This window comes from Myotis myotis, unplaced genomic scaffold (assembly GCF_014108235.1).
Source record: "Myotis myotis isolate mMyoMyo1 unplaced genomic scaffold, mMyoMyo1.p scaffold_m19_p_11, whole genome shotgun sequence".
In the NCBI taxonomy this organism is placed as follows: domain Eukaryota; kingdom Metazoa; phylum Chordata; class Mammalia; order Chiroptera; family Vespertilionidae; genus Myotis; species Myotis myotis.
In genome coordinates this window covers 35,229,979-35,302,067 of record NW_023416315.1, presented here as the reverse complement: position 1 = coordinate 35,302,067, position 72,089 = coordinate 35,229,979, and the positions used below count along the sequence as shown (strand labels likewise).

Sequence of the window (72,089 nt, the reverse complement as noted above, 5' to 3'; positions counted from 1 at the left end):
TATACAACTGTGCCACAAATCATGCCCAGAGCCCTAACGCTCAAACCTGTACATTGGTGGTCCTGACCCTTAGAACCCGATTGGACAGGGCGCAGTCTTAGGAGAACTCACATTCTTGTAAGTGTCCTCAAGGTTGTTTTTTTTTTTCTTTTTCCTTTTTAACATTTCAGCATATCTTTGCTTTCCTTTGATTCTTCTGAGGTTTAAGGGTGGTCACTGGCAGAATTATACAAATAGAGTGTTCACAGCTCAGCAGTCCTTGGATCCACATTTGGAGTTCTACGTGGGTGGCACAGGAATAAATGCCAATAAGGAGCCAGGACAGATCTGTTAACAGGAATTAAATGACTTAGGATGCAGCTCTGAAAGCTTCCATTAAAAGGCCTGAAAAACTTAAAAGTTAAAATAGTAAAAAAAAAAAAAAAAAAAAAAATCTATTTCAAAATTGCTAATAGTTCAACTCTATTAATCTTTTCAAAAAATATTTCTTTTTATATGTCCAACAATTAGTGTTTTTGATACTTCTAAAATTAGAGGCAAGGTAGCCTTTAGACAGTGATGGCGAACCTTTTGAGCTCGGCGTGTCAGCATTTTGAAAAACCCTAACTTAACTCTGGTGCCATGTCACATATAGAATTTTTTTGATATTTGCAACCATAGTAAAACAAAGACTTATATTTTTGATATTTATTTTATATATTTAAATGCCATTTAACAAAGAAAAATCAACCAAAAAATGAGTTCGCGTGTCACCTCTGACACGCATGTCATAGGTTTGCCATCACTGCTTTAGAATCAAGTTTTGTTTCACAGTAGATTTTTAAAAATTGAAGCCAGAAACAAAATTTCTCTGTGTTCTAACTCTGGCTTGGGGTTGTGGAAACAGATTTGAAGATGAGGAAAATATCGCCCAAAACAGCCTATGAAATATAACCTATTCTTCTAAATGTATATCTTTCTATGGGGTGTTATCTTGATGCAATGAAATTAAGTTTTACTGAATTCAACATAAATTTCCAGAATTCTAATTAGTGCAATCTTTCTTTTTTCCAAAAACATTGAGCTTGGCTGGCCTTACTGTTAATGAATAGCTTGCTCTAGATGTTCACTCACAACTTACAATGATTGAACAATTCATATCCCATATATGTAAAGGTATAGACATATTTTTTTCAGATAATGGTCTCAATTTAGCTTCTAGGGAAGCAGCTATATCAAGTTCTGCTCCTGTCTAATTAAAGGCCAGATAAATACCTGAATATACAGTAAATAATTAATTTTCAACATTTTCCTTTAACCATTGAACATTAGAAGTAACCTAGGTTAAGAACTGTCCCACCTGGTTGTCAGGCCACCCATGCTGAGCAGCCACACACCTGATTCTATATCAAAGCAATATTTCCCTCCATACCCTGCGAGGACTGGTGTTAAAAGATGGCCTCAGACAAGGCTTTCCTGGGACACAATTCTGTGTTCTTCCCTGCCTCGTTGCTAGGGCGATTATTCTCAGGGAAAGCTATTTCCAGAGGGATTGTGCTGGCTGCCAAAGGAGGAGTTTTGAAAAGAGGTGTGGTGCTGGAAGAAATGACCCTGACCACATATGTTCCCTGAGATCTCACAGAGAGCAAAGCTCATAAAAGAGGCCCTTCGGAGAGAAGACGCTTTCTCCTATTGAAGAGCAATGGGGCCTGTCCCTGTGGGGTCCAGACTAGATTTAGGATGGGAAGCAGCAGTCCCCTCTGCAAATCATGGAAGGGGCAGGGCCTTTCATCTGTTGTTACACAAGTCAGAAGGTAACTGACATTTAATTGGAGTTCATTTTTTAAAAAATTCTTTATTGAAAGTTTTACATATGTCTCCTTTCCCCCACATTGACCTCTTCCCAACTGCTCCCACCCCCCAGCACATGCCCTCAGCCTCCTGTTGTCTTTGTCCATTGGTCATGCTCCTATGCATGGATACAAGTCCTTTGGTTGATCTCTTTCACCCCCCTCCCCCTCCTCTGCCTTCCCTCTGAGGTTTGATGGCCTGTTCAATGCTTCTATGTCTCTGGATCTATTTTTGCTCAGCAGTTTATGTTGTTCATTATATTCCACAAATGAGTGAGAGCATGTGATATTTATCTTTCTCCAACTGGCTTATTTCACTTAGCATAATGCTCTCCAGGTCCATCCATGCTGTTGCAAATGGTAAGAGCTCTTTCTTTTTTACAGCAGCGGAGTATTCCATCGTGTAGATGTACCACAGTTTTTTAATCCACTCATCTGCTGATGGGCACTTAGGCTGTTTCCAAATCTTAGCTATGGTGAATTGTGCTGCTATGAACATAGGGGTACATATATTTTTCTCTGACTGGTGTTTCTGGTTTCTTGGCATATATTCCTAGAAGTGGGATCCCTGGGTCAAGTGGGAGTTCCATTTTTAATTTGGAGTCCATTGACTTTATTGAGTCTGTTGGAGTTTAATAACTAGAGGAAAGTCTACTCTTAGAATTATTTTCCCTTTCAAGCAGCTTGGACTCTTTAAAAGACCTTTGTGAAGATGAGCAGGCAGGAGGAAATCAAGCCACAGGTGACACTGACTGAACACTTTCTGTGGGAGAATGGTTCGTACTATGTCCGAAGACCACATAGGCTCTTTGTAGATGTGGAGTCTGAAAAACTCCAGTGAATTGCTTAAAGTCACCCCTTATAAGCAGGTTGGAGCAAGGGGTAAAGTCTAAGACCCTGGACTCCAAATCCTGTGCTCTGTAAGCTAAAATTCTCCGGCAGCAAGGCCACTGGTCAGAAATGCCTCTTTTTTCCTCAGGGCCCTTTTGGTGATTGTTCTAGGTGTCTTTTCTGTGTAATAAACTACCCCAAGCCTAGCAACTAAGATGAGAACATATTCTACATTTCATGGTTTCTATGGGGTAACAATTCAAGAAGAGCTCAGCTGGGTAGTTTTGGCTCAGAATTTCTCATCTGATTCTAGTGAGACAGTGAGTGGAGCTGGAACAGTAGGAGCAAGAACATCTGGAAGGGGACAAGTCACCTCTCTCTTTATATAGTCTCAGAGGCCCTTCCCTGTGGCCTCTGTGTGTAAGTTTAGTCTGGGCTTCTTCACAGCACGGCAGGCCTCAGGGAGTGACTTCCTAACATGGCATCTCAGGGCTCCAGAATAAATGTTTCAGCAAACTGGGTGGAAGTCTGAGATCGAGAGGTAAGAGACATGCAGCTTCTGGCTTCTCTGATTGGAATGATCTTTTCTGGACCCCAGTTTTTAGACATGATGTGTTCTTGGAGAACATGTCATGTGGTAGCCCTCTCATACCGAATCAGTGCCTTGGACTACTAGGACATTGGCTTAAAAACATGAAATGTATGCATTCAAAGTGACATTTAAGTCTTTGATAGCAAAAGAAAGACAAAATGAAAAAAATCTCCAAATTTGGTGGTACTTATCCTAGAGATACCATACTCTGTAGCTCAAATAAGGCTCCAGTGGGTGAAAGTGATGTACCAGGTCTATACTGTTATTAAATCCATAAGCAGTATCATATATTGAAATAAATCTAGACAGAAGGCAGATCCTGCACAAAAGCTTCTGAAAAGTAAAGTATGTGGTATAATCAAGGGAGAGAGGTTGCTCTTAGCATGTCCTATTTATCTGGAAAATATCTATATTAATTAGGGTACAGGCGAAGTTACTCTCATAAAAAGATTTGAAAGCACAGTGGTTCAAATGAGGTTTAATTTTGTATTTCCCTTATATATCAGTCCGGAATTAATTGGCAATTTAGGGTGTGTAGGTTGTTCATCCTCATGAGGTAATTCAAGGGCTCAGGGTACCTTCTATATTGTTGTTAGGCCATTCTCTGGGGTGTTGTCATTTTCTAAATAGGCTCAACAAATTTTGAGCCTGGACAAGGAAAGGATGATAGACTAGAGAGAAAGGAATTCAAGTGAGTTTCTCCTTTAAAGGATTTGACTCACAACTTGCACATATCACTTTTGTTCACATCCCACCAGCTGGAACTTAGCCATATGCCTCTGCCTAGATACAAGAAAGGCTAGACAATATGTTGTCAGCCTGGTGGCTACGTGTTCAGTTAAAACATGAGATTTCTCTTTCTAAAAGGGCAAGTGAGGATAGGATCAGGGGACAATAAACAGTCTGTCACAAAATTATCATGGACTTACAGAATCTACATTATCATGGGAGGGATAATTATGCCAGACATTGTGCTCTCTTCACTCATTTTCTATCTGAGCCACTGAAACCAACCTAGCTTGTGTATCACTGGAGAATACCCAGACTATAAAAGGGGTCCAGCTGAGCGTCCAGAAGGAATGGAGCCAGATAGCTGATCAGTTCCAGATTTGCAAGGCAAATTTTTTACTCCGTGGAATTCCTTTGGGACAACTTTGTCATTGATAGTGTTGAATAAGAAATCAAGAAACACATATCTATTGATCACTTAACATATGCAAAGCATTGCCTTGGAATCTCTAAGAGATAAAAGGGATATTGAGATGATCCTTGCTTCCTAAGAGCACAAAGTTTACTTGGGTGGACTCCATCTTGAAAAGTTAAAGAGCAATGAGACCATAAAATAACAAGCTAACATTTCTTGGATTACTCCTGTGCTCTATAACACGAGAACCCTATGACCCACTGAAGGTTCACCTAAGCCCTCTATTAAGTGGGCTGTCTCATGCAGGCAAAAGACAAGGAAAGCCAAAATAGTACTGAATGGTAAAGAGCTGGAGAGAGAAGATGCTCTATGAGTGTGTGGACAGGGACTGACAGGCCCACCCAGTCCAAACCATCTTCCCCCTACACCCACTCATGGCCTAATGAGGTCTTTAGAAAGAAGTATGTGGAGTCCAATGCAAGGCATTCGGGGTGGGGGGTTGGTGGGGAGGTTGAAGTCCTCTTTAAGTTATGTCACCTATCATTGGAAGGTGGATAAAATGGAGAAAAGAAAGGAGGGCTTTGGGATAAAGAGACAAAAATGTGAAAGTGAGAGGTATATTCTAGGACTAGCTAGTAAGGCCAATTGACTGGACTGAAAGGTTTTGCACAAACAAGAATGGGAGGAACAAGGGCTAGGTCCCTGTTGGAAGGACCTTGAATGCGCAGTCAAGAAATCTCTTTAATGTGCTGTCTACTGTGGGAAGCAACAGGGTGGGCTTGGCAGCAGATGGTTTTAAATGACATGCTACACCTAGACAGTGCAGGAGCACCACTCAGCTACATTAGAATTTAAATGATAGCTGGAAGTTGATAATCACAGTGGTTTCTTCTGGAACCTGGGCCTTACACAAAATTCCATTTTGAAGATCTATATTTAACTAGCTAAGCGTCTTTTACAGACTTTGGTCTTTGACTGTTTGATCAGTCTTTGTTTATTCCGTTTGATGAGCCTGGTCTTACACAGTCTTCTTTGGGGCTTCCTAAATATGAGTGTTTTCAAAAGGGAGAGGAGTTAGGGGTTCACTGACGCCTCGTCAGGCCTGCCCCTACCATTACTGGGTTTTGACACAAAACCACAAAAAGATGGACATGAGACCTTTGTGTTTTCATGGCTAAAAGAAGTTATGCCATAACATCAGGTGACATGACTTTTACCAAAAATCAAAACAAAGTGATAAAACACTTGCTTAGAATAATTCTACTCCCAGTGACATTAAGGTGGAGAATAAGGAGAAATGTAGTAAAGGAGCAAGGGTAGCAAGGAACCTGCATTTCTAGAATCTTCCATAGGCCAGTGAAGAGCATTTGGCCAGATATTTGTTTTATGAAAACAGGTATGTTTATTACTACATTCCCAGTGCCAAGCACAGGGCCTGGTACACAGGAGATTCTTAATGAAGTGTGCTAAATGATTGAATTAAATAATTTATGTAAAATAGGTGTAGAACAAATATGACAAGAAAAATAATTAATTATGCTTCTGCTTGTAGCATAATCTTTTTTCATTTGATTTTGTTTTAAAAGGCTCAGAAGTTCTGAGATGAGGAGAAAAGAAAAAATAAACGTCACCTCTAATTTCACTTTTCAGAGACAACCCCTTCTAACATTTAGGTGTATTCCTCACAGCCGTTTTTCTATGTATATCTTTGTCCATACGTAAATTTTAATTTATTTAAACCAAGTACATAATCTGGAGAACAGAAACATAAATTAAAGAATAATATATGGAGTTATGGACGTATGAGCTTTTATTTTTTTGGTATAGTCCTAAGACATAAAAAAGGTATGCAAATACAGGGTGTCCCCCCAAAAATGTATACGCACTTTAACAGCTGAAAGCTCAATTTTGAAAATGAAATGTATTTTAATAAACACTGCCTTTATAATTATTCCAAATGTGTGTATACATTTTTGGGGACACTCTATATGTACCTGCATCTGATGTGAATCACCATTAGCTTAATCACACATATTTGGAGTCTGCTGTATTATGCTTGCGCTCCTTTTTGCTCCTGAGTTTTAGCTCCATTCAACTTGGGTCTAATTACTATTAAACTAAAACAAGACAAAAGGGCAGACGAAAACTCACAAGGTTTTGAGGCCGTTTAGCTTTCTAATTTAAACAGCCCTTCAGCAGCAGGCGCCCACCAGTCAAACCTCCCCTCCTTTGCTGAGGCTTTAGCAAGAAAGAGAGAAGTCAGAGGCCTGGGTATTGATGGCCCCGTATTGGTTATTTTGCTAAGACATGATTGCTGACAGCCTCTGAAATTGGCTTGCAGAGGAGCCTCCAGTCCAGAGATCTATGATGAAGATAGTACTCAGGCCAGCAAAATATTTTAATTTATTGGCATCATATAATTGAACACTATCCTTGTTTTCCATGGGCCCTGGAAGGCTGTCCACATACTTCAAGAGTCTTGAGTATCCCCCAGTCTGTCAATATGCTAGGAAAATAATGGGCTTTTCTCAAGCCTGCTCTAAGGGGGGTTCTATGAAGGACACTTATTGTGCATTTGGGATGTTTCCTCCTGTTTCTTTTGCTTTCCTATCTCCTGCATAGGAGGTACGATTCGGCGCCCGGGAGGGGTAAGGGCGGCTGGTATGTGCACTCCCAAACCTTCACCACAAGCCCGCCTGCCTAAGCTGAAGCAGCCACACAGAGAGCTAAGGAAACTTTAAAAACTTAATTAAGGGAAAAAAAGCAAACAAAATAATATTATAGTGGATTTACTGAGTAATGCAGCCTTGCCAGGGAAACCGCAAAGTCTGCATTTATATGTTTCTTATAGAAGACATATCTAATTAAAACAGGAGACGGGACAACAAGCTTTCTTCTAAGTTCATTTAAATACATGTTTATGTTGTGTTTAAATTCCCTGTGGGGTAATGTAACGCTGATCCAAAAGCATAGGAGCAATTTGATTAGGCAACTGTAGGCCTTAGTGAATACTTTTAGCCTTAAGTACTTAAGACTTAATCTCCGCCGGCCCCCCCACCCCCTCCCCCCCACCCCCAACCCCATACAACAGGCGAGCCTTAGACCCGAAGGCAGCACTTCCCCTGCTGGACTGACTCGCCTTCACCTGGGCTCTTTAGCTCAAAGATCATTATATTTTTGTACTTCTCTGCTCTTGATAATTTGTTATCTTTTCAGGTGGTACTTTTATTTAAAGAATAGTAATTCTCTTTTTACTTCTCATTACACTTCTTTTTGACAGTAATGAAAATATTTTAAACTGGACTTGAATTTGGAGAAATTTAAAATGTTTACAACTCACCCAAAATATCCACATTATACATTTCTGGATATGAAGAAGTTTGGGGAAGGAACTGTTATTCTCTGTTAGCTTACCATATGGATTATGTTTTAGGACCGTGCCTCTTAAAGTGTGCTGTGTGGTCCAGCAGCTTCAGCATCGCCTGGGAGCTTGTAAGAGATGCAGAAGCTCAGGGCCCTCCCCAGACTATGGAATAAGAACCTGCATCTTAACAAGGTACCCAGATGATCAGCGAGCACATTACAGTGTGAGAAGCACCCATTTAGGATAAATTTGCCTCTGGACAGCTCGTTCTTGAATTTGAGGCCCATCTTCTTGAAGCATCATATAGGTTCTCAATAGGAAGAATCCTTCCTTAGGCATCTTCAGCAGCCTTTTATGGATTCATTAGGAGCCTGCTAAGTAGAAGACAAATAAAGAATCACTGCATAAACTGTTAAGCTTCTCCTTTAATTTAGTCTAAATTTAATTTAGAATGATTTTGGACTATAACTAGATATCTTAAAATGGATTTATGTTGCCAAAACCGGTTTGGCTCAGTGGATAGAGCATCAGCCTGCGGACTGAAAGGTCCCAGGTTCGATTCCGGTCAAGGGCATGTACCTGGGTTGTGGGCACATCCCCAGTGGAAGATGTGCAGGAGGCAGCTGATCGATGTTTCTCTCTCATCGATGTTTCTAACTCTCTATCTCTCTCCCTTCCTCTCTGTGAAAAATCAATAAAATATATTTAAAAAATGGATTTATGTTACATTTATGAACATATTTCAATTATGTACTTGTGAACAAAAATTTTTCTTTAATATCATACACCAATATATAGCAAAGTAGATTCTCTATAGAATATTTAAATGTATATATCCATAAAGGAAGACTAGACTTATGTTCTTTTTTTAAAAAATATATTTTATTGATTTTTTTACAGAGAGGAAGAGAGAGGGATAGAGAGTTAGAAACATCAATCAGCTGCCTCCTGCACACCCCCCACTGGGAATGTGCCCACAACCAAGGTACATGCCCTTGACCGGAATCGAACCTGGGACCCTTCAGTCCTCAGGCCAATGCTCTACCCACTGAGCCAAACTGGTTAGGGCTAGACTTATGTTCTTTTTTAAAAAATATATATTTTATTGATTGTTTACAGACAGGAAGGGAGAGGGATAGAGAGTTAGAAACATCGATGAGAGAGAAACATCGACCAGCTGCCTCCTGCACACCCCCTACTGGGGATGTGCCCACAACCAAGGTACATGCCCTTGACTGGAATCGAACCTGGGACCCTTCAGTCCGCAGGCCGATACTCTATCCACCGAGCCAAACTGGTTAGGGCAGACTTATGTTCTTTATAAACACTTTATTAATATAGATCCTATTTGACCTAACTTTGAAATGCATATTTTGTTACTGGCTGCATATGCTGTGACATTCTTGAGAAAGACTGTAATTCCATCATATATCCATTTTTAAAGTAATCTCATCTGCTTAAGAACATAATTGGACTATCCAAAAGGCCACTTGGGGTTCAACTAAATAAAGTAATTAAAGTAAATTTATGATTTGTTTTAAAACTTGAGCCTGATTCTAAGACCGCTGTGATAGTTGCTGTTATATTTTTAAAGAAATACTGTAACCATTCATTGCCAAAGTCTTATTTTATGAAGGAAGAACAAATGGTTCTTTGTTTAAACACTCTTAAGGCAACCTTGAAAATAATTTTAAAGAAGTTACTGGTTTAGAATAATGTACTTCCCAGAATTATCCAGGCCCCCTCTTCATTCCGGAGATAAATGGTCCTCCTTCCTCATCGCCGTAGCTATAGAATGGTAGACAGAGACTAAACACTAATTTTCACTTCATTTGTCAAAGTCATTCTCAGCCAGCATGAGGAATAGCAATCCAAGTGACTTCACAACACGAGTCCAAGACTGAAAGTTCTGTTTCTGTCATCCATGCCGAGAGGCTAACAGACGCTGTCGGGTTTATCTTGAATCAGTAAACTCAGTCCAGATTTACAAGAGATTATCACTTCAAGAACGTCTGTTCTGGTTGCTCAGAGGAAAGCCATCCTGCTTGTGTACAGTAGAGGCTCAGGTATAAAATCTGGTTAAATTTAGGCAATCACAGTGTAATTGCACTTCATCATTTCAGTTAATTTAAGTTTCATGCATCTAAGATTAATGGTATATTCTGAAGTGGGAAAACATTTTTAACAACTTCTTAAAATAAGAAATGTGGCTTCTATCGGCTATCAATTTACATCATTACATCATTGCTAACATTAATCAACACTTTCTATGTGCTACAGACTAACTAGTCTGAATCCTTTTTACATATTATATCATTAAAATGAACAAGAAGCTTTTGAGGTATACAATATTATTCTCATTTTAAGAGGAATAAACTTAAACCAGAAGCATAAACAACTCTAGTCCAAGATCACATAGTTGAAAAATGGCAGAGTTGGAATCTACCTGAATATTAATATGATTTGGTCACCTTAGATTTGTGAGCATGAAACTCATTCTAATTTGGCGGGGGAGGAAAGAATGGCTTTCCTTATCAATTATTTTTTTGCATTTGTTTACATGCTTACTTCTTTTGCTTTATGTAGGTTAAAAGTATAATGGCATTATGAAGCTAAAATCATTGTCTGAATTCGTCATTTAGATTTTCCCCTTCAATTAAAAAAAGTGTATAATATACAATTGTATGTTATAATGAAAATAGACTTTCATACACATATCCTATATAATAAGAGAGGAATATGCTAATTATCTGTTACACCATAACATCACGACCAATCTATAAGTGGCGGAGATCTACAGGAGGGCAGGGCAGTGGGCGGAGAGCTACAGGAGTGCGGGGCAGTGGGCGGAGAGCTACAGGAGGGCGGGGCAGTGGGCGGAGAGCTACAGGAGGGCGGGGCAGTGGGCGGAGAGCTACAGGGGGCGGGGCAGTGGGCGGAGAGCTACAAGGGGGCAGGGCAGCGAGCTACCAGCAGTGGAGAGCTACCAGCGGTGGTGGGTGGGTGGCCAGCTGAGGCACGCAGCAGTGAGTTACTTGCAAATGGATTCATGTGCAGGGCTACTAGTAATGTAATAAAAAAGTAAATTAATACTAGCTCAACTGAAAATCTTGTCTTTAGTTGTAATATAATTTTTCATCCAATTTTATATACTGGGGAAACAGATTATACCAGGGGTGGGCAAACTTTTTGACTTGAGGGCCACAATGGGTTCTTAAACTGGACCGGAGGGCCGGAACAAAAGCATGGATGGAGTGTTTGTGTGAACTAATATAAATTCAAAGTAAACATCATTACATAAAAGGGTACGGTCTTTTTTTTTTTTTAGTTTTATTCATTTCAAACGGGCCGGATCCAGCCCACGGGCCGTAGTTTGCCCACGGCTGGACTATACCCAGGAGACGATGGGAAAGCTGTGGAAGGTTTTGAAGAAAGGGATTCCAATGAGAAGGCTGTTATAATCATTTAAACAAGGGATGCGAGTCTTGGCAGGTGGGTCAATGACATGGGGAAAAGTGACTAATTTATAAAAGAAGTATCAACAAGGATTACTCAATAACAAGATATATGAAGAGAATGGAAGATATTATAAATGCCTCCTGAATCCTGAGTACAGGTAAATTGAAGAATGGTGGAGAGAGAAAGGTCTCGGGAGGAAAATGACAAGTTTAAGGTGGGACATAGACTCTAAAGCAGTGGTTCTCAACTTTGGCTGCACATTAGAATCACCTGGGAATCTTTTTAAAATCCTGATTTCTGGGCCTCATCCTCCAGAAATTCTGGGGCCACAACGGCAGCAGCAGGCAAGCAAGCTACCAAGGACAGGGGTGTAAGAGTGAGCACCTCCTGCCAACCCAGAACCTCTTGGGTGGGGCCACAACATTAGTAACAAAGAAGCAGAATTTCCGGAGGATGAGGCCCAGGAATCAGGATTTTAAAAAGATTCCCAGGTGATTCTAATGTGCAGCCAAGGTTGAGAACCACTGCTCTAAAGGGATTCAGGACATCCACTTTGAACGTATCCAGTGGTTAGGTAGAGAGGAAGGCTGAAACGTTAGAGAGGTCAAGAGTGTGTGTGAGATTTGGTAAGATGTCTTGGCACTTTTCCAGGGAAGGGCCTCTAAGGTGATTAGAATGGGCTTGGCCAGGTGGGGGCAGCAGAGCATCACCAATGGCTGTGGACAGCGAGCCAAGACAGGGACACTGACAGGGAGTTACTGTTTGGACTGAGCCTTTGGATATGTTCACATTTTGGGGGCGGGAAGAATTAAAGTCAGCTAAGGACCCAGAGGTAAGGGGACCCTAGCGGGGGGATCACCTGGACGGCAATGTATGGAAGCGAAAACACGGGAAGATTTCTAGTAGGTCTGGAGAAGGTAGGTGTGAGAACAGAAGCAAGTGACTAGTGACTTTGAAGACAGTGATTTTAGAGGAGTACTGAGGACAATGATAGATGAAAAGAGATCAAGTGGGGAATGAGAATGGAGATGGAGAAATGCATTATTTTTTTTCAGGTCTGTTATTGAAGGAAGCATCGTGATAGGAAGGGAGTTTGAGGGGAGGCAGAATAGATGGAGGTATTTTTTCCCCATTGTGAATTATTCGTGTAGATGTTTATGAGCGGAATGGAATAATCTCCTGGAGAGAATCATTGGGGGTGCCAATGAGAGAGAAAAGCGAGGGGCTCATTATGAAGCAACCTCTCAGAAGAGCTGGGATATAATCAAGAGTTCTAGGGGAAGGCTTGGGTTGCAGGAGGCTAGGAAGGAAGAAGATAAAGATAATAGAGATTTTATGGATCTTTATTAAGAACGCCAACTTCATATAAGCAAGCTGTGTTCCAAATGTTTGTTATTTGGAAAGTTTAAACCATTTCCTCGGAGAAACACTGTGCTGTAGTGGATGTGATGCGGGAAGTGGGATGATTCTGGAGAGAGCCCTTCAGACAGCCCCTCAGTTATGAATCACCTTCCGCTTTATAAATGTGAATATCACCCAGAGTTACATCATTCCTCTTTTCACTTTTACATTCTCTTCCTCAGAGATCATTTTTACTTTTATGGTTTAAAATAGTGTTAGCTATAGAAAAATCTTTATCTCATTGTTACAGGAACTCTTTAGTGTTGAAGTATTGGCTGTTTAGCAGCCAGTTTTTAACATAGTGCCTTAATATCTTGGGTACTTTTCCCAGAATCCCAGTGTCTTTTTTTAAAAGTATATATTTTTATTGACTTCAGAGAGGAAGGAAGAGGGAGAGATAGAAACATAAATGATGAGAGAAAATCACTGATTGACTGCCTCCTGCACACCCCACTGGGGATCAAGTCCACAACCAGGGCATGTGCTAATCGAAATAGCGACCTCCTGGTTCCTGGGTTGACGCTCAACTGCTGAGCTTTTCCAGTCGGGCCATTTTGTTTTTGTTTTTCTTATTCACTGATTTCTATCTCTTTTGACCTCAAAGTCCTCTCTCGGGTTGTTAAAAAAACTTCTCTAGCAGTCTCTCCTGTCTGTATTTGTGCAGTTGCTGTGCTGGTCTTCCCTCTGGGTATGGGTATATTGTGGTGGTTACATTTTGTGTACCCTGAAAGGCTTAGGTCAGTGATGGCGAACCTATGACACGCCTGTCAGAGGTGACACCGAACTCATTTTTTTGGTTGATTTTTCTCTGTTAAATGGCATTTAAATATATAAAATAAATATCAAAAATATAAATCTTTGTTTTACTATGGTTGCAAATATCAAAAGATTTCTATATGTGACGCGGCACCAGAGTTAATTAGGGTTTTTCAAAATGCTGACACGCCGAGCTCAAAAGGTTCGCCATCACTGGCTTAGGTGATGTGCTCCCTATCAAGTTTTGAAAGGTTTCCCCTTTCTTCTTAAATAAAATCTTTTCAAAGCATTCATTTCAAAGTGGTTACCCACCCGTTTCCACTTGTACAGAAAATACTGAAGGGAATCCTGGAGAAATCATGATTAGACTAGTAAAATTGGAAGGCAGTGAGAATGACCTAATCCAGCTCTTTGACACGTGAGAAAACCCAGGCACAGAGTGGCTGAGTGACTTGTTGAGTAACACCAAGGAAAAGGAAACATGTGGAGGGAGGATAAAGGAAAGGCCTGCACGCAGTGTACTGATCTGGATGAGTGGCACGGAAGATCACTTAGAATTTATTTTCAGTTCATGGCTATTTTGACCACAAGAGAAAAAGTGGTCAGCCTAAACTGGAAGGTCAATGGGAAGTTTTAACAAAGAGAAAGTCTTGTCCGCAAGACATAGTCACTGCCCAGCCAATTGGAAAAAAAAAAGTCACCTACAATTATTCCCGCCATCATTGCTTGATTTCTCACCTCAAGGCATAACCACACCACTATGTCTTGGCTTCTCTCTCACCCATCATTTGCCATTTCTGATCATCCACTGCCCAATGCTCTGTGGACCTTTTCTGCTCTCTTTGGGCTGAATTACTTCTTTTATTGTTACTTTTTTATTAATTCATTGGCAGAATGTTTTTTCCACATTTTTATAAGAACCTTAACTCTAAAAGAAGTATTTATTATACATGTACTTTAACCCCAAAGGAAACCAGAAAAAAGTAAACTGGAACAAGAAATTAATTTTTAATTTACAGGGATATTAAGAGATGAAGTATGGTTAGAAAAAAATTTCCTGAAGTAAATAACCACACTGCTGGTCAATCCTTGCCCTTCATGTGGTTTGTCATAATACCAATTTAAATTTTTTTTTTTTGAAAATGTTCTGTGTTCTTTTAAATAAATATTTTTCCTAAATTTAAGCAAAATGAAAAAGTCCATTCAAGGTAATAAATATTAAGAGTGCTTACTATTTGTAAGGCACTGTGGTAGGCCCTGAATCGGATAATAAAATGAGTAAGTCGCTGCCTTTGGTAGCGGGATACATGTCTTTGTCTTGCAAAAAGTTTGCACGGGCAAGAGTTTGGGGTCCGGGAGGGAATCTTGATTATTACTACACTCTTGCCCCTTCATCACCAGCAGGTCATAAGTCGAAGATGAACTAGGAACTGGAAGGCCAGTGTGGCTAGAACTGGCCAACTAGGGACAACACAGTAGGAGGAAATGTAGAGAGCTAAAAAGTGGAGAGGCTTTGGGTTTTACTCTGATGAGAAGCCACTGGAAGATTTTGTTGAGCAGAGGAGTGACATCGGATTTACAGTTTAGGTGGAAAATGACTGAAGTTGGTCATGGCCAGAAGCAGGAATCCAAGGAGCCACCACGCTGTCCAGTTAGAGAGACAATTGTGGAGGAGGAAGTGGTGAGAATGGCCGAATTCTGCCTCTTTTGCTGGTGGAACCATCAGGATTTGCCCAAGGACCAAAGGTGTGACCCGACAAAACAGGGCCAGGTGGCTGTCAGCTCTGGAAACCAGCCACACCCTCAGCATTACCTTGGCACAAGGTGTAGATCTGTAAACGTCCTGATTCTACTTTTGCATCTCAGACTAATCGGAATCTCCAGCATCCTGGCCCTGCAAACAATACTTTTAAAATGCCTCCCAATGATGTCTCTGCAGCCAATTTGACTCGAGGTAATGAAACTGGCTCCGGGCTCACTTGAATGACATGAAAGAGGTCACACCTTCAGGAGACAAATCAGGAGCCCAGCACCGTGCAAAGTAAGAGGGTTGGTAGGCTCCTGGGTGGAAAGACCAATCCCACTCGAATCCCTCTGGCATCGAGGTAAGCATGGCGGGCTTCCTGGAAGGGGCGGATTTCGCTGAAGGATTTCTCAGGCCTTTATCAGGAGGGCAGCGAGGAAGATGAATGCAAAAGATGATGGTGTGTGGCTGTGGGGTGACAACTGGCTCAGGCCTATCGTGTCGTTGGCGTCCTCTCTGACCCGGATGCTGCCCTTCAGCAGCTCACACCCGACTCCACGCCCCGCCCCGACAGCGACCGGCCGGTGCCCCGCCCGCCGCCGTAGCTCCGTTTCCGGAAGGTCCTGATTTTAGGGCGGACCTAACCGGTTAGAGGTCGCACGCCTACTTCCGCCGGGCCGCGGGCTCCCCGATCCCCAGCGCGGAGCCGCCGCGCGCCGCCCTGTGCGCAGGCGCGGTCTGCGGCCCCAGGCCCCCGCGCGGCGCTATGCCGGCCGCGCACGTCTCGCGGGTGCGGGCCTTGTACCGGCGCATCTTGCTGCTGCACCGCGCGCTGCCCCCCGACCTCAAAGCCCTGGGCGACCAGTACGTGAAGGACGAGTTTAGGCGACATAAGGCGGTTGGTGCTGACGAGGCCCGGCGGTTCTTGCAGGAATGGGAGGCAAGTGCTGCCGCCTTTTCTCCGCCCTCCACCCTTGAGCGTCCCCCCCGGCCAGGCCCCCCCAGGTGTCCCGGTTTGTTCCCGTGAAAGACCGCCTGTCCCACCCGATTTTCCCGGGTCCCACGCAGCGGCAGCCTGTTCCGTTTGAGTTCAACAGGGCAAAGCTGTTCAAAAGTTATCCCCAAAGTTGCACCCCCAGCCCGGCCGTTTCGCCCACCGCTCCTCGCGGGACCGGGTGCCGGTCCACCGGCGTCTGCGGTTCGTGTCGGCTGTGCGAGCCCCTTGCTGTGCAGCCGCCGCCGGGGTGAGAAGGGAGGTCACAAAAGTGAATAAATCACCGTCAGGTGCTCCAGGAGCTCAGGTCCCCTGCAGTGCCCCGCCCCGAGCAAGCGCCTGTGAATAAACGAATGGTTTGGTCAGGACTCTGAGTTTCCAAACCTAGAGGCTTGTTTCCGTCATGACTGTGTTTTAAACCCCAGTGCACCTGGGTGGCCTCAGCAGCGCTCTCCGTTGACTGATAGAGAAATCAGTTAAGCCCGGGGGACTACATGCGTCGAGGGGGGAAAATGCTGGTCAATTAAGTCAGGTGCAAGTTGGTTTCTCCTGAGTCTCAGGTCGCGTTGCCCTGCAACATCGCACTAAATTTAAAGCAGACACATGCATTAGGGGTTAACCTGTTGACTCCACCCCCCCCCCCCCCGCCCCCAACAAACACACACTTTAAAAAAAATTTTTATTTTTTATTTTTAGTGAGGGGAAAGGGTATTCAGAGTATTTGGTGGGGTTCGGGACCCTCTAGGATTGCCCCTAGTTCTGATTTGTAAATATCAAGAAATGAATGGAATTGGAGGTTAGAGCGACATCTCAGGTGTTTGATAGCATGAAGCAGTGTTTGTAGAAGAACAGAGGTAAGCAGTTCTTCAGCCTGACATGTTGATGGCTGAAGAGATGACTGAAGTCTGTTTTAAAAAATCATAGGGGTTGGGATGAACACACCATCTTGTCACTGAATCCCAGAATTCGTGATTGTAGAATCTTCGAGGCTTGCAAGAGGGACAGTTAGGACAAAGGTGAAATGTAGATCTTTCCTAAGTATCATGGTTATTAGGTGTCCTTAGCCTGCCTGGAGCCAGGGAAGGTGAATGTTCTTATATGCAGACTGGCATCTTTTAATATGGTAACTTGGTCTTGGAGTCAGAACTGGATTCATATGGAGGTTCTGGCATTTATGAATAAATATGTCAGATCACTTCATTTTTCTTATCTTATTTCCTTATCTGTGAAATTGCAGGAGTTGCAATATACAGCTCTAAATGTTTGCATGTGTTTTAAAAAGCACTTTGTAAATTGTTAGTGGCAATGTAAGATATTAAGCTGTTTAAGTCACATCTTTCAAGCCAGGCCAGTTTGTGGCAGGACCGGAGGAGAGACTAGCTCTGTTGGGAAGAAGTAAAGACACGTGGAGAGGTCCTAAAGTATAAGGACTTGGAAGCTCTCTAGGGAAGGAATAGGAACTCAGTGTAAATTGGTAGCAGGCTGGAGGAGAGACTGAGGCATTAGTAAAACTGGGTAAGTAAAACGTGCTGCTCAACCTCGGTGGCTTGGTATCAGGAATTCAGCTTTTTGGGTGTCCCCCCCCCAACTCTCTTTAAATTATTTTAGACATACAGAAGTTACAAAGACAGTGCAGAGTTCCCACACGTCTTACACTCAGCTTCCCCTTGAGTTAACATTGTATACAACCAATAATCAAAACTAAGAAATTAACATTGCTACCGTACTGTTAACTACAGCCTCTAGTCACATTTTGCCCGTTATTTCCACTAATGTTCTTAATGTGTTCCAGCATCCAACCCAGGATCCTATATGGTATTTAGTTATCCTGTCTCCTTAATTTCTTCTAGTCTGTGACAGTTCCTCAATCTCTTCTTATCTTTCATAACTTTTTTGAAAAGGTTTGGTCAGTTATTTTGTAGAATGTCTTTCAGTTTGGGTTTGTCCGATGTGTTCTCTTGATTAGATTGGTTATATGCATTATTGGGAAGGGTTCCCCCAGGGCGACCTGCCCTTCTCAGTACATCATGTCAGAGGGCACATTGTATCAGTTACTTATTATTACTGGTGAGGTTAACCGTGGTCACTTGGTTAAGGTGATATATGCAAGTTTCTCCACTATAAAGTTACGATTTTCCTTTTTGAAATTAATACGTATCTCGGGGGAGATACTCTGAGGCTGTACAGCTATCCTGGTTCTTCTCCTTAAAGTTGGCCAACTAATTTTAGCATTCACTGATGGATCTTGCCGTTGTGTTCCAATGTGACTTTGTTTCTCTCATTTATTCTGAATTTGTTAACTGGAAATGTTTCTGTAGGGAAGCATTGTTCCTTCTTCCCTGTTATTGATCTAGCATTTTTAGTTTTTGTTTGTTTGTTTTTTAATGAACAAAAGTGTGTTCCATGGGGCGAGGATCCTATAGTTGGCAATTGGGTAAAGGTTAAGTTTAAACCTAATTATCTATTTGGATAAAATAATAATTCTAATCAGTTACAAGATACCTCAGTCTAAGTCTGGGAGTTAGAATAAGTAGAGTGGAGTCTACCAAAAGAGCCAGTTTCTTCCAAGGATGAGGCTAGAGAAGATTCTAATGAATTGAAGGGGAGAAAACCCTGGCTAGGGCAGCAGTACGGGGAGTGATATTCCTCGTTCGGTCTTCTGAGTCGTTTTCCCCTTGTGTTCTTCAGGACATCTAATTTATGATGCTTATACTTGGTGATACTAGTTATGGAATGACTTCTGTTGCTTTTGGTAAATGATGATTACAAATTTGGTACATGTTACCTGAGTATTATTACAAGCTTGATGCTTATGCTTATATCAGGCTAATGAGAGTGACATAATTAATGATGATTATAAACTTGGTACACGTTATCTGAGTATTACAAGCTTGATGCCTATGTTTATGTCATGCTAGTTGAGAGTGGCACAGTTGTGCACTTACTGTGCTACATGGAGTTGGTCTCTGGGATTCTCTCACACACTTCTGAAACTACTTATAAATTTAATGGATTCTGAATGTGTTTTACTTAACGGGCAAAGTTGGGTACCCCTGGAAAAAAGAAAGGGGAAGGATTGGGAATATTAGAGACCTCAGTATTAGGAGGAGAGTTTCTATTCCGTTCATTTTTCATCACGGACAACTGTGGCCAATATTAGAGGGAATTCAGCTGGAAAGTTTCTGTTCAAGAACCATTTGGGGTAGGTAGGAGAAAACTATTTCCTTTTATCTTTAGGATAAAACCGTAAATGCATATTTACAGAGTAAATAGTGATTTTATATAATTCCTTACCATAAGAGAAAGATTGTAAATGCAGGATGAGATGTTGGGAATCTGTTAGGGAGAACGTTTGGTAGCTGGTTGGTAAAATATCTATTGTAATCTTACTCTCATGTCTTGTAGGAGGCGACTATTAGAAGTGGAGTTGGGGCTGGGTAGCTCAGGGGTCTTATTTATTATGGCATTTTAAAGGTTTAACTATGCTCAGTGTTGAAGTATAGCTGATTTAGACAGTGCATTCCTTTTTTCTCTCGGTGCTTACCCAATTGTGGAGAGAAGAACTTCTTACCACTTACTTTCTGGGAAATCAGAATAAGCATTGAAAATTAAGTCGCAAGTAAAACATTTGTGATACGGTGAGACAGAGTAGGAAACAGTGAGCTCCCAGGAGCTGCTCTGAAGAGACTCCTTGTGTTTAATTTTCTCTTTTTGGCCCATTTGTGTCTGTTGCTTTCTTAACTGGTTTTTGTGCTTTTTCTTAAATGGCTGCTTTGCTCTTCATCTATTGGGGGATGTTTATAGTGGAAGTTCTGTTTCTGGGAAAATCTAAAAAGGCTTAAACATTCTATAAATCATTATTGGTTACTTACTATTGCCAGGTAAAGTGCTAGTCATGTGGGACACAAAAATGAATAATAACTTTTATTTTCATGGTGTCCAAAATTTAGTAGAATATAATCTACAATTCTACATAATAATAGGGTAATGTGCAAATTGACCCCAACGGTGGAATGACCAGAACGACCGTTCGACCACTATGAGGCACACTGACTACCTCTTGGTTCTTTTCCCCGGCCAGCAGGCTCCGATTGCCTGATGTCAAATGGAGAACCAGGGGCGGGTGGTGCCAGGCAAGGCCCCCGCCCCACCAGTAGCCCCACACACAGAGAGCAACCTGCAGCGGGGGTGGGGCTGTGAGCAGGCAGGAACAACCGACCTCTCGGTCCCTTCCCCCAGCGGTCAGGTTCCAGTCACCTGATGGTGAATGGGGAACCGGCGATGGGTGGCAGGGCCAGTTACGGTCAGCCAGGGAAGATGGTCCTGATCACAGGCCAGGCCTAGGGTCTGTACCCGCGCGCGAATTTCCTGCACTGGGCCTCTAGTTATAATCCTATATAATAAAAGGCTAATATGCAAATCGACCGAATGGTGGAGCGACCAGTCACTGTGACACGCACTGACCACCAGGGGGCAGATGCTCAACACAGGAGCTGCCCCCTGGTGGTCAGTGTGCTCCCACAGGAAGAGCGCTGCTCAGCCAGAAGCTGGGCTCACAGCTGGCAAGTGCAGTGGTGGTGGTGGGAGCTTCTCCTGCCACCACGGCAGCGCTAAGGATGTCTGATGGACGGCTTAGGCCTGCTCCCCAAGGGCTCTTGGACTGCAAGAGGGCACAGGCCAGGCTGAGGGACCCCCTCCCCAAGTGCACAAATTTCATGCACCGGGCCTCTAGTATAGTATGAAAGGCTGTCTGTTAACTGCTATGGAAGCAAGGAGGGGATGGAGGAAGTTGAAGACCACATGTGATGTGAAAGCTGAGTCTTGAGCAAGTCAAAGTTACTTGAAAGTGTCAAGAAAAAGACTTTCTAGAAAGAGGGAATAACATGCAGAGGTAAATAGTAGTATGCGGGAACTGTTGTTCTGTTCTCTTCTGTATTTGTTTGTCCTAACTACTTCTGCAAAGGAGCATACTTCTTTTCTTCTTGATTATGTTTAATTTTTTAGATTTGTATGAGAGTTTAGATCTCATAACAGATGCTTTTTTGTTTTATTACTTTTTTTGTATTTGTTTTAGAGAGGAGGAAGTGCTTCAAATTTAATGTAACCATCCATTTGAAGCTCACATGGGACATCTTTTTCTTATTTATGACTTTGAAGTGGATCATCAGATAAAAGTATGATTAAGTTGCATGTCACCTATATTTAGAGTTTTTTAAACTTAGTATAATTAGGGTTGAGTGGGTATTTTGCAGTTTTTATAATTGTACGCCTCTCTTACCTAATTTGGGGACCTCATTATGTTGCTTTTGAATATCCTGATTTGTAGTTTGTGTTTTAGCTTGCGGGGGGAAAAGGAATGAATTACCTCTATGTTCAGTAGTTGGGTCATGTGTGTGTGGGCTATATCTACCAAGTATGAGCCAGTCATTTGGGGACCTCTCAGTTGTACTGTTTATTCTGCGTGTTACTCAGTGTAGTGTTTTTGTGATGGTTTATTGAATGGTGATGTCACACATGTATATTTTCTACATTAAGCTTTACCATTTAAAAAATTTTGGCCATATTGTGGTCCTTAACCAATGATTGGAAAGGGATGATAAAGAGGAAGAATATGAAACAGTGTATCCTTGGAAAATAAAATTTTTCTCTTTTCCACTTCAGAAGTATTTGGATTTTTAGTGAAGCTTTTAAGATGTTTCTATTTTGGAACATTTAACTTTTATTGGTGTCATGAGATGTTATAACAGTGCTTATGTATAAACTAACTAAAGGTGTTTTTTAAAAAAATCAATATTTGATCAATTTTGCATATATTATTGACTTTATTCTATATTATTGGAACATAGAGGTGTATGTACCTTTTATTTAGATGATTTAAAATTTATTGGAATTTACAGATTTAAAATAATGGTAATAGCATGACAGCATCAATATGCTAGGCCTGTATGTGTATGTAGGGGTGTCTGTATTGTATATGTATACATAACATGTAGTCTTAAAAATTTGAAGTAAACTTTTGCACAGAATTAAAGATAAAGGATTACATATGCTTAATGTTAATTTTACTGGTTTTACTTACTATCTTATGAAATAAATATATATATATATTTTTAAATAATTTTATTGATTTTTTACAGAGAGGAAGGGAGAGGGATAGAGAATTAGAAACATCGTTGAGAGAGAAGCATCGATCAGCTGCCTTCTGCACACCCCCTACTGGAGATGTGCCTGCAACCAAGGGGCATGCCCTTGACCAGAATCGAACCTGGGACCCTTCAGTCCCCAGGCCGACGCTCTATCCAGTGAGCCAAACCAGCTAGGGCAAAATAAATATATTTTATGGTTGCATAATAAGAATAAATGTATGAAATTTTACATAGGGAGTATTAGAATTGAATGAAAGGAAGCTTCTGCCCTAGCCAGTTTTTCCCAGTGGTTAGAGCTTGGCCTGCAAGACTGATGGGTCATAGGTTCGATTCTGGTCAAAGGCACAGTACCTCAGTACCGGGCTTGATCTCCGGTTGGGGCATGTGTGGGAGGTAACCAATCGATGTGTCTCTCTCCCTCCCTTCCATTCTCTCTAAAACTCAAGGGAAAAGAAAATACCCTCGGGTGAGGATTAACAAAAAAATAAATAAAAAACAAAGGGAGCTTCACATTGCTTTAGTAAACTCTTGTTTCTAGTTAATTCACTTAAACTTAAAAAAAAAGTCAAAGTAATGTATACATGTAATTAAAAAATAATTAGTATAGGAGGGCTTATAATAAAGAGCAACATTCTTTATTTCTTAATTTATCTCTCCTGGGGACATTTAAAATTTTATTTGGACTCTTTCATGTTTCATATATCTTGTGAATTTGGTTAACTGTCCATATTTGCAAGTAAAGCAAAAGGAACTGACTGAGAACTCTACATATAGGTAGGCTTGTTGATTGGAAAATTAATTTTAGAGTTACAGAGTTTCAATTAATCTCCCTTGAATTTGCTTTTCACTTCTGATTTCCGTACCTGTCTAGAGTTTGTGTTCATTTGGTTATGGCAGTTTGGCTTTATCTTCAGCTGTATTTTCTGTTTTGTATTCTAAACTGTGGTTTCCTCTATCTGAGCTGTTTTGTTACATTCCTCTTTCTATCTTGAAAAATTTGTTGCAGTCTCTTGGCTGCTGATGGCTCCATTTTGTTCTCTTAGTCATAATGGATTGCTCCTTTAACAAATTTCTCTAGTATCAATTCAGTGAGGTTGTGGAAGGGAGAAGGAATAAGATCCTGTGATTTCTCCAGTCTGCCATCTTGGGCTAGAAATTTGCAATTCTTTCATTTTAAAAATGAAGAAACTAAGACCTATAAAGATAAAATGATTTGTATCCCACAGCTAGATAGACAAAAATCTTGTGCTCTTACCTCATGAAAGTCTAGTTAAGGTTTTGGAAATTAAGTTTCAAAAGCTATTAAATGTTTGCAGTGTAAAATGATTATAGATTTTTTTTCTTTGAATTATGCTTGCTTCAGTTTATTTGTATATCTGAGCTGTTGATTTTTTCTTCACTTTTTGTATTTTTCCAAAGGGAAAGGAAAGCTTGTTAAACAAGTTTTTATCTTTTACACCTCTAGCATGATAAATGTTTAAGTCATGATTTATTTTGCTTATTAGCCCAAGATGCTAAATGACACACCTCTCTCAAAATATATATATATATATTTTCAATAATGAAATAAGAATGGAAGTTGCTGCGATATAACTGTTAAACTCTCGTACTAGTCAGGCACATACGTTTTCTGTGTCATTTCTGGAAGGTTTCTTTGGACTTTAGTTGTCTCAGTAAGGGAAATAGTATTTTACCCTTAAAATTAGGGATAGACAAAAACATTCTTTTACCTCCAAGATATAATTTTATTAGGAGCTGAGTTAAAAATACTATATCAAATGGCATAAACCACTTTAGTATAGCTTAAATCACTAAAATGTAAGATTTTTCTCTTTAATCAGGATAGTTAGTTTCAAGGTTATGTGTTACTATAATAATAGAATGGGTAATAAAAGTACAGCACGTTTTGTCTTTATAATAGTTATAATTAACATAGAATGTATGCCTTCTGAATTAAAAACTAGTTAAAAGACATAGAGTATATTTGGATAATGTGATATGTGATTGATAGCCTTAGTATAAAAAAAGCTTATTTTGCTTTGATAGGGAAAACACTAACAGCTATAATAAAAGAATGAGCAAAATGACCTCTTGCAAGAGGTCACCTGAGATTTATATACAAAATTGTTAATTGCTGTACTTCATGTATATGGTAATACTGAAAAATTTAAAGCAGTGTAGATGTCTAGTGATGGAAGAAGAATGAAATTATAACATAGCCATGTGATGGGTGGGTTAGTGTGTAGCTATTAGAAGAATTTTGTTATGGAAAACTGCTGATGATACAGTGAAATGATTAAGGATACCATTTTCTTCCTTGTACCTCAGATTTTTCCAGATTTTCTGCAAAGATCATGTATTCCTTTAGTAATTATAAGAAAGCCAATAGATGTTATTTAAAAAATGCAGTTGGATATACTCACTATTTTTACCACCAGTCTTATGTCACAAAGCAGTGAGGCAGACACATTCACTGAGTCAAATACTGTAACCTTGTATATTTTTAAATTTTGCCCTATAAATTTTGTAGGTTAAACTTAGACTTCTTCATGTTCAATAAATGATGTCAGCTATATATTTTATATGATTTCTTGCTGAGTTTTAGAAATGAAATTTTAAAAAAGTCTAAATGTGTAGACTTCTATTCAACATTGTAAATGGCCACTGAAATAAAAACAAGAAAAGCAATGAAAGGCACCCAGATTAGAGAGAAATAAAACTGTCTTTATTCACATACAATATGGTTATCTATGTAAAAGATCTGATGGAATCTACAAAAAAATCTATAATTAATAAGGTCAGTGATTATAAGTCCTGGTCATTGATCTTGTAGGTCTGGAATTAGACTTTACCTATACTCAGAGACAATCAGATATTGGCATCAGATTCACACTATGGAATCTGATGGAATCTATGTATAGGGTGTGAGAGCCCTGCAACAGGGGTCAGGCTTAAGCAGCAAGGGAAAGGGCCAAGAGAGGAAACTCCCCTTGTCTAGGAGTTTAAATATTCTGGTTTCCTGCCCTTACAGTGGCCATGCCTTTTCTGGCCGCTGACTTGCTTCCATGTGTGACCGATAGGTAAGCATCTGCCCACGTCACCCAGACCTTCCTGGACCTGCATCTGTTGTCCAGTCCCTTCCCCTAGTGATGCGTGGGGAACAGACTTGGAGAGTGTTAAATGATAGCTTTCTAGCAAAGCTGTATAAATGGCACCTCTCTACTATCTGGTCTTCCCTTTACTCCTTTCCTGTCCATAATAACCAGATTAACAACAGTATCAATATCACTTACCATAAAAATAGGAAGAACTTATAAGCATATATGCATAACCTGTGGACACAGACAATAGATAGGTGAAGGCCTGGTGGGGGGGTGAGGGGGAGGTAGGTGGGGAGGGGGGCAAAGGGAAGAAAGTGGGGGACATCTGTATCACTCTCAGCAATAAAATACAACTTTTAAAAAATGAAAAACTTAGGGATAATTCAGACAAATGGTGTACAAAACTATATTAAAAACTATAAAGTCTTGCTGAAAAGAAATGTGTAGACTCAAAATTAAACTTTAGTTACTCTTTTTTACCTAACCACTAGAAGACATATTTAGAATCGTTAGGGCTCTAAACTGAGATCAGAAAAGAATCATCTGGGCCATCCATCTGATATAGTATTAAGTCTTTGTAAGTAACATGAAGGATTTTCTCATGTTTAATTTCTTAGAGGTCATACTTAAATACTATTCATTGATTCTCCAATAATTTATTTTGATCAAAATTAAGTTGCTACTTAATAACTGTTAAAATCTATTGTATTTTAATTTTTCATCTTTTTCTAAGTATTGTAGAAGGTTGCATGAAGGCTGACAGAGAGGTAGGATTGGGAGGGCAGATTAGTTAACAGCTAGTTTGTCTTTTGGCAGGTTAGTCAGAGAGGATGGAAGACTGGTAAACAGACTCACTTGGTGGCTTGGAAACCAGTAGGCTTAGGAAAGAAATTCTAGGTGGGTATGTGCCATTCAGGGCAGTGATTGTAAGTCCTGGTCATTGATCTTGTAGGTCTGGAATTAGACTTTACCAATACTCAGAGACAGATACTAGCATCAGATTCACAATATGGAATCTGATGGAATCTACACTAATAAAAGAGAAAAATGGTAATTGGCGTACGGCGCTACCCTTTTCATTGGCTAATCAGAGCTATATGCAAATTAACTGCCAACTAAGATTGGCAGTTAACTGCCAACAAGATGGCGGTTAATTTGCATATGTAGGCACAATGCAGGGAGGCGAAAGGGAAAGCAGGAAGAAGCCCCCTGCCACTGACAGTGATCGGAAACCCAGGGGGGAGCTAAGAGCTGGGGGGCAGGGCAAAGGCGGCCCTGGGGCCGCCTTTGCCCTGCCCCCCAGCCATGATCGGAGAATCAGGTGCCTTTTCCACCCTGGCCAGTGATAGCAGGAAGTAGGGGTGGAGCCAGCGATGGGAGCTGGGCACGGTCGAAGCTGGCAGTCCCGGGAGCTAGGGGTCCCTTGCCTGGGCCTAAAGCGGAGCCCACGATCGCGGTGCCCCCCGCTGCCACTGCGGGTCCCCACTGCCCGGGCCGGACGCCTCAGCCAGAGGCGTCAGGCCTGGGCAGGGGCGGAGCCTGCAACCGCGGGGAGCTGGGGGTCCCCTGCCCAGGCCTGACACCTCTGCCGGAGGCCTCGGGCCTGGTCAAGGGGCCGATCCGGTGATTGGTGATTGGAGGGTGATGAGGGTCAACTCCTCTGGCCGAGGCATCAGGCCTGGGTGGGGGGCGGAGTCGGGGATTGGGGGGATATGATGGTCCCCTTGCCCAGGCCTGAAGCCTGGGTCAGAGGTGTCAGGCTTGGGCAGGGGGTGGAGCAAGCGATCAGAGGGAGATGGGGGTCCCCTGTCCAAGCCTGACACCTCTGGCAGAGGCGTCAGGCCTGGGCAAGGGGCCGATCAGGCGATCGGAGGGTGATGGGGGTCTACGCCTCTGGCCGAGGCATCAGGCCTGGGCAAGGGGCAGAGCCAGCAATCGGAGGGGTCTGGGGGTCCCCTGCCCAGGTCTGATGCCTGGGCCAGAGGCATCAGGCCTGGGCTGGGGGCAGAACCAGTGATGGGGGGAAATGAGGGTCCCCTGCCCAGGCCTGACGCCTCTGTCAGAGGAGTCAGGCCTGGGCAAGGGGCCGGTCCTGCGATTGGAGGGTGATGGGGGTCAACGCCTGAGGGCTCCCAGTATGTGAAAGGGGGCAGGCTGGGCTGAGGGACACTCCCCCCCCCCACACACCCAGTGCACGAATTTCGTGCACCGGGCCCCTAGTCCTATATAATAAAAGCCCAGTGACCTAACGGTGTACTGACCAGAACAACTGGTTGACCAGTCGCTATGACATGCACAGACCACCAGGGGGCAGATGCTCAATGCAGGAGCTGCTCCCTGGTGGTCAGTGTGCTCCCACAGTGGGAGCACCCCTCAGCTGACCTGGGGAAGCGGCTGCTCCCACAGCGGGCTGATCCCGCAGGCCACATCCCCCACCAGTGCATGAATCCTGTGCACCAGACCTCTAGTCTACTAGTTTGTATATGTATGTAGTGTTAAAGTTTAAATTGGAATGCTGATTTACTCATTCCTGTGGGTAGGGGACAGGAGGCTGAGAAGAGGGCTCTCCTTTTTCAGGAGTCAGAATATTTACCTATAGATCCAGGGAATGAATTCTCTTTCATAGTATGTCTCAAAATTCAGAATTTTATAGATTTTAGAATGGCAATAAGGCATATTACTGCATTTTAAGGAACACCCAATGGAATCTGGGGTGGTATACCCTGTAATAAAATACATTAATATTTCTGCAGTAAAGCATGTGACTCTTTATATTAAGTACAGTAAATAAAGGCTTCATGTTTATTTTAGGTCAGGATTTGCTGCCAGATAAGTTTTGAAAGAGCTTTTGTTTTTTTAAACTTCTTTGACTTCAGAATTGCAAGTAAGGAATGGTGGACTATTAAGCTTTCTGGGAAACTGAATTAGTGTTTAGAAGGTTGCCTGGTAAACATGAATTAAAATAACAGGAAATGGGTAGGCATGAGAGATTTTTCATCAGGCCTCACTGTGTCTGCAGTGGAAGGCGTCTTGCGTCCTGCCTCACTGCTCTTTTCCTGGACAAGTGCTGAACACATACTAGCAAGTTTGCCCGCTTGTGCTAGTCTATTTTTATTTTAAGCACCTTCTTTCTGTCATAGTATTGTTATTATTATTATTGTATTAGTTGATTAAGCTACCTAATTTGTCTTCTGGGCCTGAAGGAACTCAGATACTATTTCCCATTGTGTGTTGATTTAACTAACTTAATTCCCATGGGAGGATTATATTTATCTTGCATGTTTTTGCTCTTTACTCCTAAATCATTAGAACTTGAAGTATGTCTAAAACTTGCATTTTGACTTTTAAGTTCTCAAACAGTAAAATATTTATGCTTTATTTGAATATATTTTAAATATATGTAAATAAAAGGTATTTTTTTCTTCCAAAAAGCATTTCATCATTAGAAACATGAAACATGCAATATACATTCTGGTATTTTTTTGTATGTTTAAGTAGCAAAGGTTTCTGGACTTCGATGTGGTGGCTCTACTTTTCTGAAGGTAAAGAAGTCTGTAGTTAGTTTTAAAACTATCCTTTTGAATAAAAAAATCTATACACATCTGAGGAACAACCCCCCCCCCCCCGCCCCCCCCTCCCGCTACATGAAGAATGGCAGTAAATGGAGTAGCAAATACATATATGCATATACACACAGGCACTACAACAACATCAGCATGCAGCATCAGTGGGTCTGGCTTCACAGCACTTAGTCTGAACTACAACCCTCCACAGTCACCTTGTTCACTGCCTCACACTTCCAGGTTTATTTGGCAGTTTATCTGTTATTTATTCACTTTATAAGTTGTAGATAAGTGCAATTGATAATTGAGGATTTCTAACTGATAATCATACTTAACACCACTTTAAAAAAATGCCATGAACATCTTTAAATGCCTTTACAAGGCTAAGAACAAGATGCGCAAAGTGAGAAATTTATTTTAAATGTTCGGAAATATGTACGAGTTTGATATAGTTCCAGGCTGCTTATAACACCTTGACTAATTCATGTAAGTCACTTCCAATTTCTCAGGTGACTTTGGAAACTGCAATGTGACTATATTCTAATTTTATAATTAAATCTAATGAAGTCAGAGACATCTCAAAGAGATATATTATGGTATTTTCCCTTCTCTGGAATTCATGCTGAGGTATATATTTTGTTTTATTTCTGTCCTCGTCTCTTGCTTAAATGGCTCCATTTCCTCTTCCTCCTGTCATCCTCTTCTTCTTCCTCTTCCTTTTATCCAGACAACAGGCTGTCTCTTTTGCACCATCAGATTTTCCTGAGTCAGCTAAGTCCTTTACATATGTCTCCTTTGGCCTCACTATCCTACATGGTAAGGCTGCATGTTTGCTATCAGATGACCCCCACATCTATTCGGACTTCAGTGGAGACCCCAGGGATTGGGAATTTGATCTTAGGTGGAACTCTAAACGGAACAGGAAGGTATCTGTAGGTAATGGCCAACTGGGGCCATTGGGGTCCTTCCTGCTTCCCTTAGTCCAAAATGCTTTGGTTCTGGATCATCAACTTTGGATTTCCTCTTCCCAGACATTGTGTTCTACATCTCAGAGCACTTCTTAGAGAGCTGCAAAAGAAAAAAACAAACAAAACTGCAACACTGATGGGAGTCTCTGGATTTTTCTTTCTTTGTGCTGCTTGTCTCCACAAATGAGGCAAAGCAGATTCTTTGCTCTTTGGTTCTTGGGTCTCATGATTATTATTAGGACAATTATAATAGTATATAGATATGTGCCCTGACTGGGAATTGAACCCGCCACTTTTTGGTGTCAGGGTTATAATGTACATTTCTATGCCATTTCCAACTATTGTATTTAATCTATTAATTTCACCTGTTCAATTTATAAAGCTGTTGGGACAAAGATTTTAATAGTAGAAGCTTTTGAAGTAGTTTTGTAACTACTTTCATACTGAGTATATTTCTGAAAGGTGTTTATAAATTGATTTTTTTAATGGAACAGTATTTTATGTATATTAGCAAGCTTACTATTTAAATACATTCTTTAGTGAATCCTTTTGTGAAGGGAATATTCAGCCCATAATTTGTCTCTTTGTGTAAACCTGCATTTGCATACATCAAATTTGTTTTAAATAGGATTTATCTACAAATGTCGATCCATGTGTCTGAAAAGAAGAAAATTTAATTTCTGTTTGATGTGAAGAACAAATTCAGATTTGGCACTTTTGATAGATGAGACAAGCCAAATTATTTTAGTTCTATTCTTTTCAACTAAATGCTATCAAAATATGCTTTACACCCTAAATTAAGGGTGGCAAGAGTTCATATGTTAAGGTTGAACTACAGTATATTTTTAAACTACATTTTCTTAAATAGTAACAGGGCTAGTGTGAAGTTATATGAAGTTTAAAACATTATTTAGTAGTTTTATCTTTACTTTTCTGAAAGCATAACTGGAATCCCAAATCTTGATGATTTTTTTGTTTTAAAAATACTTTTACTTTGTCTTAGTCTGTAGTCATAGAAGTAGATGCATATGTTGCTTTTAATTATGTTTGTTAGCTTTTTACTTACCGTACTTTGATGATACCCACCAGTTTATTAAGCCCTGTTTAATACTGGGAAGTATTAATGACAATTCACCCTCCTTTTAGTTTGGATACTGAAACATTGTTAACTAGAATTAACCATAAGCAGATATTTAGTTCATAATATAGCATAAATATGGTAGATTTCTAATGCAAAAATAAGATGTAATTGTGGTTGTATACTATTTAACTGCACTGTGGTTAAATAGACTTCTTCCTGCAGGGCTGTCTGGGAGCTAATTACTATTTGGTATACTGGTTCTCTGGGAAAGTATATACAAATTAAAGCTGACAGCATTGGGAACTTGACCCCATCTCTCAGACCCCCTGCACAACCTACTGGATAGCCAAAGGAGAGCCCTCTCATGATTTAACGTGCATACTGTTAGATTCCATGGAAACTAAAGCTCTTCCTTCATAACTGAGGAAGAAGTCAGTGGGTTAGGGAACCCTAGGAAATGTCATAGGATCCAGGAGAAACACCTCTTTAATATATATAGGGCCGCCATTTGTCCATGGACTTAACAAGTAGCGTGTCAGGAATAACCCAGAGGATATTATTAAAGGCAAAAATTGGAAAGAAAGCAAAGAATCAGGAGCAGAGGTTTGAGTGACAAGTTCAAGGTGTGGCCTAGAGATATTTTTCCAAATGTAGGCCTTGACCGGTGTGAGGATTTGGGGCACACTGTGCCAGGGAGGATTAGGCAGAGTGGCCTGACTGAGTTTATTTGCTCACTCATTCACTGCCTACTCTTTTTCAGGAGATGCAGAGATTAATACACAGTCAGTGTTAAGGAGTTTGTAAGTGGGCTACAAGTCTGTATAAGAGAGAATGAGACTTGTACCCTGCAGAGTCGTAGTTGAGAATGCTGATCTTTTCGTACTGGGGCAAATGAGTCGTATGAGTATGGAGGATTACTTCTTTTTCCCTTAAACATTGAATTTATGATTAGACAGTTCTCTAATATATCTACCCTGTAACTTGCCATTCCTTTTGAGAATCTTGTTGAGTTTCCTTTAAAAATATAGCTATTCCTATGAGAGATTCCATTCTAAACTATTATCAGCTAACACTTCAATAATTATCTGACATTGGTTAATATTCAGCCACTTACTATGTGACCTTGAGTAATTTGGTTAACCACTCCAAGCCTCATCTTCCTCATCAGGAAAATGGGAATGAATAGCAACAGTACTTACCTCTAGCTCTAGTGTGGGAGAGGAAGGGGGTTGATAGGAAGAAGGCAAGATTTCTAGGAAAGGACTGAAGAAGATGGCGGCATAGGTTAACGCTGGAGATTGCTGCCTCGAACAACCACTTCAAAAAACAACTAAAAAATGGAACGGACATCATCCAGAACCACAGGAAGGCTGGCTGAGTGGAAATTCTACAACTAGGAGGAAAGAGAATATCATACCCAGACTCAGAGGAGGCGCAGTGCTGAAGTGAAATACTCAGGTTCGGAGTGCACGTGGAGCGGGCTGGAGGCAGAGGGCGTGGTTGTTGTTTTCAATCGGGAGGGAGTTTCAGACTCTGAGCTCCAGATCCGGGCGAGTCTCTAGGGACCCAGACTCAAACGGGAGAAGCGGGACTGTCTGGCTTTGGTCAGAACTCGAAGGCAGCTTTCTCTCCGAGGTTTGCAGCGGTTGCTGGGACTCCGTGAGGCAGAGCCCCTAGGGACGGGACTGAGAGCAGCCATAACTGCTCGCTCCGGCCCGCCCTGTAGATCCCCGGGGACCCGCCCTGCCCAAGACCTGCGCAGAGCCATTTGCCGGATAGCCTCAGGCAAATGCTAGATTAGCACCGCCCTAGAGATCCAGCACAGAAGCTCTCCCACTGCAGACACAGCGGACTCTCATAGCCAGTTAGCCTGGAGGTCAAATCACCCCCGGTATTGCCGACAACAATCAAGGCTTAACTACAACAAGACTGCGCACAAAGACCACTAGGGGGTGCACCAAGAAAGCATAAAAAATGCAGAGACAAAGAAACAGGACAAAACTGTCAATGGAGGATATTGAGTTCAGAACCACACTTTTAAGGTCTCTTAAGAACTATCTAGAAGCCGCCGATAAATGTAGTGAGATCCTCAAGAAATCTAATGAGACCCTCGATGTTATGATAAAGAATCAACTAGAAATTAAGCATACATGGACTGAAATAACGAATACTATACAGACTCCCAACAGCAGACCAGAGGAGCGCAAGAATCAAGGCAAAGATTTGAAATGCGAAGAAGCAAAAAACACCCAACCAGAAAAGCAAAATGAAAAAAGAATCCGAAAATACGAAGATAGTGTAAGGAGCCTCTGGGACAGCTTCAAGCGTACCAACATCAGAATTATAGGGGTGCCAGAAGATGAGAGAGAGCAAGATATTGAAAACCTATTTGAAGAAATAATGACAGAAAACTTCCCCTACCTGGTGAAAGAAATAGACTTACAGATCCAGGAAGCGCAGAGAACCCCAAACAAAAGGAATCCAAAGAGGACCACACCAAGACACATCATAATTAAAATGCCAAGAGCAAAAGACAAAGAGAGAATCTTAAAAGCAGCAAGAGAAAGAAACTCAGTTACCTACAAGGGAATACCCATACGACTGTCAGCTGATTTCTCAACAGAAACTTTGCAGGCCAGAAGGGAATGGCAAGAAATATTCAAAGTGATGAATACCAAGAACCTACAACCAAGATTACTTTATCCAGCAAAGCTATCATTCAGAACTGAAGGTCAGATAAAGAGCTTCACAGATAAGGAAAAGCTAAAGGAGTTCATCACCACCAAACCAGTATTATATGAAATGCTGAAAGGTATCCTTTAAGAAGAGGAAGAAGAAGAAAAAGGTAAAGATACAAATTATGAACAACAAACATGCATCTATCAACAAGTGAATCTAAGAATCAAGTGAATAAATAATCTGGTGATCATAATAGAATCAGGGACATAGAAAAGGAATGGACTGACTATTCTTGGGGGGGAAAGGGGTGTGGGAGATCTGGGAAGAGACTGAACAAAAATCGTGCACCTATGGATGAGGACAGTGGGTGGGGAGTGAGGGTGGAGGGTGGGGCAGGAACTGGGAGGAGGGGAGTTATGGGGGGAAAAGAGAGGAACAAATGTAATAATCTGAACAATAAAGATTTAATAAAAAAAAAGATTTCTAGGAAAGAGCTATGAGGGTACTGAAAACAAATTTTGTAATTTCATTTTAATTCTTTCTTCACTTCCATATCCAAATATTTGCTAAATCCTGTTGATTGTTTCCTTTTACCGTATCAGAGTTGTGACCTATTATCTCCATTTTCATTACCTTTGGATATTTGTACTAATTTCATAAGTAATCTTGCCTTTAGTCTCTTAACTATCAGCTTATAAAACACAATTTTGGTCATATTATTGACCTGTCTCAGTGAATAGAGCATCGACCTGTGGACTGAAGGGTCGTGGGTTCGATTCCAGTCAAGGGCACATGCCTGGGTTGCAGGCTCAATCCCTAGTTGGGGGCATGCAGGAGGCAGCTGATCAATGATTCTCTCTCTTCAGTGATGTTTCTATTTCTCTCCCTTCCTCTCTGAAATCAATAAAAATATATTAAAAAAATACACCCACCATTGTTCTCCCATTAACTTTTCTTTAACCTGGAATTCAAAATTGTGCAAAATATGATTTGAATATATTTCTCCTACCCTACATCTTAGCATTCTCTGTCATGTATTCTGTGTCCAAATTATATTCCACTGAGCATTATTCTCTGAATGTGGCCTTAAATTGTTTTGACTCTCACTGTCTATTTGGCCTAAATGTTTTCCTGTCTTTTCCTGTCCAAATCTTAAAATGTCTTTCAAAACGGTTCTAATCTTTTACTATCAATTCTATTCTTGATTTACTCTTTTAAAAAAAAACACATATTTTTATTGATTCAGAGAGGAAGGGAGTGGGAGAGAGAGATACAAACATCAATGGTGAGAATCATTGATTGGCCGCCTCCTGCACTCCCCCTACTGGGGATCGAGCCCACAACCAGGCATATGCCCTTGACCGGAATTGAACCCGGGACCCTTCAGTCCGCAGGCTGACACTTTATCCACTGAGCCAAACCAGCCAGGGCTTCTTGATTAATTCTTATTGTAAAAAGCAAAACTCTATGTTTTCTAATTTCCTAAAATATTAGTTTTTGTACTCAATGCTTTCTACATTATCTTATGGTTATTTGTTGACATTTTTGGCACTAATAGATGGTAACTTCTCTGAGCACAAAAACTATGTTTTACTTATCTTTATCTACTTTGAAGCTCCTAGGACAGTATTTTGCTTATAATGGATGCTCAGTAAATCTTGCTTTTTTTTTTTCTTAAAAGAAAAATGTGTGATTATTTTTTGGATGAAGACCAAACATGCTAATGCCCATAGTTGGATAAAAAAAAGTTAACCAATCAAATGTGTGAACTATAATCTTTATAAAGATTAATAGTTTAAGCAAAAGCCTTTACCCTGATTATGGGAATTATTAAATTGTATTTCATAGATATTTGAGAATTCAGTGTATTTCATAGGGTACTAGGCTTATTCCAAGCACTTTAATTCATGTTTTTATCTAAATAGACTATCAAATCACTAGGAATATGAATGTATGAATAGCTGTTTCAGTTTATGATTGTTATGATTATTGTGCTATGTAGCTATTAATAAGCTTCTGGTCTTTATAAAACTTATATTGGGCATCTGTGGTTCCTAATTATTCAGGACAAGTTAAAGTAGCTTAATATCATTGCTTCTTTGTACATTTAATAAAGTTATGCCTAACATGGGGGAGAGATAAAGAAAGATTATTTAAGGAACTTACGACCATGAACTGGTAGAGACCCAGAATAGTCATAACTGCTAAGAGTCTCTTAAAAACAAAAAAAGTAAATGAGTGTCATGTGGTTCCTTGAGCTATAATGAACACCATTTTTCTCTTAGGAAGAAGAGAGAAGCTAGGAGCAACTATGCATGATCATTTTCACTAAATTCTTCTAAGAATGTTTACCTGTTTACAGCTGGATTCATCCTTTCTAATAATATTGGGAAATAAATACTAGTCAGATACAGGAATTTATTGTGTAAGTGTAATTTCAAAAGTTGCCACACGATGGCAGAAGATCCTTGTATCTGGAAAGACAAATGGAAAAAACTTTCAGTTTTATTTGAAATAGTATTTGTCATATTTCAACTAGTAATCTTCATGTTTGTGTTATCTGATATAGATTTATTATCATTTTAAATGTTTTAACTAATTTTAAAATGGAATACGTGTTTTGTGGTGTTTTTTTTTCCATTTCTCGTATACAAATTTAACCCATTTTTAAGGTTTTATATATTTCCCCTTAATAGTATTTTAAATAATTGTTTTGGTAAATGTATTTTTTCTTAAAAATTCAATTTAGGGGAAATTGAGTACAGTTATTTATTATTTATAGATAAATGTATGAAACCCAAAATGTGGAATTTTGACTTTATTTTAGAAATGAATTGATTCATTCTTTGTATTAATTTACCTAGAGTTTGGAATGGCCATCTCATGTTCTCCTGACTGTTTTGTTAGTTGCCTGCTTTATCACTGTCAGGTCTTCTCTGAAATTTTCCGTCTTAATTTAAGAAATTATTCATTCTGTAAATATTTATTAAATGCTTACCATGTTTCATATACTACCCTAGACACTGAAATTTATAGTGATAAAAAAAAATCCATAAGATATAATCAGATATAACTTTTTCAGAGCTCACAGTCTTGCAAGGCAGATAGCTACCAAATACATTATTGTGTTTTGAGTTCATGTTTGTGGGTCTTATTAAAACAAATATACTTTTCATACAGATTTAAAGAATATACAACTTTTACATAGGCACAGTAGATTAATTATAAAAATATTGAATTATATGAGTGATGACTGGGAAAAGATCAAAATAAAGATTTGGGAATTTTGGGAAAACTTAAATAGTCCAAGGTTTTTTTGTGTGTTTTGAAGGATGTTAGATTCGCTAGTGAAAAAGAGAGGGGGGATAACATGACATTTTTTAAGTTTTAATTAGTGACATTTTGGCCTTTTTCAGTGTCCACATGATTTTTATTATATATTGTTTGTATAATTTGTAATAAAAACTGGGACATGATTATAAAGAAGCACTAAAATAAAATCATATAACACATGTATAGATAAGTACTTGAAATGTAGATTTATTGACTGTTAAATTTGGTTTATTGCTAGAACTATAAAATAGTTCTTTATGAAAACAGCCTTCAAAAATAAGACTAAAAAATAAAAATTACATATATCTGTTACTTTAAGACAAAGAAACCCCCCACCTTTATAGTAATTATATGAACATTACAAAAAGAAAATAAACAGAATAATTGCTCTTGGGATATATTAATGTGTGCCTTCTTTTTAGCTGTTTCTATCTGTAATATCTGTTACTTTTTTCTGAAAAAATGTAGTTTTTACAATATGGTATTAAATTTTTCCTTAAAATTGCATGTAAGATTTTGCATATATATTTTACGATTAATTGCTGACTTCTTTAACTGAGAAAACCTTCTTTTCGAGTTAGTGTTTTTGATCTCTCTGGATAGATGTGGAATTGCTGGGTCATAGGGTAGTAGTACATGTAAGTTTTTGAGGATCCTCCATACTGTTTTCCATAGGGGCTGCACCAATGTACAATCCCACCAAGAATACATGAGGGTTCCTTCTTTTTCACATCCTTAGCAACACTTATGATTGTTGATTTATTATTGATGGTAGCCATTCTGAGATATGTGAGGTGATATGTCATTTGTGTGTGTGTGTTTAAAATACGTGTTTATTGATTTTAGAGAGAGGGTAAGGAAGAGGGAAAGAATGATAGAAACATCAGTGAGAGAGAAACATCAATCTACTGCCTCCTGCAGGCCCCTTACTGGGGATGGATTCTGCAACCCAGGCTTGTGCCCTGACCAGGAAACAAACCAGTGATCTTTTGGTTCATGGGTTGACCACTGATCAACCCCAGCCTCGAGTCATTGTGGTTTTAATTTGCATTTCCCTGATGAGTAGTGATGTTGAGCATCTTTTCATGTTATTGGCTATTTGTATGTCCTCTTTGGAGAAGTGTCTATTCAGATCCTCTGCCCATATTTTAATTGTATTGTTTGTTTTTTTGGTGTTAAATTATATATTTTACATATTAATCCCTTATCAGATGTATTATTGGCAAATATTTTCTACCATACAGTGAATTGTCTTTTCATTTTGTTGTTAGTTTCTTTTCAAGATGCAGAAACTTTTTAGTTTGACATAATCTCATTTGTTTGTTTTTCTTTTGTTTCCCTTTGAGGAGATGTGGCTTTTTAAAATATATTATTTGGGGCCCCAAGAAACTTTAAGATGCAGAAGAGTAAGAAAACTACAGATATGACACAAGGCACTTGTATTTGTCAAGTATTAGGAGTATCACCAGTGTGGACCAGTAGTTTTATTGCTAGCTTTACCCAGTGGCCAAATAAGTTTCTATTAAACGAGTACAAAAAACGTTTTATATAAATGTTAAAGGCACACTTTAAAATTAAATATCCTTTGCATTTTGAAGTTATTTATTACATGTTCTTACAAGCTATTATCTTTTTAAAGTATGCTACTTTGTAAAACACTATGTAATATGAAGTGAGAATTCTCATGATCCGTCTGCAATGTGTTAAGGAAAAATAAATTATGACAATGGAAGTTCAGAGTGATAGCTTGAAAAAGAAGTTATTATTAGAAAGGGATTATATTTTATTGGCAGCTGTTAGGTGACTTAATTGAAGATATTTCACTTTTTGTAAAAAATACCTTGTCTATTTTTCCCTCATATTTTTATTAAAAAGTTTCCAAAATTGAAATAAATATTTTTTAACATCTCTCCATCTGAAAATGTGTTTTTGGATTTTTGTGTACAAGAATCCAAGCTATTTTATTTACTTATTTAAATACATTTTTATTGATTTCAGAGAGAATGGGAAAGGGAGAGAGAGAGAGAAAGAAATAACAATGATGAGAGTCACTGATTGGCTGCCTCTTGCACACCCCACACTGGGGACTGAGCCCACAACCTGGGCATGTGTCCTGACCAGGAATCGAACAATTACCTTTTGGTTCATAAGTCCATTCTCAACCAGTGAGCTACGCTGGCCGGGCTGGTAAACATCTTTTTATGTGCTAATTTGCCATCTGTACGCGATTTTGGTGAAATGTCTGTTCATGCCTTTTGCATATTTTCTAATTGGGTTATTTTTTTAGTTTTGAGAATTCTTTATATATTCTAGATACTGGTTTGTTTTTGTTTTCTTGTTAGATGTGGTTTGCATATATTTCTCCTATCTGTAGTTTGTTTTTCATTCTTTTAACAGGATCTTTTTCAGAGTAAAAGTTTTAATGAGTTCCACTTTATTACTTTTTCTTTTTATGATCATGGTGTTGGTGTCAACTATGAATTCTTTACCTCGTCCTAGGTCCTGAAGATTTTCTCTTCTTCTTTCTTTCACACTTTACATTTAGGCCCATGGTCTATTTTTTAATTAACTTTTGCATATGATGTGAGGTTTAGCTTGTTTCTTTTTTTTTTCCTTCTTCCTTTTTTTGGTACCTAGTCCACTTGCTTCAGCACCATTTGTTGAAAAGGCTGTTTCTCTTCCATTTTATTGCTTTTGCACCTTCCTAAAAAAATCAATTAGGCATGTTTGTGTGACTCTGTTTCTGGGTTCTCTATTTTGTCCCATTGGTCTATGTGGTGGTCACTCCACCACACTGTTTCGTTTGGTGTAACTATAAAAGTCCTAACATCAGGAAGAATGATTTTTCTGAAACTTGGGGAGATCAGCTCTGGGAGAAATGACATCTTAACTATGCTGAACTACTTCAGTTTTTACATTTAAATTTAAGTAAAACAAAATTAAGAACTCAGGTTCTACAGTATTATATTTTAAGGGCTCAAGCCACATTGGCTTGTGACTACTCTGTTGGATAAGGTAGCTCTAGAATACCATACATACTGGTTCCTGTGTCTGGAACACCCCTCCTTTTAGGTTGATCAACTTCTTATCCTTTAGATGGCACCTTGTCCTAGATACCCTCTCTGTCCCATGCCTCATTTCTAAACCCAAAAGCTGCTATGGAACTCGCGTGTGTTCATTTCTAATTATGGCAATTATTATGCACTCCCTCCTCTTCATTATTACATTGTGTGCTAGTTACTCTGTTACTTCTCTGCTTCACCACTAAATTATAAGCTCCTTTGAATCAGAAATTGTGTGATTATGCTTATAGCTCTAGCACCCGACATTTAGTGTGTGCTCAGTAAGTAGTTGGTGATGTATGAACAGTATATCACATCTAGTTAATTTACTTATTTTTTGTAGACTGTCTTCCAGTTGGGATTTGTCTGGTGTTTTCCTCATGAATAAACTGGGGTTATGGGTTTGGGGAAGAAAGTCCACAGAAGTAAATGCCATTGTCATCACATCATATTAAGGATACATTATTGCCATTGTTTTGATCTCATTAATGTGTCTGATAATGATGAGCTTGTGCCTTTACTTTCTATGTTACCTTTACTTATTTCAGCATTTATGGACTATACATTAATCAGAAAATTGGATTTTATTAAGTAACTAGAGGCCCGGTGCACACAAATTTGTGCACTCGGGTGTAGGGAGTCCCTCAGCCTGGCCTGTGCCCTCTCGCAGTCTGGGATCCCTTGGGGGATGACCACCTGCTGGCTTAGGCCTGCTCCCCAGGGTGATTGGGCCTAAGATGGCAATCAGACATCCCTCTGGCAGCCCGGCAGCCCTCGGGGGATGTCCATTTGCCAGCGGGGAGCAGACCTAAGCTGCAGTCAGACATCCTTAGCGCTGCTGAGGCAGGAGAGGCTCCCACCACCACCGCTGTACTGGCAGCCATCAGCCTGGCTTGTGGCTGAGCAGAGCTCCCCCCTGTGAGAGTGCACTGACCACCAGGGGACAGCTCCTGCATTGAGGTCTGCCCCCTGGTGGTCAGTGTGTGTCATAGTGATCAGTCATTCCCAGTCTTTCTGCTGTTAGGGTCAGTTTTACTATATAGGATAGAGGCCTGGTGCACTGGTGGGGGCCGGCTGGTTTGCCCTGAAGGGTGTCCCGGATCAGGGTGGGGGTCCTGCTTGGGTGCCTGGCCAGCCTGGATGAGGGGCTGATGGCTGTTTGCAGCTGGTCACACCCTCTTCAGGGTGGGGGTCCTGCTTGGGTGCCTGGCCAGTCTGGGTGAGGGGCTGAGGGCCGTTTTCAGGCTGGCAGGTGACTGAAGCTCCCAGTCTCTTTTTTTTTCTTTTCTTTTTTTTTATTCTGGGATTTATTTACCTTCTATAGCTGTCACTGGAGCTGAGAGCTGGCTCCAGCTCTGAGGCCATGGCTAGCTGAAAGCAGGTATCTGAGTTTGTTTAGCTTCTATAATTGAAACTCTGTTGCCATCACTGGCTCTCTAAGCTCTGAGGCCCCGGCTGGCTGAAAGCGGGTATCTGGGGTTTGTTTAGTTTCTATAATTGCAACATTGTTGCTTAGACTGGAGCTCAGAGCTGGGCTGCGGCAGGCGGGGAACCTTGGGTTTCTCCATCACTGGAGCAAGCAAGCCTCATGTTCTCTTCAGCTGCTTGGCTGCCGGCTGCCATCTTTTTTGGCAGTTAATTTGCATATCCTGCTGATTAGCCAGTGGGAAGTGTAGTGGAGGTATGGTTAATTACCATGTTTGTCTATTATTAGATAGGATGGTAAATGCTAAATCTTTAAATAAGAGTTATCTATTCAGTAGTTGGAAAGTTACCTGTTCACTAGTATCTTTTTTGCTTGTGCTTGCATTATTAATATTATTTTCAACCACAGGATTCTTTATAAGCATCTTTTAAAGTCTCCTATCCATTAGACCAAATAACATAAATTGTAAATCCACTTAACTGGCCTGACCAACTATAGCTTGTCCCAATACCGGGCTCTGGGGGCAGATTGTGGTTGTAGGGAGAGGTTTCTCTCAGTTTGGTGGCATGGGGAACTGGGGAACTAACCTTATATTACTTATTGCCTGAATCATACATGACTTTCACAGTGTTAAACAGTTATGTGACACCCTGCAATTTAAATACCAGTAAAACAAATTTTTTTTTAAAAAAAACCCTAAATAGAAATTCTGATGTTTTCTTCCCTTGCTCCAATGGATTGTCTTGCTGTAATTTGTGTATCCCCGAGGTACTCACATCTGACACTGGAGACTAAGTCTAGAAAACTAAAAGAATTTCAAAGATTTTTTTCCTGCCTCCCTAAATTGATTCTTTTCTATAGTCTCCAGACTTCTTCAAGTGGTTATTTCTTTGTGCATGGTATCCTTGTTATGGCAATTCCCTTTGATTTCCTGATAACCAGACTGGATGTATACTGGTTCCTACATCCATATAGAAATCCAAGCCATTGCTAGGTTACTTGTTTTAAAACTTTTCTTTTAAGGGCTGGTTAATTAGGAGAGTACTTCTAGGAGGCTGACATTTATATTCTTTTGGAATATAGAATTTGAATGCTTTCACTGTTTTGTCTTTAAAAAAACAATCTCTGTTCTTTTCATCTTATAAACACCTTTCCAGTTTCCCTATATTTATGAGTAATTCTTTGAAATGGGAAGATACATGTGCTGTAATGCTAGAAAGAAATAATTAAAAAATAATATAGACCAGGATTATTTAAGGAAACCCAGTGTATAGATTATGAACCTAGACTGAGATTAATTAAAACTGATTATTTCCAAAGGGAATTTTAAACATTAGCAACGTTTTTAGGATTAAACCCTTTCATTCTGTTTATTTTCTATAATTCAGTGTATAAAAATTTGATTCACGCAGCTTTTTAAATATTGTTTATTATAAAGTGAGGTGTATATACATCTTTGGACATTTTTGGCATGTTCTTATTGTTAAGAGATTCTAGTTAATAGATTCTGTATAAAGCAGTACTTGGACAATTGATGCTACCATATATTATTCCAATGTAATAGAAAATTATGCATTTTTTGTTGGGGTTGGTTGGGTAGCTATAATCCTTTTAAAGAAAACATGTACCTTATGCATTTAGGCCAGGGGTGGGCAAACTTTTTGACTCGAGGGCCACAATGGGTTCTTAAACTGGACCGGAGGGCCGGAACAAAAGCATGGATGGAGTGTTTGTGTGAACTAATATAAATTCAAAGTAAACATCATTACATAAAAGGGTACGGTCTTTTTTTTTTTTTAGTTTTATTCATTTCAAATGGGCCGGATCCGGCCCGCGGGCCGTAGTTTGCCCACGGCTGATTTAGGCTATAATATATTCTATTTTGCTTTATACATTAATATATATTATATAAGTATGTGTTACATGTATGCATATTATATAATATTTCTGTTACCTTATTTCAGCATTTATGAACTATACATTTATCAGAAAATTGTATCTTATTAAATAACTAAAGACCCAGTGCACAACATTTGTGCACTGGGGGGCAGAGGGGATCCCTCAGCCGGGCCTGTGCCCTTTCGCAGTCTGGGTGCCCTCAGGTGATGTCCAACTGACAGCTTAGGCTCACTCCCTGTGGATATCCTTACCGCTGCCGCAGAGGTGGGCTGCTGCACTCACCAGCCGTCAGCCCGGCTTGTGCCTAAACGGCGCTCTTTAAGAATGATAAATAGCAAATCTAATCACAGGCATTTTGATGTTACTCAGAGAAGAAATTCATAATACATTTAAGTATGGCATATGGCAACATGCTTGAGGAAGTTAATATTTTATGACTCGTACATTTGCCTTACATGTCTTTGAAAATTGACTCCACGTGCCCCCCAGCACTGGAGAGTTCATAGTCGATGAGATAAAGGCAAGTGCCCTTTGAGCTACTCCTCCAGGAAGTCGCCAAACAGGTCACAAAAAACAATCGTAATTCTTTGAGTGTAAGATCTGTTTTATTCCCTCTGATACTGGGTACCTGGACTGGGAATGTGAGCTGCTGTCTTTAACACCACTGCCCATCTGGAGGACATGGGACAGGACAAGAGAGTTAGAATACCACAGAGCTCTCTGACAGACGCAGCTCTGTTGGTGTCCAGAGTTCTGAAAAAGTTGGTTTTGCCAGTTTTTGCCAGTGCATTTGTTGCTTTTGGGAGAATTGAACCATTGGAGTTCCCTACTTAACTGTTTTTGCTGACATCTGGTTCTAAGATTTTTAATGTTTGAGAATGATTTTATCCTGAGGACACTGGTAAAGGAGCGATGATAACGACAAGGATATGTTCCCCATTGGATACTAAGGGAAGAGTGTCCAAATGGAGCTGCACTGTAGGCAGTTGAAAACATGGGACTATAGTGAAAGGCAGAGGTGTCAGGGTTTGAGGTCAGGCTTTGGATTTGGTAATGTTGAATCTCTGGAATTTAGAATAGCAAAAGGCTGCTGAGGCTTAGGTTTGAAGAATACAGTAATTGTTAAGAAACCTGTGAAGTTAGGGCAATATAACATTTTTTTTTTCCTTTTTCTAATGGGAGAATTATTTTTGGAATTTGGTGTTAAGTAACACATTCTGGTGCCAATTTCTTTGTCAGCTCTTAAAAAATACTGTATAGCCTGTGGGACTCTTACTTCACAATTAGCTGCTATTGGTTGGAATTGGAAGAAGGAATGATTACAATAGCAGTGTTTCTCTGCTTAGTTTTTATCAGAAAATCACTAATTTGTACTGAAAGAAATAAAGACCTGGATACTCAGTGTCTTCTTTATTTTCTGTTACCTTTTTTTTTTCACTTTGCGAGTTTCTCTCCCCTCCCCAAACTCAGGTAGCTTATTTCTAGTTTCCACCTTTTCCATCTTATGGCTCATAAACTAATTATTAAATTCTGCAGCACACCCAAAATTATATTTTTTGCCAATCTGACAAAAGAAGTGTATAATTTTGATTCATTCACCCTGAACTGTTATTGTTGTGTAGGCCATTGTAATTTTTTTTTGTTTGACAATCAAAGGGAAAAGAGGTCAGTGCCCTTGACTAAATAGTTAGTGATTCATGTTTTAAAAATTCTTGGAGCACACCTGTGTGGCATACCAGTTGAAAATCGCTGAACTAGAGCTTTAATCTCTGCTGAATCAACCTGAAAAATAATTTCTTCTCATTCTTCTTTCCCTTCCAGTCTTTACTTCTCTCTTATTTACCATTATTTATTACAGGTCTGCAGGCATTTGTGAAAAGTCAATGAAATGACATTTATAAAAAATTTGAATGTACCGTGCCAATTTCCAGGATAGAATACCAGAGGCTTTAATTATTGGGAACTGCCAAAAAAAAATCCCATTAAATTAAAATATATATAGTTTATAAATATACTATAGACTGAATCATAACCTCTTGGGAATTTCAAAATAATTTCTCTCTAATGACTTACAGGTTACTTGTCTTTTAAAAATCAATTGATAATTAGACTGGAAAAGAAAGGATATGATCATGAAAGTTTTAATTGCTCCCTAAGTGTATTTTACCAAAGTTTTAACTTTTTTTTTAATTGGAAAAGGAAGGCACTGTACTACTATAGGCTGTGTTATTGAAAGTAGAAACACCAAAAGCATTTCCTGGGAATATTGGTTTAGATCATGTTAACAATTTGTCTACTATTGAAGTATAGAGACTTTGAGGAAATTCTATTTAAAGTTGGATATTCAATTCTGTGAATATCTATTCTTTAAAACATTCCTGTTCTATTGTATGAGAACATAGTATAAAACTTATTATCTGTATGCATGGGAGATTATGTGCATGCCTTGAAAGCTGGTCTCATCATAAGGCTAGGACTAACCCAGTGAAATGGGGAAACCTGTTAGAGATATGGGTGCATGAACCCTGTGGAGTGCAGCATCCCCGCTTTTCTGCATGTCCTTAATGTCTTAAGATAACTTTACAAAACTGGGCAATGAGAAAGGTGAGAATGAGAGCATGCTGGTAGGGTTCCTCTTTACTCTGTAGACAGCATTAGAGACAGGTTCAGCCTACACAGTCACTGTTTCATTCTTCTTGGAACCTGTAGTGACTAAGATTTTTAGTTGCTACAGTAGTTCTGTTCTCAACTTGCTTGGAACTATAGTCTAGTCAGTCAGACCACCTTGGGAAAAGGGCCCTAAGGTGCAGTTCAGCTGAGGGGCCTGTATGTCTCATTATTATGAGAATTGAAAATTGTTTGTTATGGAAATCAATACTTTTTATACTTTATTGAGAATTTATAGTTAAATTATATTTATGATCCCTTTAAAGATAGGTTCCTAATTCTGTTTGAGAAGTTATTTTATTTAGAAAGAATAAATATGACTGTATATGAAGTGGCAAATTTGTTTTGCAAAATGGAATTATTTTTCTTAAGCTGATTTTACTACAGTATGGTAAAATATTTATGAGAAATAAGCCAGAGCTAATAGTTGGGATTGAGATCTGCTATGTGGGCAGCTACATTATAAATGATCAGAAATTATATTTTTATAGTTTTCATTTTGAGTTGTTTTAGGGATTGGCCATCAAGGATATGGACCCAGTTTTTCTTTATTTTGATTAAAGTCTAGAATTTTTACTTATCCTCTTTGTTTCTAGTAAATCTAGGCCTATGTGTTTATGCCCATAAATTTCCCGGAAACTTTACTGTGCTAAATATGGTATGTATAAAATGGTATATACTATAGAATCCTATCTAATAAAAGACAAACAGGGTAATTGACCGAACTTCACTACACTTCCCATTGGCTAAACCGGGCGATATGCAAATTAACTGCCAAGAAAGATGGTGGTTAACCGCCAACAAGGATGGCGGTTAATTTGCATACATAGGCACAATGATGGGAGGCTAAAGGGGAAGGACAGAAGAACGGTGATCTGAAACCCAGGCGGCAGGCAAGAGCCGGGGGGACAGGGCAAAGGCGCCCCCGGCCCTGGATCGGAGAACCGGGGCCACCTTTGCCTGCCCCCCAGCCGGTGATCGCGATCAGAAAGCCAGGCCGAAGGCAAGGCGGCACCCCCGGGACCCAGGAGCCGCCTTGCCTGTGGCCCGTGATCCTGATCGCGAAAGTCGAGGCATGCCTAAGGATTTTTTGTACATGTCTCACAGTCTAGAAGCAGAGTCAGAATCAAGAAGTGGAGTCTTACCTCAGCGCTGGTGTGTTTAAAAGTATCTAAAAATAGCAGTTCCATTGTGGAGTCCACCACCATGTTTGCCCCGTGGGAGGCATGCTGAGGACTTCCAGGGCAGCCCTATAACCTCCAGGTGGCGACAGCAGCTCTGGAGAGGGAAAAACTGCAGCACTTCCTGTGTCCGAGGTGCTAGCACCGCAAATCTTGGCCTATCTCCAGCGGCCGAGAAAAGGCTGAGAGAGGAGAGGTGGGTACGGTGGCTCCAGTGGTCCAAATCCTGTCATTGTCTGCGTTACCTAGCCTCGGTGCCCTCCAGAGCAGCCTCAGTGCCGGTACAGAGGAGGCTTTGGAAAGGGTGGTGGTGAGGAGAATGCTTCTGACTCTGGATACCCAGTGAAACTGCTGTCAGGAGCCTTTCTAGGGCTGGCAGGAAAACGCAGCAATGAGGGAAGAATAATGTCTCAAAATGAAGAGGTTGGTTTTTTTTTCTCATCAGCAAAATGTGAATATTACCTAACCCACAGGCTTTGCAAGAATTAACTGAAATAAAATTCCAGAAATCGTATAATGGCCTGGCTGAAGTAGATAGGTTGGTTGAGCATGAGCATGGTCCTGTGCATGGAAAGGTTGCAGGTTCAATTCTAGGTCAGGGCACATACCTGGGTTTCAGGTTGGATCCCTGGTCAGGGCTCCTTAGGAAGGCAACTGCAGGGATGTTTCTTACATTGATGTTTCTCTCTCTGTCCCTCTCCCTTCCACTCTCTAGAAATCAATGGAAAAATGAACTAATGCCATATCTACAAACGTGGATAATCCAAAAAAAAAAGGGGGGGGGGCCCTAACTGGTTTGGCTCAGTGGATAGATCATCAGCCTGCAGACTGAAGGGTTCCAGGATTGATTCCGGTCAAGGGCATGTACCTTGGTTGCAGGCACATCCCCAGTTGGGGGTGTGCAGGAGGCAGCTGATCGATGTTTCTCTCTCATTGATGTTCCTAACTCTCTATCCCTCTCCCTTCCTTTCCATTAAAAAAAAAAAATCGATATATTTAGGAAAAAAACGGGTAAAAGAGGTTGAATATGTACTGTATAATTTAAAGTATGTAAAAAAAATATAACTTTTTAGGGGCATATATGTTATCTATACTAAAAAAAGGAAATCTTTCAGACATACATCCAGACATCCTCCTGGACAGAGCCACTGTGTTGGGGGGCCAAGGCAGAATCTGTTACAGGCGATCAGACTGGCAGGGGAGGGGACTTAGGGGCAACTGGGCCGCCAGGGGAGGGCAGTTAGGGGTGATGCAGCTGGCAGGGCAGCAGTTGGGGTGATCAGGCTGGCAGACAGAGGTGCTTAGAGGTGATCAGGCAGGCAGAAAGGTTAGGGGCAATCAAGCAGGTAAGCAGGTGAGCTGTTAGGAGCCAGCAGTCCCAGATTGCGAGAGGGGTCCCAGATTGGAGATGGTGCAGGCCGGGCTGAGGGACTCCTCCCGTGCATGAATTTCGTGCACTGGGCCTCTAGTAATTTTCATAATAAACAATTCTCAATCATCACAATAATGAAGAGACATACAGGCCATATATGGTTAAATTTGGTGAATGCTCCACTCAGCTGATCTTGACCTTAGGATCATTTTCCGAAGGTGGTCTGAGAATTGACCAGACTACAGTTTTAAGCAAGTTGAGATCAGAATAATTGTAGCAACTAAAAATCTTAGTTTTAATTCTCAGGTTAATAATGAATTATAGGTCGATTATTTTCACCCTGAGGTCATATTGAATACATTAAATTTCCATTTTAACATAATGAGTAAAGATTTTATTGAGAAAGTAACCCTTCTCCAACCCTTTTAGACCATCTAAATATGTTATTTCTGTTTTTTTTAAAGTTTTAAATATAAGATATACCAAAGTTGAATAAAATTATATAAAATCTTGCAAAGACATGAATCTTTGTAGTCACTTTAATAAACTATAAATTATGATTGCTCCATTGAAATTTACTTTGGTACTAAGTTAAGCTCCATTTAACTATATTGCTTTCTTCTCCAACACACATTCAGTTGATTTTAGTAATGTTCCAGGCCCATGTTAGCTTTTTATCTTTACAATGGGAATTGACTTTTGCAGATACTTACTAGTGTGAAGTATTTAACACACATTATATGTGACATTAAAACATTTGTGTTTTATTTGAATCCTTTATTCTGTCTTTCTGGGCTATTATAGAGTTATTTAATCTTAAATTAAAAATAATAAGTTTTGTTTTATTGGCATTTATAGATGTGCTACAGAACACATTCGATGGCTTTTTTTTTTTTTTTTGGTTGTAAGAATTGAGAGAGATGAGACAAAGCAGTCAAAAGTATGTGATATTGTCAGTACACCCAGTTTTTTATGATAGAGTAGTTGCTCCTATTTAAGTTACAATTTTTATTTGGTGAAAAGGGCTTCAGGGCATCCTTTCCTTATTATTTTTCATTAAACACTTAAAATATTTCAAATTTAAATATTTCAAATTTATTATTAAACACCTCTCAGTTCCTGGATATTAGAGAGCAGTGTTTAGAATAATTGGTCCCTTCTCCCCAGGTAGTTACGTTAAGCAAAACTGATCTTTCGCATGGACTGAGCACTAACATATATGTTTGGACTTTGTGAAGGAAAGAGTCAGGAAAAGTGAATGTCGAACATTTTAGTAGTGGTTCTCAAACTTCTGGGGATCTCAGACTCATCTGGAGGACTTTTCAAAACACAGTAGTTTCTGATTCTGTAGATCTGGGATCAACCTGAGAATGTACATATTTAACAATTCCCAGATGCTGCTGATGCTGGCTGTTTTCGAGACTTAAGACAGAGATAAGGCTGACAGGAAAATCAGAAGGAAGACTTCACTTTAGGAAATACAGGCAGATGAGAAATCTAAGAAGCAATTAGGGAATAAGGTCTCATTCAGGAACACCTGCACTACCTGCCAGAAAGACAATCATTAAACATCCTTTTTATTTTTCAAAGTTTTAAGTTTACATGATTTCAGGAGTCAAGTAATACCAAAATGTTTACATTAATAAGTCATCATTCTATCACATTCTTCCTCATTTCTGCATTCGTGTTTTCCAGAGACAGTCACTTTTAATTCTTTAGTTTTAAATCACATGACCAGATATTCAGCTGATCTTTCTTACACACAAAATGCCTTTTTTAAAAAAATACGTTTTATTGATTTTTTACAGAGAGGAAGGGAGAGAGATAGAGAGTTAGAAACATCAGTGAGAAAGAAACATCAGTCAGCTGCCTCCTGCACACTCCCTACTGGGGATGTGCCTGCAACCAAGGTACATGCCCTTGACTGGAATCGAACCTGGGACCCTTCAGTCTGCAGGCCGACGCTGTATCCAGTGAGCCAAACCAGTTAGGGCCAAAATGCCTTTTTAATAGGTGCATATTACCTATAAAGAAAAATAAATCTGTAAGCCTCTGGTTGAAGTACAGGAAAGGGAAAGCATAATATTGCTATCTAATATGCAGATAAGTAGAATTGAATAAATTATTTTGATATAATATTTATAAAATATCACTGATTTTGACCTTACCCAATTTTCTGTCTAGTATTGTTTTTTTAAAATGTGAATCTCAAAATATAAAGGGTTTTTGTAGCTGCAGTTTCATACTTAGTCTCCCTATCTCCCTTAAATAAACAAGGCATGTGGCCCGTTGGCCGTGAGTTTGACATGCTTGCTGTAAAGTTTTAGATTGGTAAACAACAAAAATGAGGGCATTTCAGGTGGAGAGAATAGCTGGAGTAGAAGTTTAGTCAGGATAAAGCAGATACAGAGATGGATCTAATGAGAAAGGGGATTTGGGACTTCATTCATTGATTGATTGTTCATTGTATATCATGTGACTAAAACACCTTTCCTGCCACATAGCTTTAGATCTAATGGCTGTGATGAATATATAAGTAAAAAATTAATAAAACTGTGGTAAATGTCAGAGTAGAGTTGGTTTTATATATATATATATATATATATATATATATAGAGAGAGAGAGAGAGAGAGAGAGAGAGAGAGAGAGAGAGAGAGAGAGACTGACTTGATAAATTTAAATAGAAAATAATGCTGGCTTACCTGGGGCTGGTTGATAAAATTTAAATTTGATTCAGTGGGAAATAGGACACCATTGTGGTTTCTAACATAAGAGAATGACTAAATGATAATGTCATTGTTTCTGGTACAGAGGCAAGGTAATAATTATCTCGCCTCAATTAAAGGTGTGTTGGTTCATGGTTCTTTTATAAAGCTAGGACAGTTGTACCACTCGTCATCTTATTTGAGTTGTTCACAGTGAATGACAGTGATGTTTTAGAGTGAAACCAATTTTGGGGCCAGAGGGAGGACAGACTAACATAATTTCTCATAATTAGCTATATATATTGAAGCGATATTTTATCTATATAAACAATTATATAGTGAACTTAAACTATAGGAAAAGTGGTAAAATAAATATATTAGTGAATATAGTTTAAATGATGTATTATGCATGGCTATGAGGATACTCTTAACGGAAAACAGTAGCTTGGAGTTCTTTGACCAGTGATGGATTTGGCATTGTGTTTCCTATGTCTTTTACTTTTTTTTTTTTTATCATGATGCTCTATAAAATAATTTTTCCCTCTTCCTGTTTCTTTTTTAAAACCTAAGAGTAAATATCCAAAGTTCACTTTTTATATGTTTATTCATAGTTTCCTGTAGTGATTGAGTTACTTTTTCTTTGGTTTGGTTATAGATATATTGTTCCTGGGTAACTCATGAATATTGTTGTATGATAATGTTACACTCTCTCATTTGATTCATTAGAATAATATTTAAATGCAGAAAATAACTTTTAAGACAGTGTATTTTAATTTTCTCTTAAAATTTGTCTTTTAGAAACAAAGCAGTATTTAATGTAATAATAGCTGGCTTAGGATCATGGCACATAACCACAATTGAAATGTAAAATTACTTTCAATTTCATGTGTGATTTAAAAAAATACATTTTTTAATTTGATATAGTAACTCACTTGATCTTGTAGCAGATCGCATTGGAGAGTGTCTGAAAATTGTAGATTGTTACACTGTTTTTGATGAAGGCCAGAATGTAAATTAGAAATTAGTTAGAAATTAGTTAGAAAACATACTGCTCATTTTATTTTCTTGATAACATCCTGAAGATTTTCTAAAAAGATTTCAAAGTATAATTTGAATGCATCATGTTCTCAAGTTAGTTAATATAATTATTTCTCCTTTTTTCATTATGGAATGCAAAGCTTTTTAAAATTAAAGTATAGTTGACATACAATATTATATTAGTTTCAGTTGTACAACATAGTGATTAGATATTTATATACTACTAGAGGCCTGGTGCACAAAAATTTGTGCACTCAGAAGGGTCCCTCAGCCTGGCCTATGCCCTTTTGCAGTCTGGGACCCCTTGGGGGATGGCCACCTGCTGGCTTAGGCCCACTCCCTGGGGGATCGGGCCCAAGCTGGCAGTCAGACATCACTCTGGCAGCCCGGGAGCCCTCGGGGGATGTCCACTTGCCAAGGGGAGCAGGCCTAAGCTGCAGTCGGACATCCTTAGTGCTGCTGAGGAGGCGGGAGAGGCTCCCGCCACCACCGCTGTCTGGCAGCCATCAGCCTGGCTTGTGGCTGAACAGAGCTCCCCCTGTGGGAGCACACTGACCACCATGGGGCAGCTCCTGCATTGAGCGTCTGCCCCCTGGTGGTCAGTGTGTGTCATAGTGGCCAGTCATTCCCAGTCTTTTTGCTGTTAGGGTCAGTTTGCATATTACCCTTTTATTATATAGGATATGATGTGATCACACGAGAAGTCTAGTAAACATCTGTCACCATACAAAGTTATTGTGATATTATTGTTTGTATTCCCTATGCTGTACTCTATATCCCTGTGACTTATTTATGTTATAAGTTTGTACTTCTTAATCCCCTTCATTTTTTTTGCCTGTTCTCCCACCACCTAGCCCTCTGGCAACTATCAGCTTGTTCTCTGTATGTATGAGTCTGTTTAGTTTTTTAGTTTCCACAAGTAAGTGGCATGATACAGTATTTGCCCTTTTCTGACTTATTTCACTAACACAATATCCTATAAGTCTATCCATATTGTCCCAAATGGCAAGAGTTTATTCTTTTTCATGGCTGAGTGGTATTTTGTGTGTATACTCAGGGATAAGCAAAAGTAGGTTCACAGTTCTTTGCATGGAAAATAATACAGTAATTAATAAATAATATAAGAATAAATTGTTTCATGTTCTCACAACTGTAAAACTATTTTTGCCCAATGCCTATATATATCTATAGATAAACACACACCACTTTTTCTTTAGACATTCTTCTATAGGTGGAAACCTAGGTTGCTTCTATAGCATGGCTGTTGTAAATAATGCTGCAGGGAACATAGGCATGAATACATCTTTTTGAATTAGTGTTTTGTTTTCTTCAAATTCCCAGAAGTGAAACTGTTGGGTCCTTCTTTGTCCCCCGTTAGAGCCTTTATTTTAAAGTCTATTTTGTCTGGCATAAGTATTGCTATCCCAGCCTTTTTTGTTTCCATTTTCATGAATTATCTTTTTCCATCCCTTTACTTTGTCTGTGTGTATCTCATGTAGGCATTATAGGTAACGGTCTTGTTTTTTAATCTATTCAGCCACCCTAGGTCTTTTAAATGGAGCACTTATTCCAGTAACATTTAAAGTAATTACTGATAGGTATATACTTATTGCCATTTTAATTGTCTTTATACTAGCTTTATAAGTGGTTGGTCTACTACCTTTATTATATGTTTGCCTTTACTGGTGACATTTTTTTTTTTATATTTTCTTATTGCTAGTTTTGGCCTTTCCTTTTTCAATTAAAACATTTTTTTGTATGCCAATTTAGTGGTGATGAACTCCTTTGGCTTGTCTGGGAAATTCCTGATTTCTCTTTCAATTCTGTATGATATCCTTGAAGGTAGAGTAGTTTGGTTGTAGTTTTTTTTCTTTTCATAATGTTGAGTATATTGTGCCACTCCCTTCTGGCCTACAAAGTTTCTTTTGAAAAATCAGCTGATTGTCTTATGGGCTTTCTCTTGTATGTAACTAATATTTTTTTCTTTTGCTGCTTTTAAGATTCTCTTCTTATCTTTTAACATTTTAATCCTATAATACATCATCTGTATTTTGCATTGTGTGCTCATCACCCGAAGTCTACTCTCCTTCCTCCACCATATTTGACCCCCTTAACCTTCTTCATCCTCCTCCATCCCTTCCCCTCTGATAACCACCATACTGTTGTCTGTGTCTGAGTTTTTGTTTGTTCATTTGTTGTTTTCTGTTTTAGATCCCACATGGGTTGTATCATATGGTTCTTGTCCTTTTACTTATTTTACTTAACATGACACTATTTTTTAAGGCTTTTCTGATATCCCAATTAAATGCGAAATCTCATATATATCTTTATTGTTAAAAGTATTACATATGTCCTCCCTCCCCCACGGCCTGGAGTCACAGGTGAGTCCTGTGTATGGCTTACTGTATTGGGCAACCTGGGGAACTTGATTCCAGAGGGGCCCAGCTTCATGGCCACCTGAGAAATACACTTATTGGTGACACTAGTGCTACTTTGTATTGTTTGTTTTCTGTGAATCAGTGTGACGCATTGGGGCTAGGAAATAGCATAGGTTATTTTTGATGATTTTTTTGTATGCTATAAAAATGGAAAATCTATCATCAATGACTTGAAAATCACAAAACTGGGTCAAAGAGAGCCAATAAGTCAAATTTACTATCCTTGCCAACATAGATTCCTCTTTTCTGTAATGTAAAATATTCTGCATTAATGACTTGAGCAGCTGTACTTCAGATCCCCACAGTGTCTTTGAATTTAGTTTTTGTAATTCAGGTAACTTTCAGGTTTTTATGGAGGGGGGTGTTTTTGTTCCTTGAGGAGGCATGGCATTTTTAATCAGTTCTCTAGGGAAAGCTTGATTAAATGCTCCAAACTTAAGTTTGTTGGTTCACTGTTGCTAATAAAATCTTACAGTAATTGTAGAAGAAAGGTAACTTTTCCCTTCTAGATATAGCAGTTGTCCTTCTGTTTGGGAGTTTATATTGAAGGAGTACAAATAATTTAATTTGCTGAAACTGAAAAATTATTGTCATTTTAGTTTTCTAGGAAATTATGGCCATAGTAGCACCATATATGCCTATCTTGTAAGGGAATTTATAATTTGATTTATGTAGTTCAAAAGGTGGCGGCTTCTTATACCATTTAGGAGCCTGCACTAAATGTTTTTCTAAATATGAGTATCCTTTTGTGAGGCAATTATCTTTGTATTTATAGAGTTTGATAGTTTGGATTTTCATATGTCATGTTTTCTACAGAATCAAGAATGTTTCTGACTGTACTTTTGGGTTATTTAGTTGTAATTTTGTTTTAAAGAACAAAGAAGGGCAAATAGTAAAAAATGTGATTAAACAAAGTAATGAGAATTTACAATTTCGTGTGTTAATCTTTACAGCCAAATTAATTACAACAGGCAAATTGATTTGGTCTCAGCTGGTAGGACATATCATGAAAAACCAAACCTATAACTTTTCTCCATTCCAAAATTTCTACTTAAAAGCTTCTCTCCTCCTTGCTTTCTTTCCCATTTAATTAAATATTATTTACATCTTTATTATGAGATCAAAACAGTACAGAGGTGAGATGTTCAGAACAAAATGTTAAAGACTGCTCCCCAAACTTTTGTGGGCATCTTTTTAGCCTCTCTCTCTCTCCATACATACATTCTTGGCTTTCTGTGACTCTATCTCTATCCCATGTTTAAAAATTGTGGCATGCAGACCAAAGGGTCCTGGGTTCGATTCCCACTCAGGTCTCTCTTCCCTTTTCTCTAAAAATCAATGGGAAAAATTTCCTCAGGTGAGGATTAGCAAAACAAAAAACAACAGCAGTCCGTCTCAAATTTTGTATGCCAGGTGTATAAGAAAGTTTATTCCACTTCGATGTTATCCTGTGTGGGGCAGGTAGCACAAATCCAACAAGTCACTCTGTCAGTACAAATGGTAGGTTAATGGTACATGAAGTGAATTTTATCAGAATTCACAAGCATGTGCTAAAGTATCAATTCAAATCTATTCTTTTGGTAAGGAAATCGTTGTGAAACCTATTTGAAAATAATTTTGGTGTGTTTTACTTAGACTTTTAAAATGTGTATGGCTTAAGAAAATGTAATAATTCTAAAGGTATTTAAGAAATATTTCCAGAAACAGAAAGAAGAAAAACTGCTGGTAAATGTAGGCTTAATTGACAGCAGGAGAAAATGAGAATTAAATATAACAGCAAGAACTAAAAGGGACAAAACTTTGTTACTCATGTAATCATTATGACCCTATTGGAAATAAAGGTCTCAGGATTGAGAAAAGATACCCTTAAAGCTAACTATCAGGTTCTTCTTTGAACCCTGATGGATATACAAGAAAAATATTTCAAAGATACTTTAGAAGTTGAGATAACAACTAGTTGACGGTGTACAAGACATGTCAATATCCCAAAGTGGAGAATCTCAGTCAGCACCTACATGCAGGCTACCTGGACCCAGGACCCTCAGGCAGCAGTCCCTAACGTATGCAAATATACCTCTTTCAGGGAAAACTGGCATTTCTGTTTGCTCCCTCTGTATTAAGTCCTGGGGTGACAGCCAGTTAACTATTTCCTTTTGAACCTGTGAACACAAGTCTGCTGGCTATCAGAGCCAGGCTGTCAAAGGTGTGTCCTCTTGGCAGCAGCCACAAGGGACAGAGCATCAGACGTGTACCAGTGCCTTACACTGGGGCAAGGGAAGAGTGCTAAGTTGGTACCTGCCAGCCTCTCCATCCCTGGGGAAGATTGCAGTCAGCCACTACCTGTGTACTAAATTAGAAGCCTGTCCCTCAAATCACAGGTTTTCAAGATCTGCAAATGGGTCTCTCATGGGATTAAGTAGTCTCAATCTGCTGTCTCTGGAAGGGATAGTCACAGTGAATCTGTGTAAACTGGTTAAGAAGTGTTTCTTAGTTCACTCTATGAATTGGATTTCAATAAAACATGAAGAAAATATTATTTCCTATACAAGTAAAGGTTTAGAATATAGCCAAAGAAATCCAGGAATATATGGACCACTGCGTTCATTGCAGCATTATTTGCAGTAGCCAAGATTTGGAAGCAGGCCAAATGCCCATTAGTGAGTGAGTGGACAAAAAAGCTGTGGTACATTTACACAATGGAATACAATTCAGCCATAAAAAAAAGAAGAAAGTCTTACCTTTTGTGACAGCATGGATGGACCTGGAGAACATTATGTTAAGTGAAATAAGCCAATTAGAGAAATACAAGTACCATATGACAACTTATTGTGGAATCTAATGATCAAAATAAACTAACAAAGTGGAGACTAACTCATGGATACACAGTACAGACTGACAGCTGTCAGAGGGGAGGGATTAAGAAAAAAAAAAGACTCATGGACACAGACAACAGTATGGTGATCGACAGAGGGAGGAGATAAAAAAGGGTAAAGGGATAAATGGTGATAGAAGGAGACTTGACTTGGGATGGTATGAAATCTATGTAATTTTATTAACCAATGTCACCCCAGTAAATTCAATAAAAGTAAATATAAAGAAAAAAATCACAGTAGTCATGAAATTGTTGCTTCTCTTTTCCATGCTTAGATTAAGTATGCATTGCTGAGAAGTGGGTAAGCCACTTTAGTGTTGTGTTGATGATATTAAAACCAATTACAACCCCCTCCCCCCCCCCCCAAAAAAAAGGGAATGTCTAGAATTAAAGTTTGTTTGGTGATAATGGCAGTTATAAGCAATTTAATTCTCTTAAACCACTTAGAGTAACATTATCTAGAGTTAATGAATTAATTCGCTTAACCACATCATCATTAACTTCACGAATTGAAATACAGTAGTACTTCCAGCCTGATTGAAGATTAATTTTAAAGTGAGAATCTGCTTCAAAGTGTCACTTGTGTATGATGATGGTAGTTGGAATATTAGACTGAAGATGGTGATTGAATGAGAGAAAAATTATAGCATAAAAATAATACAGAATATTTTTCCTGACAAAATAGTTGTTAAATATTGAAGACTTAAAGGCTTTAAATTTTTTTTTAAATCTCTAGTGTGATTTAAATTAGTTTTTAAATTGAAGAGGGGGTTGAACTTAATAAATTTTGAGACCCACTTTTAGATGTATTAAGACCCATGGCTACCCTTTGAAAACCTAATGAAAGCTATGGCTTCAGGACAGTGCTATGCTTGTTTACATACAATTTTTCACATGATTTTTGGGTGGTTTATACTCATTTCTGAAGCCCATCCACGGACAATTCTCACCCACCCTCAATCGCCCCCTACCCTGCAGCTTTTCAGGTAAAGAACTTTGCTAAAAGCTTATTAAGTATCTTAAAATACTAAAAATTATTACTGAATAGTAAAGACACAGCGTTGTATGTTTTTCATCAAGTTCAGAAGACTCAGTGATGGAGAAAAACAGGTACTTGGAATTAGAATTCTTTAAGTCCTCCAATGTTGAATGAGTACAGACCTTATTTTAATTTTATACCTATAACCTTCATTTTTCTCTCGTTTTACTAGGCGTATGCAGCAGTGCTATGGCAACAAGCTAACGAAAACAGCCAAAATTCAACTGAAAAAGCATGTTTTGGAGCCGCCCTCCCAGAAGAGAAACTTAATGACTTTCGTGATGAACAAATAGGACAGCTGCAGGAGCTGATGCAAGAAGCCACTAAACCCAATAGGCAATTTAGTATTACTGAGTCTGGGAAACCAAAATGTTAGTCTGTACAATAAAGCTTAACAAAAGCATTTCAAGTTCAGAACCCCTTATTTTAACTATCATTGGTTTTAAAAAATGTATTGAGCTTTTAGGCTTTGAGAATGCTGGTGTTAATGAAATAGGTATTTTTATTTGGGAATGTTATGAACCTTCTCTGCTACGTATAGATCAGGTCACCGGTGGACAGAACTTTACATTACTGAGGTAAATATCAGTACTTGCTGGATGGGATTTGATTTTTGGATTAAATAAGGAAGAAGAGCTCGAAACTGGACAAACCTGTTGAATTCTGTCAAAAATTTTTAGACATATAAATTTGTTTTTAATGCTATTCTTGTTCAAGCATGGTTTTGTAGTCAACAAGACTGAGGGTTGTTTGCATTTTCTACTTGATCTCTAATTTATTCTCTTGATAAGAGACCTGTTAGAATACTAGAGGACCTCTGTAATGTCAATTAGATTCATATGAAAGTATCAAAATTGAAGAGGCTGGTAAATTCATCTAGTCCAGTGATGGCGAACCTTTTGAGCTTGGCGTGTCAGCATTTTGAAAAACCCTAACTTAACTCTGGTGCCGTGTCACATATAGAAATTTTTTGATATTTGCAACCATAGTAGAAAGATTTATATTTTTGATATTTATTTTATATATTTAAATGCCATTTAACAAAGAAAAATCAACCAAAAAAATGAGTTCGCGTGTCACCTCTGACACATGTGTCATAGATTCGCCATCACTGACCACGTTTTTCAACCTTTCCTTTCAGAATTTATTTGATCGAGATGCATCTTGACTCTCAAGATTAGTGAATTTGAAACACAATGGATTTATTCCAACTAATTCTGTGTTCTGCAGATCTCTGATAGAGATATACAGAAATGCTGGGCTCAGTTGGCAATTATGGGCTTAAATGAATGTATTATTGTTATACAAATTTAATATTAACTTGTGCTATTTTAGCAAAGAAATAGAGTTCAGTGCTAGATACCTGAAATAGTACACCCTTTTCAAGGGTTTCAAATCATCTCAGTGCAAAAACTGATAAAAGCCAAATGTTGAATAATAGTTGCTAAGCAACTTTAAAAGAATTAACTATCTGCATAGTAATGACATAGCTAGTGAATACTGTCACTCACATTAGATGACTGAAAGGAGAACCAAGCACCAGAGTAGAAGAATAGTAAAATTCTAATGCAGAGCTCCCCGGGGGAGGTGTGGGTGAGTGCAGTCCACGGGCTAGCAGAGCTGGTTGCTGTGTTGCCCAGGCTGGAGCTGGTCTGTATTTGCTGGGCCAGCAGAAACTGCCCTCTGGTGGTGCACTGAGACTGGCAGGCAGGCTTGCAGAGGAAGTTGGGGTATTGGGGTTCTGCTCAGCAGTATGGCAGTTGGCAGCCTGGGGAAACAACTTGGGGAATGCAGGCAGGCTGGGGTTGGTGGCAAGCACACACAGTGAGTCAGGCCTCAGAAACCAACTTGTAGATGGTGAGATGGTGCCATGGGGTCTGGGATGCTCAGTGTCCATGTTGGGAGGGCCATGTTAAGTGATCACCAGTCTAGGCTACTAGCTTGACAAGAGACTCTACATCCTGGTGTGCTGCTAGAGGGAGTCCCACTGGATATCCTATCACACGTGCCACTGACAGCCAAGAAGCAGGAGCAAGAAACCAGCAAGAAATCCCTCTCCTGTAATAACCCGCAATGACAAAGCTTAATACTGTGCTCTCTGCAAAAGAGAAGTATTTAAATCTCCGTTATCCTACAGCTGGTAATGTGGGTGACTTGGAGAGGAGAGGCAATAACTGGTACCCAGCACCTGTAGCTAACATAGAATGTTTACAATACACCAGGCACTGGGATTTACATGGATTCTCTCATATAAACCTTAACTTCCCTATGATTTGGGATGCTATTATTTTCTCTATGTTATAGATGAATAATCTGATGCTTAGAGAAGTTAAATAACTTTCTTGAGTTTAAGGAGCTGATGCAAGAGCTGGGATGAACCTTTTTAGTTTGCCTAGCACCTGTGCCTTAATCACTGCAGCATTGTACTTCCTTCCAAAGGAAAAGTAATTGAATTGATGGAAGTGATAGATGGATGCCCTGTTGGGTCAGCACCTATTGGTTCTGTCCTCATCAAGTGGCCCTTTAGACACTTGCTTTCCAGTGGTCTTACCCTCTCAGAGGGTCTCTGAGTCAATTTCTCATGGATGAGCGTCACACACTGGTCACCTGGTAGTCATGCCAACAGATGGGGCCGACCCCACTCTAGTCCCCTCTTCAGGGAGACACTGAGGTGTGGCAGTGAACACTAGATGATAGCAACTCTCCCAAAAGGAGGAGACTAGCAAATTTCCCAAGGTTCTGAGGTCACACAAATGGCCTTCAAATCTGAAAACGGAGCGTATCTTTCAAATTCAGGACCCTGTTTACTCTAATAACCATACCAAACATCCTTATATTTTGTTCTTAGGATTTTGGCCGTAGAGCCCCTACTCACTCCATCACCTCCCTTGACTCTCTGTACCACGTATTTTGATGATTCACAAATCTCTCTCCAGCGCAAATCTGTTCCTCTTGAGTTTCATATCTCATTCCCTCCACATTTCAAAAGTGAATTCATTTGATTGCCCTAAATCTGATTACCCTTCAGTCTGGGCTGCTTTTTATGAATTCAGCCACCCAGCTGACATTATCAATGACTGAGTAGTGTCCATGATGGCTTGCTTTTTCTCGCCTCCTAAATTGGGTTCCTGGATACAATTCCAATGTGCGTGGGTACAGGGTTCCCCCCAACACATAATTCTCAGATACCAGCAGAGTGTTAAAAAATTCAACTCAATTCTGACACTATTTACCCATAGATAATATTACACTCCACATGTTAAGGGTTCAGTACTACAAGACTCTCCCCCCACCACATACACACTTCAGATGCCAGCCAAAGCCCAGGCTCTTACTCATGCTACTGACCAACCAGCTATAGGTGGGAAGTCCCAATGACATGTCCCCCCCTCTTGGGGTTCAATTAATTTCCTAGAATGGCTCACAGAACTCCGAAAAACCCATTTATCATGAAATCGCTAACTTATTACAAAGGATATAATTCAGGAAGAGCCAGAGATGAAAGAGAGGCGCAGGGCAAGGTATGTGATGTGGGACGGGGTGTGGAGCTTCCATACGCTCCCTAAGCTCCCCACTTCCCCCACCTCTGTGCTCACCAACCTGGAAGCTCTCTGAACCCCCATCCATAGGTGCTTCTGAAAGTCACCTCATTCACATGGCAAAAAGACACCTTTATCATTCTAAACCCTTAGGAAACTTAAGAATTTTGGGAGCTATGAGTCAGGAACTATGGACTAAAACCAAATACCTATTTCTTATAAATCACAATATTGCTCCTCCATGTGAAATAAATTCCTTTTCCTACTAACTGAGCTTTATGCAGTCCATCACCAAGTCCTGTTCATTCAAAGTATTTAATAGTTCTCTTACATTCATTTCATTTTTTCTGTCAACACTTTTACTTCTTCAGTTCAAGCCACCATCTCATCTTTCTACATTTCCTTCCTAATGGCTTTCACATACAAGAAGCAACCAATGAATACATAAGTGGAACAGCAAATCAATGTTTCTCCCTCTATCCCCCAAAATTAATACATTTTTTTAAAGTTCATGTTTCAAGCAGCAGAAAGGAGGAAGAGTCAAGGGCTGAGTCTATATCCCTTCTATTGGGGCTCTCCCAGAAGTCCTGTATCCAACTACTCCCAGCCATAACTGTCCACACCCACATTCGCAAAGGAGGCTGGGAAATATAGACTCAAAACTGGCTGTTCCTGAATTATATCCTTTGTAATAAGTCAGCGATTTCATGATAAATGGGTTTTTTGGAGTTCTGTGAGCCATTCTAGCAACTGGACTAATTGCTACCTCCAGTACAAAAGGGGTTCTATTAATGAGAAAAATGGGAGACAGTTACCTGTATCTGCCACAAACATGGATGTATCCAGGCGGACACATGGAAGTGTTTGCATTGTCATTCAAATTTTCAAGGCAAATAGGCTTAGCCAGCACAGTGTTTACTTAGCCTTAAGGCAGTGGTTCTCAACCTTCTGGCCCTTTAAATACAGTTCCTCATGTTGTGACCCAACCATAAAATTTTCGTTGCTACTTCATAACTGTAATGTTGCTACTGTTATGAATCGTCATGTAAATATCTGATATGCAGGATGGTCTTAGGCGACCCCTGTGAAAGGGTCGTTCAACCGCCAAAGGGGTCGCAACCCACAGGTTGAGAACCGCTGCCTTAATGAATCCAGAAGAGAGCATCCAGGGCCAGAGCATCACAGAGGCTTTGCATTGCAGCTGCTGGCGTCGCAATCACATGCACTGGGTATGTTTTTGGTCACAAGAAATGAGAAGCTGAAGTGAATGTGATTGTGTACCAAAGCGGGTAGAGAGGGGTCAGCATCCCGGAGCCTCAACACTTAGCTGATCACCCTGCACCCACAGATCACGTGCCAAGCTGCCACTCTTCAGTGCAGCCACAGTCCCTAAGTTACAGGTCACATGACAACCTCAACAACCAGGCACAGAGTACTTAGGTCCCTCATTTAAACATATGGATACTTAAAAAAAAATCGAAGATCAAACTCTGATTGATACCATGTCAAGACAGTGACCTGCAGAATTGAAGGTGGGCATTCATTCTCTATCACCCCATCCTCTCAGTTCACAGTGGGCAGTTTTATCTTTAAAGAATCTTTCTGAGACTAGATCAGCTAAAGCTTTGGCTGTAAAACACTGCTCAAATAAAATTAAACAAATGCTACTAAAATACTGTGATTGCAAGCAACCATGTAACGTATGTGGGCTCAGAACTAGCTTTTAAGAATTTTGCCTGGAGACAAATTATCTGTGAAATGCTTCAACAAATTTAAATACAAAGTTAAATTTTATTTGGAACAACAAAAATTAAAAAATTTAAATAAAGACCAAACTCTACTCGAGCATCCCTGAGGCTCAAATAAGATTCACAGTGCCGCTGCTCATTACTTCTTTCACCAGCTGACAGGGAGCCTGGAGATGCAGTGTTTAGGTGCTCCAGCATCTATGGTCCAGGAAGCCAAACAAGAAGAAGGTTGGAACAGATGCTGTATGGACCAGAATAGTAGTACTTTACTGTCTAACTGCATAAAGGGAGTCTGGCCATGGACCCTAGCACCACTGCCCTACACTGTGACTTGCAAGGAATCACACTCACTTTGGTTCTCACCTCCTATCTCCCATCGGGGAAATTTAGACTATTGCCTCAGCCATTAGTCTAGCTGTAACATTATATAATTCCATAATTTAGGGCAAATCTATCCCAAATTCACCAGAGCTTCAGTACCACGGAGGACGCATAAATAGGCTGTGTGTAATCGATGCCTTTAAATTAACAATCCACCCCATGTCAGAACTTGTGCTCTTTTGCATCTTTGTACTATTTTCAGACTTGTGAAGTATTTTTCCTGCTCTCATGCTAATGGGACCTGTATAAATGTCAGGTGACTGTAATTCACATTCATAATATTCAACTTTGCAAGCTTAAAACCTCTAAGCACATTATTAATTATCTGGGTACATGTAACTTCTGGAAAAATAATATCTTTGATAAAGAAAATGCTCCATACAAAAGAGGTATTGCTTAGGTGGCATTCATCAACTTTTGAAGCAAAAGTGAAACTGGGACCTCAATGAGACCCTAAGGCTTGGAGTGAGAACTGTCACACCATCCCTTACCTCTCAGGCACAGTCCCTAAAGGAACTTGGGTGTACAAACAAAAACAAAATGAAAAAAACAATGGTTGAATATCAATGTCAACAGGTAACCATTTACTACCTTTGGACTCTTTCTGATTTAGCTTTCCTCACAAATTTGTTTCTTGATGCTTTGATTAAATTAATTAGAAAGAAAAAATCTCACTGACAGGCAATTTTCACCTCACTGCAGTGGTACAACAACAACAACACCCAAGTTGGTGAAGCCAAAAACATTTTTTTTTAACAAACTTAATGGACTGAAACCCAACTGCATCAAGTCATTTGGCCCAGATTACAGGGATACCTAAGAAGAGATAAAAAACATAAATGTTACTTTGGCAAATTCTTTTCGATATGTCTCAGGGACAGTTTCCTTTCTGCCTTTGGGGTGAGATTGATTTCGGAGAACAGTCCAGGGTAGCCCATTGGGTGAGTGACTGGAGTGACAGTACGGGTGCGCGTCCAAAACCCTGGTGCTGCACAGACTGATTTCCTGTGTAGCTGGGGTGGTTCTGTTGAGGGTTGGGATCCTGATGGACATGCTCACACACTGAGATTTCTGTTCTAAGTTTTGCTCTCACAGTTCCCTATGTGCCACCTCTAATTCCCATCCCTCTCAGCTTTGAAACTCAAAGTATGTTGTAAGTCTTGAACGATCTAGTTCTCAAAATGACTTCTACTTCTTTTGGCTTTTCCTCTTAGTTTTATAGGAATGCAGTGACGGAAGACACCAGCACATGCTTTTATCTGACAAGGTCTGAGAGCCTTTACGGGCTGGGTACTGGAGAGAGGGTTGTGAGGCTCAGAAGAGCCCTTTGAAATCTTCACAACCCCTACTTACAAAACGAGTCCCTTCATTGGTTGGCGTCCGAGACATAAAAACAAAGCAGGAGACCTTTCCGGGTCCACCCAGAAAGTGCTCACGGGCCCATGGTGATGGCTCATCAAGTCTGGGGCTGAGCAAATAATTCACATTTTATGACTTTGGCTCTAAAACTATTATAACAAAAATGACCCTAATATATAAAAGATGGCAACTTTATAACTGCAAAGTGCCTTGTCCCTAGTAAACTAAAGGGAGGATTGAAAGGGGGTAATTTTAAGATTTTGCATAACATAAAAAGAGGGGTGAATAGCAGCAAACAAATGTGGCAAAACAAACAAAGGGCAGCCTACAAACAAGGTTGCGCCTAAAAAGAAGATGGTGCCAAGGAAGGATTCTTAGGAAGAACAACCTATTTCTTTGCCAACCTATTTCTGTTAAGGATTGTCCTGACGTTTGCCCTGGTGACGGAAAGACAAGAAGAAGTGAAAATTAGCAGAGAGATCTATCATTAGTATCATGCCAGAGAAAGGGTGACAGGACATTTTATATGTCAACTACGGAGTTAGAGTGAGAATAGGAACACTAACTCAAGAAGTGGATATGTGTGGGGAAGAGCACAGAGTAGGTCCCAGCAAAAGAAGAAATGCCCAGCCGGTGTGGTCAATGGTTGAGCATCGACCCATGAACCAGGAGGTCACAGTTTGATTCTGGGTCAGGGCACATGCCTGGGTTGCAGGCTCAGTCCCCAGTGAGGGGTGTGCAGGAGGCAGCCAATCAATGATTCTCTATCACTGATGTTTCTATATCTCTCACCCTCTCTTTTCCTCTCTGAAATCAATAAAATATATTTTTAAAAAAGAAACACTTGATTTCAGGGAGGTGATATTTGAGCAGCTGGGAGGTATCTTAGAGGTGGGCTTGCCAATCTAGTAAGAAAACAAGCATATAACAACAAAAACGTGTGTAGTATTTTTTGTCAGTCTCAGTAGACATACTAAATGAATACAATGAACATACTCAATTCAAATTTAAGTGAGTATCCTGTATTTTGTACCAAAGAAACTCAAGACAGCCCCTAGGAGAGCGCTGGCCTGCGGGGGAGGAACCTGACACTGTGGTATATTCTGGGCAAAGGGGGTGGCAGCTGAAGGGGACGAGAAGAGGAGAACTGAGTGCCCTTAGGAAGTGCCAGGTGTCCTGCAGCGCGGAGTGCCTGCTCTCCTGTATGAATCAGCTGTCCTACCTGGCTGGGGGCGGAGAGGACAAACAAAGCTGCAGGAGCAAGAAGTTCTGTAGCGAGCATTTCAAACTCAGAAAATAACTGGGACTGGGCAAAAACAAATGCAAGTAGAGTGATGGATTGCTCTCGTCCACTTTTCTGGAAACAAAGTTTTTTCTGGTTTTTCATTTTCTCATTTTTGATAGAGACATGAGTACCAAAAATGTTATTTTCTTTCATAAGAAAAACAACAGAGCACACGCGATGAATGGCAGATCTTGCGGAGACAGAGGATGTGGAGAGGACTATGGGGAGCTCCAGCATGTGGGTCCCATCAGGGCAGGATCAAAACCCACAGAATGTCCAAGATAAAGAGTGAACCCTAATGTAAAGAATGGACTTCAGTTACTATATCAGTACTGGCCTATCAATTGTAACACATGCCCTACATTAATGTAATATATTAGTAGTAGGGACAACTATATGTGTGGGGAAGGTATATATGGACACTCTGTACTTTCTGGGAAATTTTTCTGTAAAATGGAAACTATTCTAAAATGTAGTGTATAAATTTTTAAAACTGTTTTGCTCCTCTAAAAACTTTAAAATTCAACAGAATTTTACCATTTGTTTTAACTTTTCAGAGGAGTAGGATTCAGAGGAATAGGATTCTCACTTTCCCTGAAAGAATCCTATATAATAAAAGGCTAATATTCAAATCGACCCAATGGCAGAATGACCGGTCGCTGTGATGCACACTGACCACCAGGGGGCAGACGCTTAATGCAGGAGCTGCCCCCTGGTGGTCAGTGCACTCCCACGGGGGGTGGGGGGGGCGCTCCCACCTCCGCAGCAGTGCTAAGGATGTCTGACTGCTGACTTAAGCCGACATCTCCCGAGGGCTCCCGGACTGCGAGAGGGCGCAAGCCAGGCTGAGGGACCTTCCCGAGTGCACGATTTTCGTGCACCGGGCCTCTAGTAGATCATAATGCCAGTAAGTGGCCAAGCCCTGCTACTCAAATGTGGTCCGCTGTCCAGCATGACCTGCAGCTCATTAGCAATGCAGAATTGCAGGCCCCTACTGCATTTTAACCAGCTTCTCCAGTGGTGTTTCCACTCACGTTAAGCTTAAGAAGCACAAGTACAGTGGTTAGGAATACAGGGTATGACATCAGAGGGACTTGGTTTTGAGTCCTATCTGCCAGACTCTATTTCTCCTCACTGGGCTCCTGTGAGCAAGTTACCTGACATCTTTAAGCCTCAGCTCTCTTATTTTCAATACAACGGGAGTGATAATACCTATCTCAGAGGTATTAGGAGGATGAAGTGAGGTCATGATTCTAAAGCTCTTAGCATGGTGCTTGGCAAACAGAAAGCAGTAAATAAAGGTTATGGATTGATATCCCCAACATCAACACTAGCAAACACCTAGGACGAATTTGAACTTCTTATGTTAGTTTTGCCTTTTAACTTCCAAGATCCCTTTTTCCCCCCTAAGGAAGGAAGGAAAGAAGGAAGAAATGAGGGAAATATAAGAAAAAAAGAAGAAAGGTCTTATTCCTTGAATGAATAAGCATGCTAAAGCCACTCCTCGGAGAGCTGGATGATTCCTTTCTCTTGGTGGAAGTAATTGGCATTGTTTCCTTGCAGCTCTGCATAAGACCCTGGTGCCGCAATCTGCCACAGATTGACACCAGGTACACGGGCTCATGTAGCTCTCATTTAGTCCAAATGACTCTGTTAGCTACTCAATCTGACTTTTCCTTTCACAGAAAGAAACACAAAGGTCTTCATTTAGTCCTGTTAGCAGCAAAAGTCCCAGTGTGTCTGAGAATTGCCTGAGGGTTGAGGAAGCAGGGGTATTTTCTCACTGCCATCCTTCTTTCATTGTTTCATGGGCACCTCAGGGCCTGTCTAGGCACATTTGTCCTGAAGAATATGTTTTTTGCCACCAGAAAAAGCCCTCAGACAAAAAGAAGACACTGGGGTGTGAGGGAACTGTCTGAAGGTGACTTCCCAAGCGGCCTGGGTGGATGGGGCCAACTTGTCAGGGATAAATAGATTCAAGATTCACATTTAAAACATAAATTAATGTACAATTACAGTTGTGAATAATCGTGGTACTACATCTCTTTATTAGAAATATTCATCCTATATAATAAAGAGCTAATATGCTAATTAGACTGGACGATGGAACGACCTTCCAGAATGACCAGTGGGCGGGGCTGCAGGGTTGCGAGGCAACTGGGGGCGTGAGGGTTGAGGCAACTGGGGCTGTGAGGGCTGAGCCCCTTGCATGAATTTTGTGCATCAGGCCTCTAGTTATACTGGTATATATTTACACACATAACATTATATAACTTCATATATTTTTTTTAATCTGATGTATTGCCATTCAGATCTCTAGACTCAAAACTTATTGAAAACAGTTGATTTGAAGACTAGCAACCAAACACTCAGCATGATATTCAAGTCCCTCACGGTCTATCCCAGCTGTCTTCCCCCTCGATGCCCTGTCTCTCGTGTGTGTTATGACCCAACATGAAAAAATCCTGAGAGAGTGGCTTCATGCTCCCGGGCCTGGTAACATGCTGGCTGCTCTTCCAAACTGTTCTTTTCCACTTTATAGTCTTCATCCTTCAAAGCCCAATTCGGGCACCTTATCTCTTGTGCAGTCTTCCTGGGTTATCTACCTCCCAACAGTTATCCCTACTTTGTTCCATCACTACATCTTGAACTTACTTTTTAGGGGACATGTACCTCATTGTTCTGTTTTTTTAAGGGGGCATATACCTATTGATTTATATATGCTTCCCCCATGAGACTGCATAATTGTCCATGTTTTATATAACTTGTATTTCCTTCATCTACCATGAGCTTGACACATGATAGATACTTAATGAATAGTATTTAATTAAATTGAACCTTATTTCCTGGATCTACATTGCCACAGGGGTAGTAAATTCATTCAGGCTTATAAATCCAAGGTCAAAGATATAAAGGCAAGCAGACATCCCTCCCCCCGCACCCCCCCACCCCCAATTGTGGCAAAGAATTTGGCTATTATTCTAAAAGCAAATTAAAGCCATTGAAGGAATTTAAACAGAGGAGTCACATGATCCAATCTGCATGTTAAATATTTCACTCTAGTAGGCTTTCATTTAGATGTTAAAGAAAGCTTTGTTCGTGGGTACTGAACCATTTATACCATGCGCATCATGGGAAAACAGTCCACATAATTGACATCTTCAAGGAAGATGAGGAAGAGCAATTTATATGTGGCAAGTCAGACAAAGGGATGATCCTGCCATCTTCCTATTCTCCCACATGTGAATTTTCTATTGGGAACTTATGACCCCCCAAAATATTTCAGCTAAAGCATAGAAGTATGTCCTTTAAGTCTATGGCAGAAAACCTAATGGCAGTTAACAAGATAAAACATCTACAATGTCCTAATGATAAACTTGTCGGAAGTTTAAAAAATGGTCAGGGTTCTTTTTTTGTTTGTTTTTGTTAATCTTCACTCAAGGATACTTTTTCAATTGATTTTTAGAGAGTGAAAGGGAGGGAGAAGAAGAGACAGGGAGAGAAAGAGAGAGAGAAACATAAATGTGAGAGGTACAGTGCTGGAAGCCAATTCCAGCATGTCAGCAAGGGCTGAATCATCTGGAGTGGCAAGGGCATTTCCCCAAACTTGAAAAGGATGATTGCTTACTGCCAGACATCTCAGGGCATCTTACTCTAGATGTTATTGCCTCCTACTGGCCAAACACCTGAACAGCCGTAGGCAAATTCTTCCATTCTAACAATGGATTCTGTACCTAATCCTACCCTTTGAAGTGTATATCTCCACCTTGTCTTAGGACAATTTGTGTTAGTAAATAGCAAGGGCTCCTGAGACAAGGAGAACTTAGTTCCTTTTAGCTAAGCTCCTCTGACTCCAAAATACCTTTCAAAATTATGCTTCATCTCTGGACTCTTTATTTTTTTATTTTTATTTTTTTTTAAATATATTTTATTGATTTTCTACAGAGAGGAAGGGAGAGAGATAGAGAGCCAGAAACATCAATGAGAGAGAAACATCGATCAGCTGCTTCCTGCACATCTCCTACTGGGGATATGCCCGCAACCCAGGTACATGCCCTCGACCGGAATCGAACCTGGGACCTTTCAGTCCGCAGGCCGACGCTCTATCCACTGAGCCAAACCGGTTTCGGTGACTGGACTCTTTATTAAGTTACACACAGCCCTTCTCCAGATTGCTGAACCCTTCTAGATGCTGGATCCAGAACCCCGGCAGGAGAGGTCGATTGGTTGCCTCCTGAATGTACCCCAACTGAAGCTGGGGATTAAACCTGCAATCCAGGTACATGCTCTTGACTGGGAATCGAACCTGTGAGCCCTTTGGTGTGCAGGCTGATACTGAGCCACACTGGCTATGGCAGTCAAGGTTCTTTTCATTGTGTGTTATTATCAGGGCCTCTGGCAGGCTCTACCAGGTGAGGAGCTAAACAGTGGGATGATGGCTGATCCGACCTTCCCATCCTCAGGATGGTGAACGTCCCTAGTGTCCCCAAAGCCAGATAGAACCTCTTGACCCTCCATGTGCAATGTCACATGTCTAGCATTCCCCACTCTGTGCCCATCTCTGAGTGGACACCTCTCCTGCCCACTCGTTCCCTAGCAATTACGTGGGCTTGGACACTTCCACTAAACTATGCCCGAAACACATGGCATCGATTGGGATTTCAGAACGAAAATCATTCTTCAAGGAAAACTGAACATAAATGGTGAAACTTTAATACATTTCCCTGCACTATTCATATCCATGTATTTCCCTGATTTCAGCTGTTTTGTTTGAAGTAATCTGGAAGAAGAATCAGAGAGAGAGTCAGGAGTCAGATCTGCTGCTGTGGGATATTGGTCACATTTAACTTCTCTGACTCCAGTTTGTTATTTATACCATGACAGTAATAACACCTGCTTTGCAGGGTTATTAGAAAGTCAGAGATGGTGTATATACAGGGCTTGGCACATAATAGATGCTAAACTAATGACAGCTTTCATTGCTGTTATATTTGCTAGCTGTGCCTCTCCATGGAGTTAATATCTTTTTAATTATGAATGGATAAGTTAGAGTTGCAATCTCTTTTTGCTCCATGGTTAATTCTATCATCTG

The 72,089-nt window shown here is 39.9% G+C and overlaps 1 protein-coding gene across 1 annotated transcript; it reads left to right on the top strand.

The window, feature by feature from the left end:
• Positions 1-15,782: 15,782 nt before the first annotated feature.
• SDHAF3 (succinate dehydrogenase complex assembly factor 3) lies at positions 15,783-59,088 on the top strand. Its single transcript, XM_036328096.1, has 2 exons — positions 15,783-16,060; positions 58,858-59,088. The coding sequence occupies exons 1-2, from the start codon at positions 15,887-15,889 to the stop codon at positions 59,059-59,061; spliced, it is 378 nt and encodes a 125-aa protein (XP_036183989.1). The 5' UTR covers positions 15,783-15,886; the 3' UTR covers positions 59,062-59,088.
• Positions 59,089-72,089: the final 13,001 nt, after the last annotated feature.

Excerpts from the sequence above, each read along its gene's own strand:
- SDHAF3 (XM_036328096.1), top strand. The coding sequence starts at position 15,887 with ATGCCGGCCGCGCACGTCTCGCGGGTGCGGGCCTTGTACCGGCGCATC. Across the intron at positions 16,061-58,857 it reads GGTTCTTGCAGGAATGGGAG|GCGTATGCAGCAGTGCTATG; the intron begins GCAAGTGCTGCC and ends TCGTTTTACTAG.